The sequence below is a fragment of the Ruditapes philippinarum genome, unplaced genomic scaffold (genome assembly GCF_026571515.1).
Source record: "Ruditapes philippinarum isolate M1 unplaced genomic scaffold, ASM2657151v2 ctg6879_1_1_1_1, whole genome shotgun sequence".
Taxonomy (NCBI): Eukaryota; Metazoa; Mollusca; class Bivalvia; order Venerida; family Veneridae; genus Ruditapes; species Ruditapes philippinarum.
Window position 1 is genome coordinate 1 of NW_026856207.1, and position 62,266 is coordinate 62,266.

The following is a 62,266-nucleotide window of genomic DNA, read 5'->3' on the forward strand; positions in this document are numbered from 1 at the left end:
CAGCTTCATGATACAATGTTGATTGATTGAATTGATTTTTAAAAATAAAATTACAGGTGATATTTAGTGTTTATTGCATAAATAAGATTAACAAGTTTTCTTTGCATTTCAGTTTTACGAGTTTGGGAGTTTTTTTCTCTCACAAATATCATGTGCACAGTTTAAAAAATATCCTCTGGGCATGGAGTTTGTGCATTCTTTTTGGCAATAAATCAAACAAGGGCTAGATATAAGATATTGGACATAAAGCAGTAGATTTAAGTAATTAAAAGCAAAAAGTATTTGTAAATTAACATGTACAAAACATTTAAACATTTGAAGTAATCAAGTGAGGCGTATAAGTGGCAGGATATGAGCTGATATTCAAGATGGCTAAAAACATAAGGTATGAAATTTGTTACCTGTCAATTTAATTTTGCTTTATTTAAAGAAAACCAGCATTGAGTGGAAAGGAATAGTTTTGTGATAACACTTCTTTCAAAGGGTATTCATGGGGTCTAATTTAGTATTGAAAATTTATTAATGTGGCAGGATGAATTTTAGGGAAACCTTGATTTTTTGCTGGAGCAATAGAGCACCTGGTTTAAAATTGACCCAATCACAAGGCATTTTTTAGAAGGGTTTCCCTTTTCAGTGCCTAGGATTAAAAAAGAACGCAGTGGCTTGCAAAAATTTCTTTTCTTATTAGGTTTTTTATAAAAAGTATACTGGAAAATATTTGGCTGGGGTAAAAAACCCTGAGGGGTCAAAAAGGAAAAGGTGTTTATTAGAATATATTGACTCTGCTGGTTGTTATTGGCTAGCCCCTGATTTTGGTTTCTTGCTTCCCCCTTGTTGCTGTCCAACTTTTTCACTTTTTTGTTGAATGTGTTTTGCTAATTTTTCTGTACTAAAACTCTTACAGCTAAGAGGGTGTGTTTAGTAAACAGAGGGACTCTAGCGCAAAGAAACAGTCTGACAAACCCTGAAGACGGCACCGAAAAAGTAGGTCATTTGGTCTTGTAGTAATATATAGCACACTAGAGCAAATATAGAGTTTTCTATGGAGCACTGTTTGTATTAGAATTGATAGAAAAAAAACAGATTTTTTTTTTTACACCATGGGCTGGAATTGTGAATAAAAGACATAAAGGAAATATAATAAAATAAGAGATGACTGGCACAAACATATTTTCAAGAAACATTAGCTTTGTTGTTTCAAAACATTTGGGAACTTCTCCCAAACTTTAAGGGCGGGAGACTCCCACTTTCTGCAGCCATAATTTTCAAAGATTTTTCTTAAAATAATGGGTGTTTTTGCAAATTGAAGAAATCTCCCTCTTTTTTGGTGTCAGCACTTTCTTCTTTGTTTATTGCAAATTCTAAAATCTCCCACTTTTTGATGAAAAAATCTCTCACTTGATCATCAAAAAAAAAAGTTCACATGTATGGTTGTTCAGGAAGGAGTCTATTTTACAAAAAAAAACATGTCAAATACCTGGCTAAATAGCAATTCCTACCATTTTTGAAAACACTAATACATTGTACATGTTTTCTTTAGAGATTATGACTTAGATGTTTTCTTTTAAGATTAAGTCTTAGACATATTAAGACATAGAATGTCCTTTTTTATATCTCCACAGCAAATTTTTTTGTCTTCTAGCTGTCACTACTTAATTCCAAACTTTTTTTGTAAGGTTCAATATTCTGTATTAAAGTTTTTCTTTAGGGTTATAGGGTTTTAATTGGTCTTGTGTCTTTATCAATTTTTCATAGGATAATAAAACAAGTAATGGACTAGTATACACTGTAGATATCTTCACATATATAATATCTATGTAACCTAATGTAGTCTAAACATTATAATTATATAGATCCCATTTATTCACATAACAATTCTATATCTATATAGTGGTTTATTATATCTCACAGCCATTATTATTATTTCTAAAGCACTATATATGGCATTGTAGTTTGTTTCTTAAAGATAAATAGTATTGTTTTACCATAGTAAAAATAGTCAAAGTCAAGTCTCGGAGTCTAATACAACTTTACAGTAAAGGTCAAAGTTGAAGGTCAAATTTGAAATAAGTTACTACATTGCTGACTTTATAATATAATCATTATTGAGTTAATCTTCTAACTGAAGATTATCAATTGTTTCAGTAACAAACAGATACAATAAGTGTTTGCTAAAATAACAGGTCACCATTTATCTTTTTTGAAAGTAATCCAGGTCAAGGTCAGAAAAGGTGAATGATATGTTAGTTAGCCAAGTTATTTTCGACTAATCAGTATGATGAAGGTAGTGAAATAGCATTGAGGTAATTTTGAATCTCAAAGCACACTGTTTTAGCTTATTTCTACTTTTAATTACATGTATATTTTTATTTTTTTTCATCTATAATCCCCCAAATAAACTAGACTTACCTTGAGTCGACGTTTGGTTGGGATTCTATGTAGTCATACAGCAACTGGAGGGATCAAATGAAGATGTGCGCATACCGTGACCGAGAACATTCCAGTATTTAAAGCATTAAGCAAAAATAATTTTTTGCTTCAATAAAATAAAAAACTAAATGCAAAATGCATTAAAGAATGTGTCACACACATTCAGGGAGGGATGGGCGGGCATTTTTGATCCCTCCAGTTGCTGTTATGACTACATAGAATCCCAACCAAACGTCGACTCAAGGTAAGTCTAGTTTATTTGGGGGAATTCTATTACGTCATATACCAACTGTCCGTCTCAAATGAGACTTTAAAGCAAAAAAGCAAAAATTTTTTTTGCATGTAAACACAATTGAACGGAAAAAATAAACATTCACATAACCAACACGATTCATTCCGTCAATCCTGTGAACACTGCAGTTTCGTAAAGACTATCTTTAATAGGTTTATCGTAGTATTTTGCAAAAGTTGCTTTCATTTGACCAAAACCTGCTACTTTCATGATTTCTTTAATTGGAATTCCAAAACATTTAGCTCTTGATACAGATGCTCCTCTTATACTATGAGATTGAAATCTTTTAATGTCAATGCCTGATAAAAACATAACTGATTTTTAGCCATCTACTTATAGTTGTAGAAAGTAAACAGCTTTATGTGGTTTCATATAACTGACAAAAAGTCTTTTGATTCACTTCCTCGAATATGTTTAGTCCTGTTTATGTATTCAAGAAAAACACTATACACACATAACCTCCTATCTGGAGTATATTTTTTCAAATTGAAGAACTGGATTATCTCTGCCTTTCTTTAGACTGTTTTAATAACCGCGCAATATTGTACAGTAATTGAATCCTGATCTTGCCTTAGACCATCAATAGTTATTAAACTTAATGAATGAGACCGGTGCCGACTTGCTTGAGTCAGAGCTATTAACATAGCTAACTTCCAAGTTAGCTGTTTCAAAGACAACCTATCTACTGGTGACAATGTCTTTAAATAACACAGTACCTTTGAAAACATCCCAAGTTTCATTATATTTACTTTTTGGTGGACATAAATTAAACACACCCTGTCATAAATTTAACCACTAAAGGATGAGCACCTGCTGTAAAACCATCTTCAGTAATACATAATGAAGATAATGCACTTCTAAGCTGTATTTAGAACTATCATACTTGTAACCCGAATGGAATAAATCTGTCAAAAAACTTATAATATTGTCTACAGTAACTTGAAATTTATCAATTTTCCTTTTACTACAGAATTCCACCCATTTGTGGATATACGATGAATATTGTTTTTTGGTGGAATGTCTCCACGATGCCATGATGATGTCGGTAGACTCTGATGAAATCTGTCTACTTTGGAACAATTCCCTGACAAACGACATACCATTAAGTGTAGATGACCTACTAGTGGATGAACTTTCTTTGTATTTGGCAGAATAAGTGTGTCTGTAGTCACTTTCCAAAACATAAGGTACTTTCTAATAACAACTGCATTACTGCTGGATACCAATACTGTGTTATCCAAAGAGGTCCACCAGTATCATTTCCCCTTTGTCTTCTCTCAGTTTTCTGTACTGTTTCGACCAACTAAACTGAAAGGAGGAAATGCATAAATTAATACATCTGACCAACACAAAGAAAATGCATTAATTGCCTCCGCTTCTGGATCAGGTTTCCAGGAAACAAATCGAATCAACTTGTTTATTCAATCTAGAGGCAAACATGTCAATTATTGGCACTTCAAATAATTTTACAATTTGTTTAAAAATATTTCTGTTAAGTTGCCATTCAACATTTTCATTGAAATTTCTACTTTGAAAATCTGCCTCATTGCTAATACCTGGAATGTGTGTAGCAGAAAGCCATATTTTTTTATGCCCCCGCCATGTAATTCCGGGCATATTTTTACCCGTTCCGATTTTATTCCCACCTTTTTCCCTTATTTGCCTCGTAATTCTGTATTAAATTTTCAGATTCTTTTTTAAGAAAAGGTTTGACACATTCAAAATCTAACAATCCTAAATATGGATTCGAAGGGGCATCATCCTATGTGTTATCCCCGCCAAGGGTATCCCTGCAATTTTTGGTCTGGACATTTGTATTTGATGATTACTTTGAAATCATGGGGATGCCCATTTAAATGATTCAAGAAGTAATATGAAATTTTGAGTTATTCCTTTTTATTTTTCCCAAAATTAATTTTGCCCCGAGCATACTCAAAACCATTATCAAAATGAAACTCTGGGCATGATCTCACTCATGGGTTGCATGACAAAAAGATAATTCCCATAATTTTTTGAGTTATTTTGCGTTTGTTATTTTTCTAATTAATTTTTGTGTACTTGTTAAAATACATATGAATAATTTTGTTCCGGCGTGGTCCCCAAGTTTCCCGAAAACTCGACACAAGTTATTAAATCAAAACTTGGTATGGATTTTCTAAAAAATAAGGTCAAATTCAAAGGCCGGTTCTGATTTTTAATTTTTGGAGTTTATTTCCCTTTTACTTTCATATTTAAATTTTTTGTCCGGCATTTCTCCCCAACTATAAAACCTATTAAAATAAACTTCATAAATATAACTCATAGGAATGCAGTGGGAAAGAACGGGTAATTTATTTCCCAATTTTTGGTCATTTCCGTTCATTTATTTTTGGCCGGCCATTTTCTCCTAAACCTTATTGTTTACAGGTGACACATTCCGAATTGGAGTTCTAGTTTCCCCTATGGGTAACTCAAAAGGTTGAGAAAGTCAACTGAAATTTCATTATGGATAGGATTTTTAAAATTAAGAATGCCTGGTTGCAAGAATGGTAAATCTTCGGCAATAAATTTTTGGGGGTTATTTCCCTTTCCTTTTATAATTATTTTGTTTCCGATTATTCCCCAAAGTAACTTCAACTAAAATTTCATAGGTATGGATTTTGGAATGCAGGCCAATTAATTTTAAAAATTTTAATGATTTTTTGGGAGAGTTATTGCCCCCTTTTTTAAAAATTTTTAAAATTTTAATTTTTTTCCCAAATTTAAACCAAAGTTTAATATTAACATGAAATTTTCATGGTTTTATGATTTCAGGGGATGTCCCTCACAAAAATATAAACTCTAAAATAATTTTTTGAATTTTGTTTGGTTATTTTTCAAAAATTAAATTTTTTCCCCAAGTTTGGGAAAATAACTTTCAGGTTTAGATTTAACTTTTAATTTTGGTCAAAAATGGAAAAGATTTTTTAAAAGGTTAAAAATGAAAAATTTTCAGCCTTAAAATTTTGAAAATTTTTGTTTTTTTCAGGGGTTCTAAAAAGATTATATAATTAAATTCCCCCAATTGGGAAATTTTCTAAGCGGGGGATTGCAGCAAAACAAAAATTCCTAAAACCCGCCCTCCCAAATTGATTTTAACCACTTTTTTTTGTCTTCCATTACAAATACCTGCCCAATTTGGGGTCCAACTACAAAACTTGCCATCCGTCCGTTGTAATAGTCAAATCTGGATTGCCATGACTAATATGTCTTTTTTTCGGTGGCTAGATTGTCAATCCACCACTTAAGTTCTCCCTTCATTTCATCCGATATAATCATATATGCATTGTAATTTCCTTTATTTTGCTTTAATGCCAAAATTTTTTCATTTCTCAATTTGTCTATAAAACAAAGGACCATTTTTCTACAGCTGAAAAGGTAGAAATCATAAGGCCTATAACCCTCGCAACTTGCTGAATTTTTTCCTTTTTCTGTCTATACAACACTTTGCATTCTTGGACAACTGTTTTGAACTTTATCCAACGGTTTAAAAGTAACAATCATATTGATGGAATCAATATCATTTCCCAAAAATGTAATTTTATTAGTTGGGATAAGAATAGATTTCTGGGGATGAACAATAAACCCTAATTTCCCCATCAAATTAACTGTATCTGTTATATTCAGATGACATTCATCACATGTATCTCCAAGAAGCAGAGAATCATCAATAAACCCTGAATTAACATGTCCAAGCATGCGAAGTGATGCATAAACTGGCTTCATCAACTTTGTAAAAATTCTTGGGGCACAAGAAATACCATTAGGCAGGCATACATATTGAAAAATTTTCCCATCTTTTTGAAATCTTAACTTAACTTGTTGTTCCTTAGCTATGGGAACTGAATAATATGCATGTCTTAAGTCTACACTTGCAAAGAAACAATTAGGTTTTACCAGTTTAAGGGCAGACTCTTCAAATGTCTCCATTTTAAAATGATGATAAACAATACTCTCATTTAATAATTTAGATTTAATATCATTCTAAACTCGTCATTCTTCTTTTTGAAATACTAAGAAAATTGGAGAAAATAAATTCATTTTCATGATGATCACTTCAATCAAAAACTTTCATATCAATCATTTTATTTATTTCTTGATCAATAATTTTACTTTTCATTTTCACTGAAATTATTCCTTGTACATACGTAATTGACAGGATCATGCCCTTCTAAAAATTCAATATGACAATGCTTAACTATGTCTAATATATTTTCATCACTTGTCAATTTTCTCCAATTTTCTTCAAATAATTTCAATCTACCTGCCTGAAAAAATATTACTAACTGATTTACTTGTTCTTGTAACAACGGGAGTTTTTTTGGTGAACCACTGAAGAACCATGACCTGGCCTAAAATAACCTCTGCCAGTACCACGAGAAAACATGCCTGGCCGACCACTACGTCTTCTACCAAACGGCCTAAATGAAGGATTTCTTCCAACATCTCTACCAATTTTACTAATGTCCTGGATATCCTTCACACTTTTGTTAATATCATCACCATACAGGTTTTCTGTAAACGGTAGGCTTGCAGAAAGTCAAAGGGTAATATCGTGGATCTAAATCCGAACGATGACATTCCTTCCTCTTGTTATTAATGAGTTTGTTGGACTGCCCCAACAAAGCAAGGGCATTTGTGCCCCATTCAATTGACTGGGTATCTAATTTTTCCCCTTCTTTATCCAACAATTTGGTAATGTTTATAGCAGCTTTCACAACAACATTTTGTATGGCTTGAAATTTCACATCATCAGACTGTGATTGGGGTTTCAACAAACGCCATATGCAACCGTTCACCTTAGTTTTCACCAATGACTCACAATTAACGGGTCTGTGAATTTCTTTAACAATGTTTGACAAAGAATCATCAGCAATACCATTGCGGAAAGAATTGTTTACAAAAGTAGCAAGATCGTCATTTATTTCAGTGTCACATTTTTCCACACTCTGAAATTTGTCACACAAATTCCTAAATATGTCACTTTCATTACAAACCCTCTTGCGTGGTGGCTGGGAATCTTCACCAGACTCGCTGACATTGGACAAGACGCTGTGACTGTCAGAAAACCCATCATTACAACTGTCGTCAGGATAACAATATTCATCATATTCAACATATAAATCGTCAACCCTTTTTGATAAACTTTCAAGTTTAGAACCTTGTTTTGTTACGTTAGTGTTTAGTTCTTGCAAAATTTTAATGACTTCGTCATTTATTTTCTCAGGTGGTTGACTTTTCTGAGTGGACACTTTACCACGAGACTCATTTTTACGACCCTCGGACGCAACAGATTTACTAGACGACAACAATTTATCAGGTTGTTTATCGACATCTTTAGTCATGTTAGAACCAGATGTTCCTTGATTGATTACTTTTCTTCCCGATGTAGAGGCATCCGCCATCTTGAAAAGCACATGGAATGAAAATCTCAAAGCCGAAAGAAAAAACTGAAGTTTATGCCTCGCATAAACAAATATATCAAGAAAAGAAATTAAATTGATACTGTAAAAATACAATATCTAATTTATCAGAAAATATGAAAATAAAATAGATTAACCGCGTTAATCTAGGAATAGAGATTATAACTCTCGGTCTAATAAACGAACCACGTCCGTTCGGTACGGTATCAAAATGCGTACTGAATGTTCTCGGTCACGGTATGCGCACATCTCATTTGAGACGGACAGTTGGTATGACGTAATAGAATGATGTTTTGCTATCTATAATTTTTGTGTGATTTCATAACACAAATGTAATGAACTTTACCTGCTTTGTATTTAGAATTGTCTTTTTGTTAGAGATTTCAATATCAAAATTTGCTACCTGGATATATTGTGAACAGAATGTGGTTGGACTGAATTATATGCTACATGTACTTTGCTGGCCAGGCTTGAAGTACTGTGGCTTGAGCAAGCCAGTTTTGCCACAGGAATGTTAAGTTAAGCATGTAATCTGAACTTTTATACATGTAACTTGCACATCCATCTGTTTTAATGTATTTTATACAAAATTTGGTTACCAATTTAAGGTAAGTGCTTGTCTTATGATTAAGAATGAAAGTTAATTAAGTAAGCAGTTAATGCGGTCTAAATGCTCAGAAAACATAAACTTGAAAAATGTTACATAGATCAGCAGATTCACCAGGGACAGTAAAATAAATGGGGGGATAATTGAAAAGATATCAAAGAAACACACTCAGAATTTAATTGTATACCAGTACACAATGAGTTAAAAACCATTGAACAGTTAGAAGTCATTTTGCACAGTAAAATTATTATTATGGAAAAAACAAGTGAGCAAAACAGATTTGTAACTTTGCAAGCATGTTACTTAGAAGAGATCTACATTAAAATATAAAAAAAAGATGTTAAAAAAAAAAAATTTAGTCTTTTCTTGTCTTGTCAAAAACCGCAATGGGTCCCTTTTATAATACATAGTATTGCATTTACTGATATACCGTCTGCTAATTGTCTTGTAAAAAAATGATGACATTCTGCAGGCATCTTCAAATCAAGGAGAAACAGTATTGAAAATAAACATATCAACTGAATTAATTATTTTTGCCTGTAAATTATGTGAATAATATTTCTGATTTATTTGATTTAGTAGATAAAACTTTGATAGGAATAGAAAGTTACATATTCATTAAAATATGACCTAGACTTAAATAAATTTGTGATGACACTTGGACAGTCTCTGCCATTAAAGTTAATAACATGCCTGCATTACTTACAAAATTACTTACCGTTTTATATTCAAAAGTTGTCAGTCAGTTAAGAGTTAACTTGACTGGTTCTATATTAGAGTTCAGTTATGTGAAAAAACTTACATCTTTGTTAATTTAAGAAAATGGTCCAGTCTAGACTCTGAAAATTGATTTAACATTAGAATATTCTTGAAATAAATTAGTTTTAGAACTGAGGCAACTTTATCTCAACAGGCAGCTAGCTGCAAAAAAATTATCAACTTTGTTAAAAATGTTATGTTTTTAAGCTTTGTTAAAGCAATTTGTTGTTGCATCAGAAATGAAGTAGACAGGAGGAATTATTTGATGATTTGAAATATTGCATATTAAATATAATTCAAGATCGGCAAAATCTGAATTTGATTGACACTTGTTCGTTTTTTCGAAAGTATTTTTTTAACATGTCCGTATGATATCTATATAGTAAATTCTTGAAAATTTCCACTTCGCACAGGTGCTGGGATGACCTTGGCAATACTGACAATTGATTTTGCCATCCCTGAATTAATGTTGACTTACCCAAAGACATTTTAAATGTAATTTTAATATACCCAAAGAAAGCTTTGTATTAACTTCCAGTTAAGTAAATCCTGAAATTATATTGAAATTTTCATAGAATATTAGCAAGCCAAAAAAAAAGTTTTGTGATTTGAAAAATATTACACAATGTTTTAAACTTATTATAAATTTATATCATTGATTATTAATGTGGAACAAGTGACATGGGATTTTATCTTTCTTATTAAAGTCAGTTGAGCCAATCCAGGAGACTACATTGTTGTTACATTTCTTTGGAAGACGAGGAAACGATGTACTCAAATATGAAGACTTTCACACGTAAGTGTTTTCTTGCTGAACCACAGCTTGCCATTTATACTAATGGTTGTCAAATGCTTACATTTTGAAATTTTAAAACTAGCAGTAGACAGTACCTGATCATAGGATATATAGAATAGATAGAGCTGCTGTCTGAATATCATCTTAATTCTGTCGAAAAACAACAACATAGAAGTGTACCATTGGTACTACATTTTGTATTTTGAAATATATTGAAAGTATTTTAGCAAACTTGTCATCTGTTTTAATGCTGACATAAATAATTTCACCGCTTAAGGTTCAAGCCCCATGAGTGTCTTCCGATTCTTTCATGTGAGAATGCCATCCAACAGCTTACTGAATGTCAGTGGTTCTACTCAGATTCCTGAGATAATGCACAGAGGGGCACCTGCATGATGCCATCCTCCACTTGTAAAGCTGGAAAGTCGCCATAGGACCTATACAGTGTTGGTGCAACATAAAACCAAACCAAAAATTTCATAATAGCATAATGTCAATGTCAGAAAGGAAGCAAATCATGTATGTATGAATGGTTGATAGTGCACTTTAATTTTTTCGTCACAGATTTATGACAAACTTACAGAGTGAGGTGATAGAGTTGGAGTTTCTAGAGTTTTCTAAAGGTATGCAGACAATATCGGAGGAAGATTTTGCACACATTCTCCTACGTTACACAAATCTTGACAAGCTTGAGATAGGTGAATGTATCAACAGAGTAAAAGAAAGGATGCCTGTAGAAAAGGTAATTTTGGTAGTTTGTTAAACAGGATTTGGGTAATTTATATTGTATTTTGGATAATTTTGGTAAAATTGTAATAAGGTTCTAAAAGTTCTTATTTGGTGGTAAAATTGTTTTTTAAGGGGGGGGGGGGGGGGATATTACCAATTGGAACTCTCTAGCACAAAATTTCAAGGTGAGAATTTCAGACTTGTTTAAATTGAGTCTGTTCATGATAGATAATGAAAAGTTTTATTACTGTTCCCTCCACAGTGAAGTGGTGATCTTGTGGTAACGCAATCCGCCTTTAAACTCATGGATAATTGGTATGAGTTGTGGTGATATTCAACTTTTCATGCCCCCACTTAAAAAATGTGGAGCATACTGTAATGGGGTGGTCTGTGCTCATAATTATTCTTGGCTGATCAGTAACTTGAGAAGCCAGGGTTGAACTTGCTATGGGCATTGGCCATGTCTAGTAGATTACTGCTATTGATTTTAAGTTTGTTAGATCAAAAAGTCACTGTCACAGTCACTCTTGAAGTAAAGTCATTGTCCAATCTATAACTTAGAAGGAATAAGCAGTGGTTGATGAAATATAGTAGGGTTATTTCCATGGCTATCGATTGTCAAAGGTCATGGTCACATTGACATATTGTGAAGTCCTTGTCTGATCAATTATTTTGAATCTAAAGTGGTAAAAATTGGTAGGATTATTGCCCTTGACCAATAAATTGTAAAATGCTATCAAAAGGTAAATGAGGTGGCAACATCAGTACTTGTTGGACACATTTCTTGTCGTTATGGGTTATTCAAAGGTTCAGGGAACTAATGTTTCACAAATAATTTAATTTATGAATTTATTTAATTTATTTAACTTCATAAAACACTTCTATAGAACTAGTTAAAATACAATTTAGTTAAATACATAGGCTTGGTGCGAAAGGGTTGTAACTCCTTCTTTATCTAATTTGAGTTACAACCCTTTCGCACCAAGCCCTCGAATTAGCCTATTTAAACTAAACAATCAGCATAGTGATAAATTATTACAATCAGCAAAGTAACAAATTATTTGATATTTATTTTGTAGCCTTCTGATGTAAGCCAGTATTACAATAAATATAACACCTTTATGTACATGTATATGGAAGCCTTTTTTCAGTGATGTTTGAACTTTGGCGCACCTGTTTCTATTTTTCTGTAGCTTTCAAGAATAAAACCACTCCCATAGAATAGCCTTGGCACTTGCAACTAGTTTAACTTGTGTAATGAATTTGCCCAGCTTTGAATTTGGAACAGTCCATTTGAAGTTTAAGAGACTTCAGTATCAAAATACAAAATTTGAGCTATCAACGGTTTAAAGCCAGATCTTACTATACAGATGTGCAAGCTGGCCTGACTCTATATTGGTAGCAAAGGTTAATCAGCTTTGAATGGTTCCTGCAGGGTAAGGGTGAAACTTGACTGTTCTTACTTACTCATTTGTCGGTGTTGGTATCAGTGGAACACTTGGTTAAAGTGTTACTTGCAAGTTCATATCTCATTAACCCTGTGTCCCTCTACTTTGAGGGTCACTTTCCAAGACCTTTAAGTCTTTGACTGAATAAAAATGATTTTTCAATTATAAAATCCTGTTTTATGTTAAGCTTGCAAGATTTATTTCACAACTACTGAAGGTATTTTATTTAACTTAACAAATGTCTTCATGGTCAATAACCAATTATATATATTAAACTGAGTTCCTACCACCATTATCGAGGCTTTTGTTATGCTACATGTATTTTAAGCAATGAGAATAGTTGAGAAAGTTGACCTTTTGGCTGCTCTTCTTGTGGACTATATGCTTAGGTTATTTATACTTACCTATTTCAACCAATGGTTTATTTTGGCTTGTTCAGCTTTTTATTAAGACCAGCAGGATAAAAATTAAATAGAAGCTTTTGTGACGTTGTTTGTATAGGACTACCGTATTAGATATTCACCAAATAAGGTTTATTATAACATTGTTAAGTCTTTCTTTAATTCAACTCCTGTAACTTAATTTTGTAGCCTTAAGAAACTAACAGATAATTATGTATTAACATTTATAATATGTTACATCTCAAGGATTTCGACTAACAATAGACTGTATATAAAGCTGGGACACTTTCTAAATCCTTTCCTGATTATGTGTGTCTGAGTGCGCTTCTTAGATAGCTAGACTATTCTTCACAAAACTGTTAGTTCACTTGCACTAGGAAAAATTTACATTCAGCATTATTTTCATAAAATAAAGTTTAATATAATTATGATGTTTTATTAGCTCACCAGAGCCGAAGGCTCAGGGCGAGCTATTAGTATCAAAGGGGGATGCTCCGGCGTCCGTCGTCATGCGTCAACAATCGTCTTCTTCCCTGAAACTACTATGCAGATTTACTTCAAATTTGGTCTGTAGCATCCTTGTGACAGTCACACTTGAATTTGCTCATGTCATTCCAATTGGCCCCTTTTAGCAGAGCTAAAAATAGAAAATCCTTTAAACATCTTCTTCTACAGAACTAATGGATGGATGGTCACCAAACTTTGTCTGTAGCATTCTTGGGTAGTCTTTTATCAAGTTTGCTCATATGAATTTGATTGGCCCCTTTTAGGAGCCACTAAAGCTAAAAATAGAAATACTGTTAAATGTCTATTTCTAGAGAACTTATCAATGGATGATCACCAAACTTTGTCTGTAGCATTCTTGGGTAGTCTTTTATCAATTTTTGCTAATATTATTTCGATTTTCCCCTTTTAGGGGTCTCTAGGGCTAAAAATAGAAAAAAACCTTAAAACATCTTCTCCTACAGAACTAATTGATGGATGATCACCAAACTTTGTCTGTAGCATTCTCGGGTAGAATTTCATCAAGTTTGCTCATATTAATTTGATTGGCCCCTTTAAGGGGCCGCAAAAGCTAAAAATAGAAATACCTTTAAATGTCTATTTCTAGAGAACTAATTGATGGATGATCACCAAACTTTGTCTGTAGCATTCTTTGGTAGTCTTTCATCAAATTTGCTAATATTATCTTGATTGGCCACTTTTAGGGGCCGCAAAAGCTAAAAATAGAAATACCTTTGAATATCTATTTCTACAGAACTAATTGATGGAAGATCACAAAACTTTGTCTGTAGCATTCTTGGGTAGCCTTTTCATATTAATTTGATTAGCCCCTTTTAGGGGTCTCTATAGCTAAAAACAGAAATACTGTTTAATGTCTATTTCTAGAGAACTTATCAATGGATGATCACCAAACTTTGTCTGTAGCATTCTCGGGTAGAATTTCATCAAGTTTGCTCATATTAATTTGATTGGCCCCTTAAAGGGGCCGCAAAAGCTAAAAATAGAAATACCTTTAAATGTCTATTTCTAGAGAACTAATTGATGGATGATCACCAAACTTTGTCTGTAGCATTTTTGGGTAGTCTTTCATCAAATTTGCTAATATTATTTTGATTAGCCACTTTTAGGGGCCGCAAAAGCTAAAAAAAGAAATACCTTTGAATATCTATTTCTACAGAACTAATTGATGGAAGATCACAAAACTTTGTCTGTAGCATTCTTGGGTAGTCTTTTATCAAGTTTGATCATATTAATTTGATTAGCCCCTTTTAGGGGTCTCTATAGCTAAAAATAGAAATACCTTTAAATGTTCTTTTTCTACAGAACTAATGGATGGATGATCACCAAACTTTGTCTGAAGCATTGTTTGGTAGTCTTTTATCAAGTTTGCTCATATTATTTTGATTGGCCCCTTTTAGGGGCCGCTTAGATTAAAAATAGATACACTTTTAAACGTCTATTACTACAGAGCTTATTGATGGATGATCACCAAACTTTGTCTGTAGCATTATTGGGTAGTCTTTTATTAAGTTTGCTCATATTAATTTGATTAGTCCCTTTAAGGGGCCGCTAAAATTAAAAATAGAAAAATACGTTTAAACATCTTCTCCTACAGCATACATGTGACAAATGAAATGGGCCAAATCTGGATTTTCAGCTGGATTTTGAGGCTCAAAACTGGATTTATTTATCGACTCGAATTTCAATATGTGTTTGGCACATTTGGTTCAAAGAATCTATATTACCCTCAAAATCATTAAATGATTATACTTTTTATGATTTTTTTGTGGATCAATATTAATTTATTTCACCAAAAAAAAATAAAAAAATACATAAATAAATACAGGCTATTTCAAAACAGTCACATTTTCACATTTCATTATTTTCAGTTTGAAGAATTATATCTGTCTTTCCAGTCATTCAATAATTGGCTAATAATTTAAAACAAGCTATTTGAAAACGTACAACAACTATTCATGAACATAAGACTCTGACAGTTAAATAACGTAACATAAGTAGAAGACTCAAAATAAATGCAAGAATCGTTCCGTTAATTAAATCCACATTTTTGCCTGGATGATAGTGTAATTCCTAAACAAAACAAAAAAATTACCCACTCACTAAAAATAGGTTAATTACACATCTCAAACAGGTTTTTGAATGATCCACTTTAAATGATTCTGCTCACCTTTTATCTTTATCAGTGCGGCACTAATCAAAAGGTTGAGCCAAATTCATACATGTAAATTTACAGGGTAGTTTTGATGACGTAGCGTGTAATACCTACTGCCAAATTACAAAAGAGGTCAATTGATTGACACACGACACGTGATAAGTTAAACATGTGAGAATATCTTTGGGTATAGGAACTGTTTATTACGTCACCTTGCTGTCAATTTGTGACTCAACATTTAATCCGCTATAATTTAGGATATGGACTGATAACAATCAATGCCCGGAGGCACGGTTTACATTTAAGATACAGGTGCTGTGTTTGATTTTTTTTTATGTTGATTTTTTTTTTAAATATCGGGAATTCAAGCTGTAATATCGGGAATCGGGATCAGTGTTGAAATATCGGGATTTTTTTAAATCCCGCCGGGATGTCACATGTATGCTACAGAACTAATTGATGGATGATCACCAAACTTTGTCTGTAGCATTTTTGGGTATTCTTTTATCAAGTTTGCTCATATTAATTTGATTGTCCCCTTTTAGGGGCCGCTAAAGCTAAAAAAAAGAAAAACCTTTCAACATCTTTTACTACAGAACCAATTGATGGATGATCACCAAACTTCGTCTGTAGCATTCTTGGGTACTCTTTTATCAAGTTTGCTTATATTAATTTGATTAGCCCCTTTTAGGGGCCACTAAAGCTAAAAATAGAAAAAGCCTTCGAACATCATTTCCTACTGAAATAATTGATAGATGGTCACCAAACTTTGTAGCATTCTTAGGTAGTCTTTTATCAATTTGCTCATATTAATTTGATTAGCTCCATTTAAGCTAAAGCTTAAATGCCGCAGGTCATGGCATTTCTTCAAATTATTGTTTAAACATATTCTATGCTCAAATTTAATATTAGAATATATTGACATTCCAACACTGAAAAGCAGTTGTTTTTGGTGAGCGACTCAGGGCCATCATGGCCCTCTTGTTTTGATTTTGTTACAAATATGTTTCACACTGATGTCGTCAGGTTATGCATTTTTCTAACAACTGAAATAACTGGTACATGTCTTATGGTAGTGGCTGTGAAAGATTATACATACAATGTATACTTAAAAATGTTGCAAAAGTATTACTGGATTAAATATATAATAAAAGCTTATATACCTGAAAAACCACATTTTCTGATTCATGTTGTTTCCCATTTTATTTAAATGTACATGAATTAAACTAGAAAACAGATTGAAAAATTTTCATTCTAAAACTTTAACTGCTATTTTCAATAGATGTAGTTTTGATTTCATGCATGCACATCCTGCTTTATCAGAAATTGACAAACTTGAATATTGCAACTTAGGTACCTTGGTAGGATAACAAGAGACAAATAAATATTCCATTGATGATACCGCCCAATATGAGCCTGCCCACTAATTTTTAAAACTAAGGGTTTACATATCCTTTGTCGTTAAAAGTTTAAGGTATATTTCTAAAATTTGGACCCCATTTTAAGCATGTTTTTGTTTTTATAAACAAATTGATATATTTTAGCAAGAAAAAATGGTCCATTCGAAATAAAATGAAATACATGTATTTCAAAAGTACAAGTTGTAATGAAAAATTTGAAAATTTATATAAGAACATGGTATGAGGTTTTCGAAAATGATTTTAAACATAAAATGTTTACATTAGTATTGTTTGTTAATTTAAATTAGACCACAAGTTCTGGAATAATAAAAACATAACATGAATTTTTTGGTTAAACAATTCTGTAACTACGTATATGTTCCTCCTGTCTGTAATTTTTATGCATGCATGTAGTACTAGTATTTTGTTGGGGAATCATACACTGTGGTGCGGGAATAAGAATGCTGTAACATTTATTGTTATTTTATTGAATGATATATTTTATATTTACAGGGTATAACTTTTGAGGAGTTTCGACAGTTTAGTCAGTTTATGAACAGTTTAGATGACTTTACGATTGCAATGAATATGTACACATACGCAATGCAGCCTGTGTCAAAAGGTAAGTTAACTGTAAAACATGGTTATGGTATACACTTTCAGGATTTCGTGTTTTTCTCTTTTCATGCAATTGTATTGAAGCTCTTTTTTTGGGCATGAATAAGCATCTGGTTCATGACTAATTGGTTCATGACTAAATGGTTCATGACTAAATGGCACATGGCTAAATGGTTCATGACTAAATGACACATGACTAAATGGCACATGACTAAATTGTTCATGACTTAATGGTTCATGACTAAATGGCACATGACTAAATGGTTCATGACTAAATGGTTCATGACTTAATGAAGCATAGAAAGGCAGCCTTAGGTTATACCACCACCTGTTAAAGTTTGAAAGTCCTCAAAGTATATTTTGTTCCTAATAAACTGGCCTCTGTGGCCAAATGGTTAAAGTAGCTTTTTTTAAATCACTTGCTCCTTGCTGCTGTGGGTTGGAATCCTGCCAGTTAATTTGGATTATTTTATGTGAGCTGTCCAGCTAGCTGATGGAAGAAAGGTGTTTCTACCAAGGTGCCTACTTTAATGGAAAGTTAGTTGAGCATTGATCTTCTTCTTCCTTCAGTATGGCTGGAAAGTCAAAATAATGACAATGACAATGTCAGCAGGACATTTAAAAAGGTAGAAAAAAATGAAAATGGTGTAGAATGAAGATTGAAGATACTGAACTCTAATTAAACATAGTTCAAGATGAAGATTAACTTTTACAATATCAAAAAAAATTGTTATATAAAATACTATACAGTAGATATATTAAAGAAATAAGCAGATACTAATTACATGTAACTACAATCAGTAGTGAATAGCTGTTAAAATATTGATAAATTGGTTGCTGAAATATTTATTTTCTAGTTTTACCTGGAATTGAAGTTACAAATACTTAAAAATGTATTTCTAGTTTTACATATATATATTTAAAGAATGACTGGTTTGAAGGAGAATTGTAATGTTGACAGAATGAGAGTCTCTTTTTAATAGAAAAACAGAATTGTTTTCTATTTTCTACCTGAATATTCATAAAGTAAGAAAGTTTGTATGATTACTATGAATTTATAAGACATTGTTTTTTTTATCATAAATATCTTATATTTTACAATGTTTTGTTTATGATTTACAGAGGAATTTCAGAGAGCCGTAAAGATCTGTACAGGAACGGAACTTGGGTCTCACATTGTTAACACTGTATTCAACATGTTTGATGTTGATGGAGACGGCCATCTTAGTTACAAGGAGTTCATCTCTATCATGAAAGATAGGAAATATAGAGGCTCTAGGGTATGGTATACTATTTGAGTGATCAGAAATGTATATTTTGCAGTGTTAGAGTTACATAGATAGGCATATGTTAAAGGACTTTTATCCACTTTGGAAGAACATGAAGGATGTATTGTATGGTATGGCATTTGATGATTGTGTTGTAAAGTGTCTTATTGTGACATTATTTCAATGATTTATTGTATAAAATGAAGTAGAAGTGGTATCTTGTAAGGTTTAATATACTGAAACAAAAAAGAAACTTTCTCCAAGTTTGAATGTAGATATGTTAGTACAGTTTTTCAATCCTTTTGAAACTCGATTTTTACGTTGAATAAACATATCGGGCTTTTATACGGGGATTAGCTGACCGATTTTGCAAACAAACGAGTTTTACAAGCTACTACATGTATATAAGTGTGTACATTTAAGTGGTACCCTTGAACAACTGGCACATACTTTGCGAAAGTTTCTTTTTTGGTAAAGTATAGTATGGTAGGGCTTTTAAATTCATCAATCAGCAATTTGCTCTTTTCACTTTACATTACAAAATGTATATGCTTTCTATCATGAAAAAGAATAGACTCCTGCGACAATGATCTCTGTGTAATCTGTCTGTTAGTCTGTATTCTTAAAGATGATTATAGTATTATATCTTCCTAGTACAGTGTACATGTATATCAAAATAACGGTCCTATATGCAATCAATCATGTAGTAAAGTAGACACAGTCATCAAACAAGTAATTGTTGGTTATTCAGTTCAGTTTACAGCAAGGTTAATTCAATGCCAAATTTACTTGTGTCAAACCTGAATATCTGGTTTTGCAGTTACAGTGTACTAGGTCGAAAATTACAAATTTCATAAAATTGAGACCCAGTCTTACAGCAGAGAGTTTTGTCAGTACTAGGATAAAAATACTGAAAATTGAGATGCAGTCTTACATGTATTATAGCTGAGTGAGATAATGCAGATAATGCACTTTGCCAGTATTAGGTGAAAAATACACAAAATTGAGACCCAGTCTTACAATAAGTCTGTCTTTTAACTGAGTAAATATGCACTTTGCCAGTATAAGGTGAAAAATACACAAAATTGAGACCCAGTCTTACAATAAGTCTGTCTTTTAACTGAGTAAATATGCACTTTGCCAGTATAAGGTGAAAAATACACAAATTAAGACCCAGTCTTACATGTATTATAGCTGAGTAGATGGGCACCTAGGGGCAGTGTTTTGCCAGTATAAGGTGAAAAATACATAAAATTAGGAGCAAGCATAATATGCATTAAATCTAGTTAATGTGTAAATGCTTAATATAGGTAAATTTATGTCGATGTCAATGATAACAAAATATCTGAAATTGTCTCAGAAATTGAATAAGTATCAATAATCTATACTATATTAAGATATTTTTATGTCAAACTACTTCATGCAAAAATACTTTTAAGATGCCAAAATATGCAGAAATGTATTTTGTTTAAGGAAGATACAATGTATGCTTGGTTGTTTTGCTTATGAAATACTGGTTTTAAGTATGTTTTTCTCCCCTCTTGTGGACAAAGTTTGAGACATATATATCATATCATATAATATTAGATTGATTTTATTTTGTGTTCATGTGCATGTATTCATATAAACAAATTTCTTTTGATGAATTACGACTGAGGCATAAAACAAAACGTAAAAAAAACTGAAGTATTTTTTGTATGCATTTATGTAAAATTATTTTTTGTATGCATTTATGTAATTTTATTTTATAATTATATATTGTAATTGTAGCTGATAGGGGTAAGTGAGAGGTTTTGCATGAGATATATAATTTTTTAATAACCAATTTATCACAAAGTCTCAAATAATGAAATATTAGTATTTATATGTCACAGTGATCCCGAATTGCAGCCTTTTCTTCCACCACACCATATTTTTTGAAGTGAAACTGTTTAGTTATTTGTTTGTGAAATCCGTACCAAAACAAAATTGAAAATAAGCAATTACCTCCCTTCCTTGTTGAGAAGTATTTGAAACTTTGTCTTTGATGTTAAATGACTGCATGAGTACTAAAGTAGGACTTTTAGACTGTCAGATATTTTTTACCCTTGAAAACATCAGTCTGACTTTTTTTTATAACATGACATTACATTGTTGATTAAAACTATAATTAAGACATGTATGTAGACTTAACTTAAGGTCTTCAGCATACCCATTAATTTTATATACTGTGACAAATCACACCACATGAAAAACAAAAATGTTAAAAAGCAGCTTATAAAGTTTTGGAAGCCATTTGGCATTTATGTCCAGATTCCACTTAGTTACATGGACTTTGATATTTAAATCAATAAGAGCTAAAATGAATAAGTGCTCAGTCACTCCTGCATAAAATAATTTAGGTCCAGTTTCCACATAAATGGGCTTTGATATTTAAATGAATAAGATCTTAAATGAATAAGAGCAAAGTTGTCTGGTTAGCTCAATAGGTAGAGCGTTGGACTGTGAATCGGGCGACCCGGGTTTGATCATCGTTGTGATTGATCATGAAATCCTTTCTACGGTCATTTGCACTGTACCTCTGCTCTGGCATGTAGAGAAGTTACAGTTCCTTGTGAAAGTGAAGGCTTGACTGCCTGCCCAGGAACAATGCGGTGTTTGAACTGTGCTCTGGTGAATTCAATGTGGCTAACTGCCGTGATCCGGAGTGAAAACTACCAACACCACCACCAATGAATAAGAACTCAATTACTCTTGCATAAAATGATTTAGGTCAAGATTCCACATTCATGGCCTTTGATATTTAAATGAATAAGAGCTCAATGTCTTTTATATAAATGATTTACGTCCAGATTTCACATGCATGGCCTTTGATACAAAAAGAAATACTTGTAAATGTGTGACAAACTTTATGGAAACTTACCAATCCTGGCAAAATGAAAAAAAATGAATTTTCAAATTTTGTGATAGAAATATAGGTAATAACAATGTTATGTATATATTTTTCAGTCTCACAGTCAGTTGACGCCAAGAAGTTGGGATGCATTCAAAGCCTGTGTGAAGAACGAGATGAGGTCATACTGAGTGACCTTGACAGATCAAATTGAATGACCTTGACAATGTTGAGATATAATTTTCTAGTTTTAGAACCTACCTACTTCTCTTTGAAAGAACTATACTAGCTCATTTATTTAATTGTAGAGAATTATGTAGCTTCAAGTCCTATAGCTTTATATTATAGTGTGTAGCCACAGTGCGGCACTCATTTTGTATATATACAGAGTGTGAATATAGCGTTGAATAGTTTTACTTAAATATTTGGCATACCAACTTTTAACACAACTTCTTCTGATATTGTTAAGATGTAGATTATTGACATTTTGAAGTTGATGTTTTGAGCCAAAGTTAATTGAAAGACAAATAATTTGCTATGATTGATAAAAGATCCATAATAGTACATATTTGTTAATACAACAGCTTAGTTTAAGCAATTTTGCATGTGTTAAATAGGCATATTACGACTGCTAAAGGTAAATCTGACACACTGTGTAGCTTTGTTAAGTCTCAAAATTGCGGTGACAGTCAGTGGCTGTAATAGTAGCTGAACAATATAGTAACACCTGGTTGTGAAGACCAGTCTTTGGAAATGAAAAATACAGTCAGTCCTGATGATAAAGACTTTGTGTTTTGAAATATATAGGTAACTGGTCATTGTTAAGAGTTGGTCTTTAAAGACAAGGTTGTTTAGCATATATTTTTGCTCAAAATGAAAAGAAAGAATAATTGCCTTTTGTGACACTTTTTTCTGTATGTAATATTTGTTTGGAAGTGATGTAAGTGCAAGTTAAATTGATAGCTCTTTGTTCAAAGCTTTTACGAAAGAGTTACTTTTAAAATCGGTTAAGTTATTATCAAGTGAAACAAAAGATTAGGTTTATGTTGTCTTCATGTTTTGAAAGTGAAAGTATATTAATTAAAAATTTTTTCTATTCATGTTCTTTCATCAGCATTTAGGGATATACCCGGTAAGTAAATATTAGGCATAGAAAGAACGTATAATCATTGGTGTTTTGTAAGACATAGAGTGACAAGTTTGTTGTTAATTTTGTGTTGGCCACATGTTTGTCTCACCATTAACATTTGCAATGAAATGAGAAAATAATCAGCAGGTGAAAATATTAACATGTATATATATTGCATGGACGCTTTCATTTTATTTTAATACATGTTTTCCCCTTTTTGTCTTTGAAATGCTTGATAATTTAAGGTTGATTCTTTCCTGATGTTATTGAAGTTTTTTTTACTTCCATAACCTCTGTTTGAATATTTTCTTTTCAAGGTGATTTCAACCTGATCATATAATAACATGTATCTGAGCAGAACTTGTAAGAACTGCACTTGATATAATGTTTGAATTAATAACTAGATTTGGATATCTGACTTGATTTAGATATCTGACTTGATTTTATTAAACAGACTTGATTTGAATTACACAAGTTTTGTTAAACTTTACTTGACTCAATTTGGATATATGACTTGATTTTCTTCAACTGGCTTGATTTGAATTCTTGGCTTGATTTGAATTACTTACTTTATTTTGTTAAACTAATTTGATTGGAGGATTATTGGTTTAAATGTTTACTGTTGAGTTGAAATACTATGCTTGTTTATAGGCTTTTGTTATCAGTTAATGTGGTAAGTTATTGTGGCAGAATTTGAATATTTATCTGGTCTACATGCATTATGTTTTTAGGTTCAAATTCCACAAAAGTAAAATTTCATGCTTAGGTTCTTTAGAATATGTTAAACAGTTATTGATACATTCAAACTCTAAAAAGTCTAAATCATGAGTATACTTTACATGTAATTTATTTTGCCTGTCTTCATTATTATTATATTATTTATATCTTTATACTTATAAATTTTTCTATGTCACTTCTCATATTACTACCTGTTAATGATGTTCTTAAATGTTTAACTACATGTATATGTGATACATATCTTGTTTTGTTTTATCCAATTTCAGGCCTTGATTTTTATATGTGAGGTCTAAATAAAGATTTTTCTATCTAGAATATGATTGTTTTATGTTATTATACCCCTGCACAACAAAGTTGTAAGGGGGATATACTGGAATCAGCTTGAATATGGATAGGCCATCGAACTGTAAGAGAACAATAGAGTTCATTCCGTAACAAAAGAAGAAGGGGCCATGGCCCTATATTAAACGATAGAAAATAACAATAGAAATGGATCCATCTGTCACTTTTTCCTTGTCCGCCTAATAACTTAAAATTCTATAGATTGGTCATGATAAGATGATGACCCCTATTGATTTTCAGATCAAATGTCAAGGTCACAGGGGCGTTGACTTAAAAAAGCTTGTCTGCCCAATAACTTAAGAATCCTTTGACCCAAAGTCTTTATATTTGGTATATAGGTAGATGACCCCCATTGATTTTGAGGTCACAGGTCAAGGTCATAGGGGCCTTGACTAAAAAAACTTGTTCACCCAATAACTTAAGAATCCTTTGACCCACAGTCTTCATATTTGGTATAAAGATTGGTTATGATAAGTAGATCACCCCTATTGATTTTGAGTTCACTACGTCGAGGACAAAAGGACCTTTAGTAAAAAAAGCCTGTCAACCCAATTACTTCAAAATCCCTTGACCTTCAGTCTTCATGTTTGGTATTGAGGTTAGTCATGATTATTAGATGACCCCTATTGATTTTGGGGTCAAAGGTCAAGGTCACAGGGGCCTTGACTTCAAAAAGCTTGTATGCCCAATAACTTCAGATTCCTTGACCCACAGTCTTCATATTTGGCATGGATGTTAATCATGACAATTAGATGACCCCCTATTGATTTTGAAGTCACTGGGTTAAAGGTCAAGGACACAAGGCCCTTTAGTTCTAAAACCTTGCACTCTCAATTGCTTTAGAATCTTTGGTCAACACTTCATATTTGGTATTAAGGTTGATTATGACTAGTAGATTACCCCTATTGATTTTGAGGTCACAAGGTCAAAGGTCAAGAACAAAAGGACCTTGACTTAAATAAGCCTGTCCACCCAATAACATAAGAATCCTTTACACACAGTCTTCATATTTGGCATGGAGGTTAGTCATGACTATTTGATGACCCCTATTGCTTTTGAGGTCAAATGTCAAGGTCACAGGGACCTTGATTAAAAAAGCGTGTCCGCCCAATAACTTAAGAATCCTTTGACCCACAGTCTTCATGTTTGGTATTGAGGTTGGTTATGCCTTGTAGGTGACCTTATTGATTTTTAGGTGATTGTGTGAAAGGTCATGGTCACAGGGGCTTTTACTACAATAAGCTTGTCTGCTCAAATGCTTAAGAATGCCTGTCAACAATGTATTGATTTTGACAATATCTCATTTGAAGCATTTAATTATGTCTCATATAGTCATCACAAGACACCCCTCATATATTCATCATAAGACACCCCCAGGCAAAGCCCCATGGATGGGGGGGGGGGGGTGATTAGTCATGCAGTGGCAGTTTCAGTTTTGAGGTCAGTAGATCAAAGGTAAAGATCACTTTTACCTTTGCCACTAAAACATGTAGAATACATAACTTAGCAAGGCACTGCCTTACTACCCTCAGATTTTGCAGTGAGGTAATCCTTTAGCTCTAAAGACCATTGTTGATTCTGACAAAGTGGTATGTAGGGGTATTCACGCCATGACAATGGCAGTTCTAGCTACTTTCTTTGTTAAACTAAAGCCATTACTCACTAATATACTTTCAAAGACCCAGTCTGACTGAAGAACTGTTTAAATTTGTTGAGGATCAAGGGAGACTATCGTGACTTGCGTGTTCACTTAAAGGGAGCTTATCGTTATAGCGTAGTTAACCATAATACGATATAATTATGTAGCTAGGAAAAAAATAAGGAATAATAATAGGAAAAATAAGGAGAGAGGACCCTCATTAACGTGCGCGTAAAGAAAATAATATTATGTCTTATCCTTTATAAAAAGTATTGATTACTTTATTAATATTCTTCACCACCTCAAATCTGAATGTGAGTCATGACTGTTAGATACCTCCTGTTATTAAGTCAGTTGGTCAATAGTCAAGACCACATGACCTTCATTCACCTCATATATGTATAGAAACATTGTAACATTGGCCACCTTTTAAAACTTTAAAATCTATTTATGTCATTTATTGAAATATTACATCAGCCGTTTAAAAATTAAGTAATATCTTCGTATTAGAATACGATAATTATGAGATTAACATTTAGTTAAACCCTAATGTTTAAACAGGATGTAACACGATATAGAAATAATGTTAAATAAAGTTGATTATCGAAAAATAAGGTAAATAGAATTATTGCGAATATTGAACTTTCAACTACATTTGTATTAAATCTTTTTATATGCACTAGTATGCTTTAAACGTACATTGCCCCTTTCTGTTTACATTTTTTAGTAGCAAATCAATGAGAGGTAACGATATGCGGGTCACAGTTATTAGTAAAGCTCCACGAAGTTAAGTTATTCATGACCTATAATAATAAAAATCTTAACACATGAATTACGAGTATCGTATCATTGAAAAAAAATGTGTTTAGCAGACGACTTGGAGTAAGAATAACACGGATTGCTACAGAATAAGTGAGTGAAAAAATATGGAGGATAAAAAGAATGTCTTCATTGTGTATGCACATCAGGAACCAAAATCTTTTAACGGGGCTTTTAAAGACAAGGCGGTGCAGGTTCTTAAAGATCAAGGTCATACTGTTACCGTCTCGGACCTTTATGCAATGAGATTTGACCCGACAGCGTCCAAACATACCTTTAAAGGTTAGTACTTTTTCACGATTTGATTCAATTTGACTTCTGCTGCAACAATCATGCATATTTACACATTTATGTATTTCTATTTCAATCTTTTAACAAGACCTTTTATAACTTAATTAATGCAGTCAGTACATATTTGATATAATTACCTTTTTCGTCGTTGCATTTTTACAATTTAAAGTTCTATACAAGCCTAATTAATTCGGCGTGAACGGTTTGACCCATTTTACAGACTTTTTTTTATCTTACTGTCAGAGCGCCCGTCCAAAATTATCTCGGTGTCTCTTTGACAAGTCTAATTAGTTGGACTAAATGTTATAGATCTAAGACAGTCATCTACAGTTCATCATGTACATTCCTTGGGGTGTTGCTCGCTCAATACTTCTGATATCTCTCTAAATAATAATAAAATTTGCACGAATACATGTACACATGAACATGTAATGCTCGAAAATGAGTAAGCGAAATTATAACAACATTGACATAAAGAAACCTCGTTTATTTTAACATTAAATTCGTGAATTTTTTATCTTTGACATATATAAGTTTGACTTAACCTATTAACTTGTCAATGACCCGTTTTAAATAAAGCCACAATCGGAACATCCTCGGCTATTATCTATAATAACCACGAAGAATGACGGAAAGGGCCGAAAAGTTGCGATTGTATTAAGCCATTTATTCGTAAACCCACGCACGCACGCACACACACATACACACAAACACCTGTACGTACATGTATACAAAATAGTTCAGAATTTAATATTTGTTATAACTGAAATTTCAAATGATATTGTAAAAGTCAAATTTGATAAGGTAAATAAATAGAATGTCCAAGTATAAAAACAAATGGCCACATTATTGTGTCTCTAATTTATTCATTCATAGACCGTATGAAATTCAAATGCTGTTAATTAAATTATAATTTCCCGCTGCCGTCCTTAATAAATGCACTAATGCACAGCTACTTGTAGACAGAGGCATGCCATTGACAACAAAATAGCAGGGATAGAAATACGTATAACTGTCTGACTCCTAGTGAGACTTGCTTTCAGCGGGGAATTTGAACTTTAACAACAGCATGTAAGGCAGATCCTTTACCAGCTATTCCTTTGGGTTGGGGCGGGAAATACAATTGAACAAAACTACTAATTAATGCATAAATAGTACCTAAAAATATGTATTATGACTAATAGCGGTCATAATGTTCTTGAAATCCTAACTATTGACATTGATCTTTATGATAGCATTATTGTTTCTTTCAGAGCGCAAAAATAACGAAGAATTCAATTTTCAACAAGAGCTTTCTCACGCAGCCGAAAAAGGAACGCTCGCAGACGACATAAAAGCTGAAATTGACAAGATATTAGCCGCCGATCTTATTATAATACAGTTTCCTTTGTACTGGCTCGGAATGCCAGCTATTTTAAAAGGATGGTTTGACCGCTGTTTAGCTGAAAAAGTTGCTTTTGATACAATGAGGTCGAAATGGTTTGATAACGGACCTTTTGCGAGTAAGAAAATAGTGCTGTCATTCACAACAGGTGGAACAGAAGACTTTTTTTCTAACACCGGGATATTCGGCGACATGGATGTTATTCTATGGCCTCTCCAGGTTAGTAAAAACAGACATAAGTATGAAACACGCATAACATTGAATTAATAAACATCGAATTTTGATATCAATTTTATCAGACAAAGCCGGTATTGTAAGGTAGGGTGGAGGCTTGCTCGACTTCAGACCCTGTGACATAATAATGTTCATCAAGCGTTACATTTTTGCTTCTTGCTGACGACGTGACTTTTGTCAATCAAGTGTCACAAAAATGCTGGACAAGGCTAGGATACGTGGTGATATTCGTAAATTTAGCGTCATTATGTTGCTAGGCTGCAAAACATTATACATTTGTAGTCACTGAAAGAAAAAGGAGTTGAACATAAGTCTCTTTATACCAGAACTTGAAGTAAACATGATCTTGTTGTTTATTTTTAGTGTAGCGCAAGAAATCACTTTGTGATAAATGCTAAAAAACGCTTAAATGTGCATAATTTACTAGTATACATTTCGAGATGCAGCTCTTGTCTAGATAGATAGAACATACTTTATCAAGGTGTTACTTTTTACTTTTTTCAGAACATGTTGCGGTTTACTGGTTTCCAGGTTTTAGCGCCACAAATTTCATACGGGCCAGGAGACGTTTCCGAGAACCAGCGCACGTGCATGTTGCAGACATGGAATGATCGGCTCCAGACAATATGGGACGAGGAACCTCTGTCGTTTATCAATGTGAAAAACTTTGATCCAGAAAAAGGATTTACTTTAACTGAAAGATATATTTCATCGCTTAAAGATGGGGAATCGGGGCCTACCCCAGGTCAAAATCTAGGACGCAGTTTTCTTCAGGGAAGCATGACGACGATCCCTAATATATCGAAAAGCCATTCCAAGTGATGATGACAAGCCCGTACATTAGTTGATTCATAGTTAAGAAAGAAAACTTATAGTCGGATACCTTATTTTTTATTGAAGGTGTTGTATTAAACAGTGTGAAGCGAGACTCTTAATGAGCCGATCACCTTACGAGCTTCATTTGAGCCTCGTCATGACAAAACCAACATAATGGGTTTGCGACCAGCATGGATCCAGACCAGCCTGAGCATCCGCGCAGTCTGATCAGGGTCCATGATGTTCGCTACAAGTTTCTTTACTTGTTATAGGGTCTGTAAGCGAACAGCGTGGATCCTGATCAAACTGCTGGTCGCAAACAAATTATGTTGGTTTTGTCATGAGGCGGCTCATTTGATTTTATCAAACGTGTTCAATTTAATCTTCAAGAATTGAATGTTACATTTATCAGACATTCTTATTTAAGAGAGGAGGGACTCATGTGTTTTACCTCTTTACGACGTCATTCGTGGCTATGAAAAATAGACTCGAGTATGCGCAAATTGCGTAGGGCAAAAGAGCGTAGCCCTACATAGAAATGTAGTAGAAGTTTATAGATAATTCTGAGTTAGTTTAAGGTAAATTTGCAAATGTGTTATTATGTTCATTTTCATAATTACATGTATAACACGTGCCATACAGACTGTTCACAGTTAATATGTGATATAGATTATTTTATGAAGAAACTTATACATGTGCCAACTTTTTCTTTTCTCATCTTTTAAGGAAAAATATTAAGGTATAAATTGCTTTACCTATATTTGCATTAAAGATATCAATTAAATTGTCTGAAAATGATTTAATGAAGTTGAATTCAATGGGAAAGATAAGAACACGATTTCATACTTTCTTGTGTTATGCACCGTCAAGTTGATAAAAATAAAAACAAATTAAAAGGAAAGAGAAAATGGAAAAAATATTAGGATTTACTGAAGAACAAAAAAAAGTTTTGAGAAGAACTGTTTTGAAATTCATGAAAGAATATTTCGCGCCATTTAAGAAGTAGACATATTACCGCGAAAGTGTGTAGCCGCGAATTAAGATCGCATGTACATAGTAAGGAATAGTGAAGGAATTCACAGTACGATGTCTTGCAAGCCTTATATACCCTGTCTTTTGTTAACAAGCTCGAGTTACTTCCAAATACTGTTCCTTTTTTGAAAGCCTATATTTTAGCATGTACCTTTCTTTCGGTAACAGAAAGACTAAGACTAAGATTTCTAAATCTTGTAGTACGTTTTTTTTTGTATCTGCGTTTGTGCACACTTAATCGAAGGACTGTCGAACGATATTGCTAAATTCGTGTAATGGAATTGTCCTGCTTTGTATTTTAAAAGGATTTAATTAACATACAAAATTTGAACTACAGTTCGGAGCCTTGTCAGCCTAAATGACTGGTCATGGATCCATATTTGTGGCACAGAAGGTTAAAGGTTAGTGCAAAACAGATATCAAATATTTACTAAATAACAGAAAAAAGAATATACACCTGTACTTGTGCGTTCTATTGTGTTAATAAATGAGCACTTGTACATGGACTTGAATTAGTAAAAAAAAGTTTTTACTGCTAGTGCGTTGACTTAAAATAACACACAGTTCTAGTTTAGATATGCTCGTTATTGTGCACTGCACTTCTTAACAAGATCTATCATCCTATGAAGTTTTAGGCCCATACATAGGTTTATACTTTAGGAGAATGGCCCGGTCAAAAATAAAGTATGAAAATGAACAAAGGGCAATAACTCAAAAATAAGAAGTGCAGAGTAACGATTCTTGTGCAATGCATTATAAGAAACATGCATACCAAGTTTGGGTCAACCCGACTATAGAGACCGACTTATGCTCCGGACAAGCTTAAGGGGACTCCGACAAATAACCCCCCTATCATGTTGCCGTTTTCAAGGCAACACAAAAACGTATGGGTGGTTCTGTGTTGTACAAATGTCTCGAAAAGGTTAACCGTTTAATATTATCATGGTTAAAGCTCTTCATATATACTCGTAGGGAAAAAGTAATAGAAATATTTGAAATTTCCTTTAGCATTTTTGTGTGAAGAGGCATGAATGAAAAAACATGCCTTCAGTATATTTAAGCAGCCAAGATCTAAGTGATTGTTTAAAAAATTTAAATACAAAACAAGTTCTAAATATATTGACACAAAAGACGAGTCAAAAGAACAACAAATCTTTCAAATTTTAACATCATTTATTATCACCATTTGTCACAAGTTAAATATGCTCCATATGGAAATGTTCAAAGCAACAGTGAAAGCTTAAAGGAAAAAACAACAACAACAACATATATATCAAAACATAATGGGATAAATAGAAATACAGTCATAAGTTTTCAACATCCTTTAAATTTTTCTATCATTTTTTTTCATCGAAAAAAACGAAAGAAAAAGAAACAATATCTATGATTATATTTTGTACACTATATACAAGCATAGGGCTATCAATTATATTGTGAATAAATATGTACATCATTCAAAACAACGTCAAAAAATTGAATAAAAAACGGCTACAAATCTATCTTTTCGTTAACAACCAACTGATAAATTTTGACACAATTTTTGACATAAAATTATACCTAGATTTCTGTAAAGACCATGTTACAGAGAGAAATATATGACACTTCTGTTGAAGGTTTTTTATATCTACATGTTACAAAAAGAAACAGTTCAGGAATAAGAGTTAGACTAGCAGACTTTATTTAATACTCGGTATAAAATGTCATTTTGTGGTACTAAAATGTCTAAAGAAGAACAAATCTTGTAACATATGTTTTTAAAACATTTACCACATTAAATTTCTTAAATAGACCAATATGGACACAAACCAGATATCATTTTTAGATTTTTAGTTTTCTTTTATTGTTTGTTTTGTTTGGTTTTACAGCACACCAACACAATTTAGGTGACATAGCGCTGAAACAGGAAGGATGATTTTAGTTAACCTTAGGTTTTACACAAAGAAAAAAAAGGTTTTACAAACTTTCAGCAACACCAGGTGTCAAAACCACACCACCTGCTGGTGCTAAGAGATGCATAGACTCCAGTTAGGGAATCCATTCAGTTGCCTCTTTTAATCACTAACCAATAAATGGTGGCTGCAATTCTGATAAAAAAAAAGTCCTAATTCACAAGGAAAAATTTCAAAATATGTATTAACTGAAATAACTTATAGTGTTTATCATTATCAGATGGCAGCAAGCAAAGGGTAAAACATTAAGCGAAATGGGATTAAAAGAGTTTTGAAATCCTGAAGAAAATGATAAGTTTTCCTTAAGTTAACCTTAAAGCTGCTCAATATCCTAAATGCCAGTCTTTCAACATAGACAATTTCATTTTATTTTAGGGAAACTTTCAAAATATGACTGAATATTTAACAGTACAGACTATGCTCAGTAACACAAAGACTGTCTTGATGAGAATTTTAAGTTAAGTCGGCCAACAGTATCAAGCCTGGTCAGACGGCATGGATGTGTAGGCTGGCCTGGCTCTATACTGGTGGCAAAGGCTAATCACTTTCAGTTCCAGAAGGTTACAAATTAAGCAGTCAACAATTTTTACACAAATGAGTCAAAAGTAAATAAATAGGCAAGTTATTAGCCCCACTAATGTTCAATAACTGTTTTTATACATTTTTTACAAAACTGTTTTCGAATCCCTGAGGCAAATTAAAATAAGAGACAAGCATTGACCAAACAACACTGAGGCCCAAATCCTGAAAGAAAACAACAATAAAATAATAATAATAGGAAATCCCCCTTTCTTTAAACAATTACCTATGAAATGTTTCAGTACCAAATAAAACAAACTAAATTTTCTGTTACAATAATAACAATAGCATTCTGTTTGAAATACATACCCCTTATTCCTTTCCATATTGTTTGATTTTATTAACCTGTCAATTCCATACTGATTATACGGTCAATGCACAGAATATATTAATATTCGATAAATGTTTGGTAAATTCCGTGAGAGTTACGCAGTAAGATGTGATTAAATTCATCTAGTTTCTATGCAGTCATTACACTGACCGTTATAGCGCAATAGGGTAAACCACGGATATATATTATCTGAATGTCCAAAGTATTGTAAGATCGAGACAGAGTAAGCCAAGGTTTTTTTTCTAATACATAACTATTTTCATCATTTTTGAAGGTATGGTTGTTCCTTTTATAACATGTTTTGCACTTTTTGTAAATACTATACTTTTGTATATAACATTGTTTAAGAATTATTACTGAAAATTCATTCGGATTAAAATCAATATATGTAATTTCAGTGCCGTAAAATACAATACAAAATGTGACAATTCAATGTTTCTTAGTTGTTTCATATCCGTATAGACAATTTTGCAAGCGCTTGACCATTTTCATTAAAATATACTTAAAAGTAAAGAAATAATAAGTCTAAAAAGAATGTCAAAAGAAGGGATCGAACCTCGGACCTCTCATGCATTTGGTTATCACTTAACCGACTGCGCTATTGCAGATGTTAAGAAAACTTTCATTAAGCTAGTGGCAGTTTTCCAAACGTTAGTCATATAAACTCCTTATTAATTCTCGTAAAATAAACGGACAAAACCGAAGTGGAATCGAATATTTTAATGAGTTCTATAATGTATTCATAATTGACAGGTCAATAAAATCAGACTATACCTCGGTCTTATTTGATTGGCAGCTAATTTGAGCATCATTTCTATAGCTTTAAAAATAGCCTATGTGGTTATATATTGAAGTTTTACTAAAAATTAAAATTTTTCCTGAATTCTGCAGGCAGTTTTATCTATCCATTAAAACAGTCTTTACTTATTCAATATTTCTGTGTCATCCAACATACAACTATTTAAAAATATATAGATTTATCCTTCTTTTGAGGAAAAACTTCTGAATAGCTGTATTTCTTTCAAAACTAGCTTTCTTATTGAATTAGGAGAGTATATTAACCAATTTATGAGAGATTAAAATCCTAATATACTTGTTGCATATACATTGTACAATTAGCATAAAAACACAAAGAATTTGATCAACTGTTATAAAACAAATAACAAAATACTGTCAACACTTTTAAAAGCAAACAAAACATCATCTATTTGTGACTAAAGACTGGTAATATCATAATACAGAATAAAGTTAAGTCTTCAAAACTTAATTTGGAGCCCAGTCAACACTCTTTCAACCTTAGGCCTCCGATTGGCTAATTCAAAATAGAAATTTCAAATTTGACCAATAAGGAGGTAACTATCACAGACTGGTCTGCAAAATCAGTTTTAAGTCTCCAATCAATGTCATGATATGAATAATAATCATAATTAAATCATATGTTTCTAATACACGTACATAATTACATAAAAAATGCTACTTTACCTGCACCTTGAACACAATCATAAAGTTTTTTTTAACTTTTATTCTATCACTAGTTCTAAATATCTTGGGAGCATACATTAAGAAAAATAAAAAATGTTAATGCTACATGTTTACATATGCATACATTTTTGACACATGATATTTATAGAAACACTGTTTTAAAAAAGCACATTGAAAATTACATAGCTACATGTTTGGCCGTCGTCATAATGCCAATGTGTCCTTGATGAACTTTCTCATCGTCGTGGAAACAGAACTGGAAGACGGGCCATTAATTTGATGAGTGATCTGAAATAGTTACAAATATTGAAATTATTTTACACAGAAACAACTGCTTTACATTTACTATCATGCTGTTTTCTTATGTAATTCTGTAAGCCAGTTATATATTTTATGGGTTACTAAAACTTATAATGATTATTCATGGCAACCATCAACGCTTGCAATATTTTCCTCAATGTAATTTTGTTACTTGTACATATGCATTTCTTGATATAATTCTTGTAAATGTAGTTGGCTCTAGTGAAATTTGCACATGGCCCAAAGCAATGAGTAAGACACAATTTAGTTGAATGCACAAGAACCAAATGCAACTTAAATAATTTAAGAACTTAAATAATTAAAGATTCTCTTATAATGATACTTTTTTTGTATACATTCTCATACTTTATAATTTTTACTTTAGCAAGTTGCATTACATCTTACATCTTACCAGATCATACTGGTGTGCAATATGGATTTTATTACTGTTGCATCATATTTGTTAATCTGATACAAACATTTTATTTAGTGTAATTAGTAACATTATGCCCATCCAAGTGTGAATAGTGACTGCATATGTAAAAATAACTTAAAACTTTGCCATAATTGCTTTTAATTTTAAAATTTACTTCGCATGAATAATCAGTAACCCATATAATGATTCATGGAAATTTCTATACATATTTTTTTTAGGATAAAAATATCAAAAACCAACACAATTTATCAAAACATGTTTCGCTTTAATAAGCTTCATTCGCTGATACATATATGTTTAAGAATTCATCAATAATGTTCAATTAATAAAGAGGAGTCACAGAAGGGCAGTCTTTTTATATTTAAGGCAGATTTTATATTTTATCCTAAACATTTATCATTATCAAGTACTAGGCACTCATCATCATAGTAGTCAATCCTTTTTTAGCTCGACTTTTTTTTTTGAAAAAAAAGAGTAGAGGTATTGTTATAGTCAGGTCGGCGTTGCCGTTGCCGTTCCCGTCCGCAAACTTGTACCTGGATCATAACTTTTTTATTTCTCGGTGTATTGTCTTCATACTTGGCCACAACAACCCTTGGGACAAGACCTTTCAGTAGACCACACTAACCTTGACCTTCATCCATAAATGACCTTGACCTTCAAGGTTAAAAGTCCAATTTTTGCTTGTTCATGCTGTTATTGGCTGTAACTTTGTTATTTTTGAATGGATTGTCTTCAAACTTGAACATAATAATCTTCAAGAATATCCCTTAAAAATAACCCGCCAGACCTTGACCTTCACTCATAAATGACCTTGACTTTGAAGGTCAAATTATTGAAATTTTCATTTTTTTGGCTATTATTGGCTGTAACTTTGTTATTTTTGAATGGATTGTCATCAAACTTGAACATAATTATCTTCAGGGATATCCCTTAAAAAATAACTAGACAGACTTCGACCTTTACTCATAAATGACCTTGACTTTGAAGGTCAAATTATTGAATTTTTCATTTTTTTGGCAATTATTGGCTGTAACTTTGTTATTTTTGAATGGATTGTCTTGAAACTTGAACATAATAATCTTCAAAGATAACTGTTAAAAATATACCGAAAGACCTTGACCTTCACTCATTAATGACATTGTCTTTGAAGGTCAAATTATTGAAATTTTCATTGTTTTGGCGGTAACTGACTGTAACTTTGCTATTATTGAAGGGATCAACTTCATATTATAACAGAACATTCTTAAGGACCAGACCTCGTTGTTTATCAAACCCAAATTTGCTTGGGCTCTTTATTGACCTTGACCTTGAAGGTTAAATTACTGAATTTTCTCAGATTTGTGCATTAAATGACCATAATTATATATTTATTGGTGTGTGTGTGTGTATATATATATATATATATATTTACAACAACAACAACAAGAATTGCGTCATTGTTTCTATTTATAGAATTGCGTCATTGCTTCTATTTTTAGAAATTGCGTCATTGTTGCTATTTTTGGAAATTGCGTCATTGTTGCTATTTTTGGAAATAGCGTCATTGTTGCTATTTTTGGAAATTGCGTCATTATTGCTATTTTTAGAAATTGCGTCATTGTTGCTATTTTTAGATATTGCGTCATTGTTGCTATTTTTAGAAATTGCGTCATTGTTTCTATTTTTAGAAATTGCGTCATTGTTGCTATTTATAGAATTTGCGTCATTGTTGCTATTTTTAGAAATTGCGTCATTTGTGCTATTTTTAGAAATTGCGTCATTGTTGCTATTTTTAGAAATTGCGTCATTGTTGCTATTTTTAGAAATTGCGTCATTGTTGCTATTTTTAGAATTTGCGTCATTGTTGCTATTTTTAGAAATTGCGTCATTGTTTCTATTTTTAGGAATTGCGTCATTGTTGCTATTTATAGAATTTGCGTCATTGTTGCTATTTTTAGAAATTGCGTCATTGTTTCTATTTTTAGGAATTGTGTCATTGTTGCTATTTATAGAAATTGTGTCATTGTTTCTATTTTTAGGAATGGCGTCATTGTTGCTATTTTTAGAAATTGTGTCATTGTTTCTATTTTTAGAAATTGCGTCATGTTGCTATTTTTAGAAATTGCGTAATGCTGCTATTTTTAGAAATTGCATAATGTTTCTATTCATATATATATACAAAATATATAAACAAAACTAATGTGACAAGACAGACCAACTAAATTTATAAAAAGGAAACGTTAAGATATGTTCAAACCTTTCTATGTTTGCATTTAGAAAAAGTAAAAAGTCGAGCGTTGCCCCCGCCCGGCGGTGGCTCTTGTTTTATTTTGTAGCTGATAAAGCTAAAATTTGCAAGTGACAGTGAAAAAAATAGCAAAATGTCATGGCAACCGGTATATAATAAACATCATTCTTAAGTTCTTTAATACAAACTCTCTTCGTATTTCACATAATCATATAAAATTAATAATCAAGCAGCGGAAGACAATGGTCTGTACAAGTTCAAAAGGTCACTGTGGGTTTGAATATCATAAAACCTAAGTACCAGCCAGAAAGATAAACATGAATGAAATTACAGAAAGTAGCTGGGTGACCAGTAACATGTTGCAGAGAAGTTTACCTTGTTATTATGTCATATTGACACACCTTAGCAAGATAGCTTAGGTAATGTCAGAAGTTCTGCTTTAATATACAGAAACAGTCTTTTAGAGTAGAAAAGCAAGTGATATAACGTACCCTGTGTAAGTATGGTTGCACATCTAAGTAAGATGTATCAAAAATGAGATCAACTTCAGACTGGTTCGGCATTTTGGGCACGTACTCATGCCTGTTCATGACATCTGCTATATACAATACTTTCTCTGCCAAGATTTCACCTACTCTTTCCCTGCATATCTGTCGCTCTGTGAAAATAAAAATAAGACATTTGTATTTCGACATCTATCTGACACAGTTACAAATACTTGTAAATCTGTGGTCAATTTTAAATAATCATTTACTAACTTTAAGCCTGCTGGCCTCAAAAGATTCTACCCATGCACTTGCCAAGAAAATGTTAATTCTGGTGAGATATCCCCAAAAGCTGTTTGGGTGATAAAAAATAAGTTGACATTGGCAGGACAAACAAACAAGCAAATATTGCAAAACCCTTTGCTCGCTACACGCAATAATAACAGACCTATCCTGTCAGTATTCAGCCTGGCCAGCCAGCATATCCGTGCAGTCTGACCATGCTCAATAATGTTGGCTGCTGCATTTTAGTATTTTGATAGAAAAATATCTTAAATTATTAACAGACAGATCCATTTTCAAAGTAAAGAAAGTCCATTTTAGAAATTTGGCATATTAGTTTATAAAGAATTTATTTTAGTTTGATTTAGGAGCTGGTAGCTTAATGAAATACTGTCTCTATATGTTCCTGTTAACCAGTACTAAGAAATGATTATGTTTTTTTGCTCAAGGAAACAATGGCTTGCCCCTGTCAGGGTTTGAACCCATGTGGTAAGCAATCTTTTGATAACTAGCCTGACATGTTTACCACTCAGCCTAGCATGTTGAAGGCTGCAGCTCAAAAGAAAGTTATAAATTCACTTGATATCCAGCTTACCGTGTTCATTGCTCAAAGTTATCACATCTAGTTTGACTGTCCACACCTCCCATGGAATACACTCTGCTGGGAACGGCCATCTTGCCCGCTTCCTCTGGAAAAACTCAAGTGAGATCTGTAATATACAAGAAAATTCTGTCAACAATACAATAAAATTTCAATAAAGACAAATACAAAATGAAGACAAATACAACCTAGCTTTCGAGTTGAGATTTGTTCAGTTTTCTTTGGTATCCATCATTTAAGTAACCATAGAACCACAATGAAAAACAAAAAACATAATATAATCTCCAATCTCAATATGGTCCTCTATCCTCAAACCAAGGATCAATGTAGCTTCTGCACTTTTTTTTTGTAATGTCAAGATCCAGATTTCAAAGTTTTTCTTAAAAACAAACATTTTCAACAGACTTTAAAACCCTTTACCTGCTAGAAGTGAATTGATTAGCCCTTGCCATCAGTATAGTGCCACGAGTAGTCTGACTAGACTTAATATCATTGGTCCTTTTGACTTTTGTATTTTGATATACTGAAATCCAGCTGACAAAATTTATTGGATCTTAAATTTGTATATTTGACCTATCCATGAAAAACATGAAAAAATTAGTGACCCATGAACAACAAAGATTTTGCAGTACCTGTCCTTCAGATGGATTTGTCACTTGTTGAAGGGCATCTCTAAACGTCAGAATTTCTCGCCTCACATTACTCGTCAACACATCTGATGCAACATGTACCTGCAATATGTTAATTTTCATATTAAATCTGTCCCTAACATGAACTTTCAACATGTAGCTGGAATATGAGGTTATGTTAATTTTCATATTAAATCTGTCCCAAGGGCACTTGTTTGGTCGTTTTTGGGGCCGAATTTGGGTACCATTCCCCTCTCAAAATCATATGTATTTTCCCCTATCTCCCTAACATGAACTTTCCAGCTAACAGATTTTACTAATTATGGCATATATGTATAGTTAACGCATTAACTGCTGGCAGTAACTGCTTCTAACCATGTGACCACTGCATATGTGCCGTCTGGTCATGGTCTGCACTGTTCACCATTCAGTCACTCAGTATTTTGAAATTTTCTAAAAATGATGAATGGTTTTGAAAGATGGACAAGTCCATTTAAAATATCTAAGGCTTTATCCTTAAATTTGATCCTCAAGTTAAACTATATACTTACATAGGTAAAGTCTATAAAATCACAATCTTCATCTACAAAGCCTAAAGTTCCAACAGAATAGCTGCCCTCTTGTTTGTAGTGGAACTATAATATAGATCAACATACATAATTGTTAACTTACAAATGTACATAGACACAAATTGGCAATAATTAAAGACCTATGCCAATACTAGCATATAGAATTATTGAGTGTTGATGGGAGTAAAAGCAGGAGGGTGTCAACACAAGCACATAGAATTATTTAGTGTCAATAGGGTTATGACAGGCCTGAGTAAATGAACACCTATGTCAACGTGAACGCAATCATCTTAAATTAATGAATGTTAATAGTAGTACAAAACTGTAATTAGAATTATTGATAGTCAACAACTTGAGTAATGACAGGCCTGTGCCAGTACTTAAGTTTGACCATCATACCATTTTAACTCTTTCTTGTCCTTTGTTGACAGTTACATGTAACTTACATGTATTAGAAAAATTGAACTATGGTATAGAAAAACAAAGACAATTTCATTTTAACATAAAAAAGGCTGCTCAGAGAAACTGGGTGAGCTTAGAAATAATTAAATCATGAATGTACATTACATTATATTAAAGGTAAGTTTAGAAAGGATTATACATACCTTTCCTAATGTCCTCTGCAGAATCAAACTGTGAAATATACCTGTTTAAAAGATATGAACACATCAGACAAAGTGAGAAATACAACAAAAACATACTTTTAAGACATTAAGATTTCTGATATTCAGTCAAAATTCTTATAAATAACAAGAGCGATCAGTAATCACATGTGTCGCCTCATGATGGCCAATTTCATGTTGGGACAAGTTTTGTGACAGATGGACAGACAGACAGACAGTGCACAACTAGACTTGGTACTGATCATTCCTGTAAAGTTTGGATAAAATTGCACCAGTAGTTTATGAAGAGTAGTCCGAACAAGCTTTTGTGTATCTGGCAACACACAGAAAAAACACCTTTTCAAAGGGCCATAACTTGGCCAAAAATCATTCAACCGGAAAACCCGTGCAATATGCGCAAGGACTTGAGCTACAGATCAATCCTGCAAAGTTTCATTGAAAATGCATTAGTGGTATAAGAGAAGTCGTCCGGACAAACTTTAAAAATAAAAATTATTAAAGGGCCATAACTCTTATAAAAATCATTGAACTGGAAAATGCTGACAATATGCACAACTAGACTTGGTACTGATCATTCCTGTAAAGTTTGGATGAAATTGCACCAGTAGTTTATGAGAAGTAGTCCGGACAAGTTTTGTGACGGACGGACAGACGACGGAGAAGTGATGCCTATATGTCGCCACTACTCCTTTGAGGCGACACAAAAAACAATCACAAAAGAACCATTGTCATCTCCAATGAAAATAATATAATTAATTAACATTAAACATACATCTAAGCAACTGCTTTATAATATATAAAGAACACTCTTTAATTTTTATTAGATAGTAAAAACAACTTCCATTACCTTTATGATATCAGACAATACAGGGCACTGTCACAAATATTAACAAACATAATAATTTGATTTTTAAAAGATTTGCATAAAAAGATTTGCATAACTATCTAACACAAAGTTAAAATACTCACTTGATACAACTTCTTCTATTTGTCGTCCTTCTACAGACTGAAAATATATAAAAACGTTCTTGTCATCCACAAAGTATGATTAGAAGCTGGCACTTGTTGATCAGTTAAAAATCTCTGACATACCGACTTAGATAAAAAAGTGACATTACTTCTTACCTTACCAGTTTGACATCCATGGCAAAAATATCTAATCTATAAAATTGATTGAAATTGAACAAGTCCAAATATCAGCTGCCCTGCCAGATATGTACATAATGACTACATTTACACCATAAATGTTTCTAACATGTTAAAAGATCTAAACTGGCAAAATACTAGAGAAGAGATATAACATTGATCAGCTTTGTGACCCTGAGCCTCTCCTTATCAAAATATGGCACAGACTTGTGAGAGTTGACTATCATCATCTCACACCCACCAAAAACCTGAACTACTTTTGTTTTGTACCTTATAGTTCTACCATACTCAAGGACACAGTATCATTCCTTTTCATTTTTCCCTGAACTATCTGTCTGTGGAATGGTTTACCTGTGTCCTTGCAAGCTAGCCCCAGTTTAAACATCTTAACTGGACAGCTGCATCCCTTCTACCAGTTCTAAGTTAAAAACTGTTTTTATCTTTTATCTTACTCTTAGTCTTGTAGTTTCTTTATCTATATTGAAAATCCTCAGGCACTGTCAGGGATTTGAAACCTGTACCTCTCGATTACAAAGCAGTCACTCAACTATGTCGCAATAGCATTATAGGGTTAACCCAACAGCAAGCTATTGGAAATTACCTATACAGTATACCTGTAATCACTACACTTTTCTTCACTTTATTTATTAACTCAATGGCAAACTTATAGTGACAATTGGCAGCAATGCTCTTAAGAGCCTCCTCATACATTGTAATCACTGTCCATCATGACATAATGACATTGCAAAGCATCAACAGTTCAATTCAACTGTTTAGCCCCTGCAAATACTGCAACTTATGTAATTTACCTTTCCCTATTAATCCCTTAGATTTTACAGTCCGTGCTAGAATCATTCTCCTTTTAGTCTGTCTGATTCTAGTCAATTTTTAATGTCGGCAAATTACACAAGAAGCACTGTCAGTATCTGTTTTAACCTTGTCACATTTATTGAATATTGTAAACCTAAAAAAATCATCAGGTATTGACAGGGATTTAAAACCTGGATCTCATGATTACAAGACTGACACTCAACCATTTCACTGAAGTGTTAATCATACAGTAACTAAGGCTGCTGGGAAAGGCCTATATACCTGTATTCTCCAAATCATTCTATAAAACTGCACATTATAACATAACTTGCTATTCCCATGAATGATGTAGGTGGTTATTACATGACAGTAGCTCTGCAGCCTCTTCTAACAAAAAAATAATAAGTAAAATAGATACATGTGCAATCATTCAAGCAGGCTGTGATACATGCATGCAATGTATGTGTACCACTACCAGGGCAGAGTGACCTGTTATAAGGTTAAAGGTCAGTCACCAAATCATGGAAGATTAAATGAAATTGTCGTTTTCTAATCTACTATTACCCAACCTTATATATGTGAGATCACAATATGTAAATTATTCGCCATTTATTTATTTTTTTTTTCATTATTCACATAACAATAAATTTCGTAAACAACAACATAAGAATTAGAAATCTAGGTCAGAAATTAAAACTGCACATACCAATTCAAAAACATGGGATCTAGCGTTCATTATCTATTCATTTGAAAGCCCTTTCCTTCAAGTCTTCCTCTTCATTACTTTCCTTACTATATTTGTCCTAATATAGTGAATAATTTTTAGATATGACGGAGTTTCTTTGTTATTTTTTTTCTCAGCTGATCGACTTTCTATGTCGTAATTCGATATTTTATTTGTCGTAATTAAAAATGCCTAGTAAACTCAGACAAAAGTAAAACCTGAGAAATTATGATGATTAGAATAAAACTTAAAAATTGAAAAGATCTAGGATATTGTAATGTTATGGATAACTTCACTGACCGACTTTTACGACACATATGGAAACTAGGGAAAAACTACCGAAAAGATATTTTACAACCAGAATCTGTCTAGTAAGCTTTTCAGCAGAAAATGAGCTTCAGACTGCATTAAATGCTATGCTCTAGCATATTGTAATGTTTGGAATTTAAAAGTGAACTCTGCAAAAACAAAGGCTGTTATATTTTCTAGGGGCAGGAATCGTATGAAGATGCACCTCAACTTTCTTTTCATAATAAGAACTTAGAATTAAATTAGATTACATGATTTTTCTTAGTATCTAGGTATTCGATTTATGGAAAATGGTAAATTTGTTAAAACTAGAAAACGGCTTATTGATCAAGCGAAGAAAGCTATATTCTCTCTTATAAAAAGCTAGAAAATTGTTTCTATCTGTAGATTTACAGATCCACTTGTTAAACACAATGATTGTTCCTATTCTTTAATTGTTATGGCTCTGAAGTTTGGGGAATAGAAAAATTAAAGTGTATTGATCAGTTTCAGCTTAAATTTTACAAAATTATACTTAACCTCAAGCAAAGTACATTTACTCCAAATTGTATTTTATGTGGTGAACTTGGTGTTACTCCGATATCTTTGCAAATAAAAAAGTATTAAGAATTATTAACTACTGGTGTAAGCTTTTGAAGGGTAAAGATGATAAGATTTGTAATATTTTATAAAAGACTGCATACTCAGTATATGTTTGATATAGAACTGAATAACCGTGGCTTTCTTTGGTTAAGGATACTTTGGACGAACTTGATTTATCAGATTATTGGTTAAGTCAATCTGTACCTAGTCCGTTTAATTCCAAAAGTCCAGATTTCGAGATCAGTTCATCCAAAGTTGGAACAGTGATGTCCAATCTTTAAGCAAATGTTTAAACTACCGTTTATATAAACCAGAGTTTGCATTCGAAGATTTTTTAACATGTCTTCATTAATTGTCTTTATTCAGCATCGTTAAAATTTAGATGTATGAATCACAAAATGCCTATTGAGAAAGGTACATTCCCAAATATACAGAGAAATTTACGTAATTGTGTATTTAATGTCACATGTTCTCACGAACCATAACAGTATTGAATAAAATCTAAAAACTAAAAAAAATCTAAAATCTGGAATGCACTCGGAACGTCCTCGGCTATTATCAATAATAACCTCGGAGTTAATACGGATTGAAAGTAGTTCTACCGAGTGGTTTCATATGTAAACAGAAACACGGGGGGATCACGTGACTTTGTATAGTAATACCCACGAGAAAATGGCAACTGCTGAGTCCCGGTAAGTACCTTATTATGTTAAATTAAGGTGACAAACGTTTCTTAAATCAAAACAAAACCTAGCGTGTCATATGCGCGGAAATTTTCTTTAAATGACAGTACAAAGTGCATTATCCTACGTTTTTTAGTTTTTGAGAACATTGTTTGAATTGTGTGAAAATTGCACTTTCAGCGATAGTAATCTACACGAAGCGGTATAATTTGGTACCAAAATCAATGAAATTAAGCTTTTTTCTGCACTTAAGACACCAAATCAATCATTTTATTGACACCTGTTATCGTAGAAGTCCATATAAATTTTTGTTCGAAGGTCTGTAGCCTACAAATGTTCTTTGCAAGTGTATACATGTAGTAAGCAAAACGAACAATTTCTGGATAGTAAGTCGCACGAAAACAAAACAGTAAGTTTCACGCACAGTTTCCAATAGCTTACTAAAATGTGACGAAACTATTTTATAATTATTTTGGTTACCAATTTGCAAGTGTGTTCCGTCTACGGTGACAGAGAAACAAATGTCGAGAAAGTATTTTAATAATAATTCATATTATTTCATTATACATGTATTCATATTCATATAATTTCATAAAAGATTACTTAACTTAAAAAACATAAATGAGAGATTGACATTGATACTCAACAATGTGCGTTAAAAGATGAATAATCATAATAGGCGCACAATTATAGTGAAGTGAAAGAGCGCTTAGCTTTTAAAGAAGTTGAAAATTGATATGACCACAATGACGATTTGCATACCTTTTATTACAAAATATGTATGTATCTCTTTATTTTCTATATTTTCAATCAAAGAACACACAGACATATAATATACAGTATAATATTTAAACGCATGTTTCATGAGAAAAAAAAACAACACACACGGGGTAGGTAGTATCCAATCAAAGTGTCGAACACTTGCGGAAGGAAGTGAGTTAAAACTTCACCCAGTTATTTGAGATATAATAATAGCTAGGTGGTCTAGCTCTTTCCAACTGAACTGAATATGTTTTAATTACACCCATATTTTCATGATTGAGTATATATCAGATGCTGCTACTGATATATGCTCAAGCATCATGCTGGACTTTAGGTCAGCCATATTGAAATAAGATTGAATCATTATTATTTTTAATTTATTTTAAAAATTTTAAATTTTTAAAAATCTTAAATTTTTCTCATTCTGATTATGGAGTTGTGTACATAAAATGGAATTCTTGTATGGTGTAATTTTCTGTGATGTTTGTTGTAGTGTTATATTTGCTTTAAATCAGTTAGTATTATCTTATCCATATGTGCTTATAAATCTAATTTGTTTTACAGAGTCAATCATAAATCTTAATCCTTTACAAGATACAAGATACAAGATACAAGAAACTTTATTTTAAGTCGGTTTACATATTACAAGAAACATTAGCTAACAAGCCATTTACCGACAATAACAAAGGCATAAAACATATTTACTAACATATAACAGTTCTGAAAATAAAAACATATAAAACTATTAGCAGCTTTAAGCATGAAATAAGAGTATCAAGGTTAAGAAGAACTTTACAATAAGATGGTAAATTAAGGCATAGATTGATGACATGCACAGTACATATTGTATTAAAGGTAATAACAGTTTCTAAAAGTAATAAATGACTGTAGTCTATAAATTTAAGTATGATACATATAGCAATGTGAAATAAATAAAAATAATAATAAAATATAAAAAATTAATAAAATAGTAATAGTTATAAGTTAACATCTACAATTTATAAATACGTAATTGAAGGTTTCCTAAAAAAATATAAATAAATAAATAGATAAATAAAACTTACTTATAAAAGTGCATAAAAAATTATGATAGAACTAATACAGCATAAAAAAGAAACAAGATAAAGCACATACAGGGTAACAAACAAAGTTAACTAAACTTAAGTTGCATGCACAGCCTAATGGAATGGGGAATAAGGAGTTTTAATATGAACAAAGCATACAAATCATACAACAAAGATTCAACTAGTATAAAATATAGGGTTTAAGAAAAACCCAAAAATATACAGTATTTTCTTTTATACAGATTGTTTTTTTTGGTATGTTAAAGGATAGTCTGTTATGTCGGAAAATAGCTTAAATTGCTAATGTGTATATGTTTTATGTAACCCACTATAAATTAAATAAAGATTATCTTATCTTATCTTTTTTTGTACATTATCCACTCTCTTGTTTTACAAAACACGCTGTCCTTTTGACAGGTCTTGGTAATTATGGTTTACTTTCGCACGAAAAAATGTCCTTGCATCATGTTTACTGATAATGCTTTTATTTTGTTTTAACTATAACACTTGCACACATAATATGAAATGTAATGTTATGCAAAATAGTGACGAGAGTGGGGCTATTTTTATCCTTTTTAGTATTTTTATTTCTTTGGGTTAATATAAAAATGCTAGCTACTTTACGGTAATGTTGACACGAAATAAAGTTTTCGAAATTTTCATTTAATTTGTTCGTATCAATTCATTGCAATGCTTTCTGTTTTACAAGTTGGTGAAATAAGAGTTGCAGATGACTCTGACTTTCGCAAATTGAAGAATTTAGATGAAGACACAGATAATTGGAAACTGGAGTATCAGAAAAATAACACGTCAGTTTGGACCAAAACTAACGAAGTTTCCTCCTTCAAAATAGTGAAGGTAAATTTATTTTATTTTTGATGCGTCCAACAAAGGAAAGAAGTTTATTTCAAAGAATTTAATATTGTATCAATTGTCTATTAGATAGTGCTCATTTTTATTAGTTTCCCACTTAATAAATTGTATCCGCCCACACATCATGCAAGGTCTACTTTCTCTCTACTTTACGCAAAATTACACAAGTTACAGAGAAATTTCTTATCTTCTTATACAGACGCTGATAACAGAACTATTGTTCCAAGACAGTGCATGTATGGCAATATACAGTACATATACAAGAAATGGCAACACTATTATCATCTCATTGCAGACTTCCTGAAATACGTCTGTCCGACGGACATGTCCAGTAAATTATGATTAGGTCCGACGATTTTTTATTCTGGATCGGTCAGACTGTCTGGCTTTTATCCAAGTAGCATTTATACAAAATGGCATCGCTAAAAATGCCAAACCTTGGAAAAAACGAAAATCTATGTCAGAGGAGCACGTAGAACAACAATAAAAGGATGAAAAGAATAGATCTGAGACAAAATTTAATGAAAAATGGAAGCAGGACTGTGAATGACAGGGAGGAGATGAAAATGCGCTGTACTGACTGTGCCGATTTTCACGGCAAAAAAAAATAAAACTGAAAAGTGTCTTAGAAATACAAACCCAAGTTTTCCTTTGATTTTGATTAATTTTATTCAGTCTGACAGATTTCGTTTCGGTCTGACAGATTTTCATGGTATGTCTGACACTTCTTTTTAAACTTTCAGGAAGTCTGTCATTGGTAAATCTATGTGCCCCCTTCCAACTCACAATACACCAAAATGACCAATTGACAGTTTCCTATGACAGGCTATTCTTATCAGATTCTGAAAAATCTGTAACTTCAACTGCTCAGTTTTAGTATTGTTAAAACAATAATTTTCTAAATGAATAGTTTCAGATTCTATCAGGGCAAGTCCAGTACATACAGTACAGACAAGGAGGAATTCTTATGCAAATTCCTGCAAGTAATGAGTAATTACAAAAAGCGTGACTCTGAGTGGATTATAAATTTCTCATACACAAAAGAGTGACTCCGCGTCAATAACGAGTGACAATTAAGTCCGCGGGACTTCGTGAATCTCCCGAGTCAAAAAGAGTGACTCCGAGTAAATAAGACTGATTTGGTATGCTTTATTTATTTATTTATTTAATGCTCTACCTCTAAACTAAAATTCTTGAACGCATGTATTATTCATTAAAAATAAAAATGTGGTTGAAAATTCTTCGCACAAGTGAAAACGAAAGTAGACACACTTAATTCATTAATAAAAAAAGGAAAGAATAACCGATGATTTCCCGCAATTCCCATCAAAAACCTATTTAATTTAGTATTCTAAAATAGTAAAATATTGATGAGCTTCATTTTTGCCTTGTTTATAAAAATTTATAATCATAATGTAAGCAAAAAAAAAAAAGAATTGATATACATGGCAAAACAACCACGTGCCTTAGGTCGATTCATTCCATTGACATTTTATTGTAAGGGAAATTTTTTATAAAATGACATGATATAGACAGGACCATTTTTGGGGAAGGGGCTTCAGCCTTTTTCTTGGGGAAAATATGCATGATTTTGGCATATTTTGGGAAAAGGAGTCTCAATTTTAACACAAACTTTTAACAAGTTCTTCAAAATAGAAAAGCAAAAATCACTGGGAAATACTAATTAGGCAGTAAAAGACCTTAATTTAACACCTTCATTTAAATTTGTTCTGAATTCTATGGGAAATTTAAAAAGACTGGGGAATTTTGAGGACCAAACTGGGGAAAAAAAGAGGCTAGTTTGGTTGGGGAAGCAGCCTATATTCGGCCTCTACAAAGAAGGGTTTTTTGGCCCTGATAGATGATGTACATAACCATAAACAAATAAAGTAAAAATAAAAAAAAAACAAGCAAATAAAATGATCATTTTATTCTTTGCTGTTTTTATTTTTTGTTAATCTTTGTAGTGCTGATTACACCTGAAGGTGAATGAATTATGGGAGAAGCGCACTAGGTTAGTTGAACGGCCTCTGTCAACTTGTCAACTCTTCTATAACTCTTGAATTCCTCTATAATGCCTGAAATAAAATAAATCAACAACTACAAAAAAAAATTAATTTCTTAATGATCATCACAAGACAATTTACTTTTGTTTCCAATATCAACATACATCTACGTATGACTTTGATAATAGAATGAGATCAACAGATTTTCGGAGATATTCTTGGAATAAAATTAAAACAATATATTACTAAACATGCAGCTTTATTTAGAAACCAATAAATCAAAGTAAATTCTCAAAAATTATATATAAATCAGGTGTCTTCTAATTAAAATAAATGTTAAAAATGGCGGACGTGACAGGTTGACACATAACTAAAATACATGTAAACAATGGATGTATCAAGAAACGTACATGCATCATGACAATTTTTAAAACCATACAAACCAAGTATCTTTTATTTTATAAAAGTTGGGAAAGTTAATTTTTTTTATGTGCACATGTTATCAATGATTAGAATATTATGAAAATCGAAACTCATTTTCCACATTGAAAAATAACACAACACAATATTTAATTACAACGTAATCGTTGGCATGTTAATGGTATTTGATTCATTTAGAAACATTTACATCTAAAAAATACGATAATGTATAAATAAACAAACAAAAAATATAAAATTTCATAAATTGATTATTTTCGTCAAAAGGAAGTTGTAGGTTTTTTTCTCGAGGAACTGTCACAGTGATTTAATAGGACAAGAAAGACATTTAAAGATTAATGAAGTTTAATCTGTTTATATAATCTGAATTATTCTTATTTCAAAGTTTTTTTAATCGTTTTTTGTTTTTGATAGAATTTCAGGTTTTTGTGGTTATTGCTACTGACCTAATTAATCGGGATAAAAATAAACTGGATAACTGATGACGCTTACGGTAGTGTTTTTTCTAATCAAATGTACCTTTCAACTGTTTCACGGTAAATTGAAAACAACAACAGTAAAACTCATCTTTATTTTCGAATGGTAATCTAAAAAAAAAAATATAAAATGAGATTGCACTTGCATTTATTTACACCAGCTAGACACCGACACGGAGTTACGCGGTAATACTCTCTTGGGGTCACACGCTGTTATTTTCGTCTCGGAGTCGCTCTCATCACACGTTTCTCACGCGGAGTCACTTGTTTTTATGGACAAATACTCTCGCGGAGTTGCGAGTGGATTCCTCAATCCTTTGAGGATTTTGCATATTCCTCGTTATCTGTACTGTATAAGTACATGGATATACATGTGTGTATAAAGGTAGGGTTATCATTGATGTGTCATCTATATTTTTCTGTCAATCGATCATTGATTTAGAATGTCCAGAAATTATGAAAGTTCATCCTAAACATATACACAGGCAGGTGGACAAGTCTTAAACTAAGCTGTTGTTAAGAAATGGACATATTTCACAGCAGTGATAACATAAAATATTCAATAACAAAAAAAAAATACAAGGGACATCTGTAAACAATACTACTGATCATTGTATTCACAGAAAGTGTGCATGATGAACTTTATTGAAGTAATGAAAACGGGTAAGGATTTGAAATATGGATAAGTAATACTTATTGTTGAAATTTGTCATAAGATATTAATATATGCCAGTATGCTTTTGACTGAATCAGTGACAGCTCTTGTTTAAGAGTGAAAAAAAAAATTATGACAGCATCACATCATTAATTCTTGGATAATTCTTGTAGCTCCTTGTCATAAGTTAGTCTTTTACATGCAGACACGAGACTGTTAGATATACAAAATGAGCTGCGCCACGACAAGACCAACATAGTGGTTTTGCGACCAGCATGGATCCAGACCAGCCTGCGCATTCGCGCAGTCTGATCAGGATCCGTGCTGTTCGCTATCAGTTTCTTTACTTGTTATAGAGTTTGTAAGCGAACAGCATGGATCCTGATCAGACTGCCCGGATGCACAGGCTGGTCTGGATCCATGCTGGTAGCAAACCCATTATGTTGGTTTTGTCATGACTCAAATGTACATAGTCTAGAGCTAGTTTCCTTATATTGCTAAATTTACCAGACGCTATTCTTATGTTCCAGGTTAGGACAACATTTGATGACATAGCTGGTGAAACATTGTATGATGTTTTACATGATCCTGAATACAGGAAGGCATGGGACCATTCTATGCTGGAAGGATATGAAATCTGTGCTATTAATCCAAACAACGACATTGGTTACTATGCCTGTAAGTCTTTACCAAACTTTTTATAACAAAATATGCTTTTCTCTAACCAGTGTTTTGATGTATAAGTTTATTTTTAAGGAGTTTGCTTGTATGTATTTCAACCTGATAAGATATGTTTTGAGTATGACAGTAGTAGTTTGTCCATTTGCAATTATTATTCTAATTAAAATGTTGAAGACAGCTTACAATACAAATTTTGTCCAAATCAGAAATGTCCTGAATCATATTGGTTTGTGCATACCATTAATGGATTTTTGGGCCAAGAATTTAATCATATAGGTGACATGAATATGATTCAAAATGACAACTTTTAAATTAAAATCTTCATTGATTATACATGTACAAAAATAACATCAAAGGTAAATTTAAATTATGTTTTTGTTAGCAGATGGTTATAGATATGTATGTAAAGTATATCTCATCTTGAAAAACCATTAAAAGAAAAAAAGAGGAAACATCAGATTTTGATTGTTTGATTTATTTGTTGATGTTTATATAGGGTTTTTGTCCCCACACCTTTTCGAGGAAAAAAGGCAGATATAGAAATGGGCTCCATTTGTCTGTCCACACTATGGAATAGGGATATAGGGCCATCTAACTGTAAACAGAACAAAAGAGAACAATAGAGTTCATTCTGTAACAATAGAAAAAGGGGCCATGGCCCTCTATTAAACAAAAGAAAATTACAATAGAAATGGCCCTTTATCCCAATTAGGTCTCACATTTGTCTGTCTGTCCATCCGTCACACTGTGTCAAGTCCATATCTAAGCCATTCATTAAAGTGTTAATATTTTGGCACAAATGTTTGTTATGATAAGACAATGTATCATCATGTGCACTATCCGGACCCCTACCTCCTAGGTCAAGGTCACTCTTTGAGGTCAAAGCTTAACATGGTCTGTTATACATGTAGGGTAAATTTTGTGTCAGGTCTATAACTTTTATAGTTCAAGGGTTTTTGAAATTACTTTGCACAAATGTTCACAATAATGAGACAACATGCTGTGTGCAACACCCTGATGTCTACCTCCGAGGTCAAGGTCACACTTTGAGGTCAAATCTTGGTCTGTAACAGGTTATGATGCAAAGTCAGACCCAAGCAAATAAATTGTCATTGATGAATTACCCACATACCTTGATGGATGAAATTTTAAGACCTGATACAAAATATACTCTGTAACAGACCATGCCCTGTATTGATTTTGTATTTGTGAGTCAGTGACATTTTGTGGTTTTTAAATGGTAATAACAACTATTCAAATGAATTTCTGTTGACACATACACATGAGTTACTTCATTCTATTTCTTTAATGAATTTATTGTTGCATTGTATTGATCAAGATTTTGCAAGGAAAGTCCAGATCCATACCTAAATCTTTTGAAAAGCACAAGTTTGTGCTTCATGTAAAACTTTCCCTAAGCGGGGGACATTTGTAACTCTGTTACAAATGCTTGTTTTCTTTGCAGTGAAGAGTCCACCACCTTTAAGAAACAGAGATTTTGTTACACAGAGGTCATGGTTAGATATGGGAAAAGAGAAGTGGATCATCAACCATTCTGTAAACCATGAGGTGGGTCTATTAATGCCTTCCTTTTTAAAGAAGGGGAGAAAATGTTTTGTTTTTTTATGTCTTTTAGCCCTTACCACCCTTAACATCTTAAATGGACTTGTCCATCTTTTATTCTAGACAAAGCCATTCATTATTTTCAAGGAAAAATAAAAAAGAAGCAGTAAATAAATGGTTGACAGTGCCGGCTGATCTTGGTCTGTATTAGTCACATGAAGTAGATTCAGTTGCCAATAGCAATAAATAGATTGGACAGGTTGTACAGTTTTTAAGGCTTTGTGTTGATTTTGTTTTTGATTTTGTTAAGAGACATCAAGGTCATTACAAGTATCAATCTTTTTGTCATGATAATCTGTGGTCAGCAGTAGACCTTTGTATTCCAAACATGTTAGAAAAAAACGATTTTTTGTATATTTTGGTTCATTCATAGTTGATAATTGATTTATTCTTCGAATCATGATCTTATAAACAGTAAGCTGAGATCATGTTTGTTTGCAGTAACAGCTGTACTGAAAATGTCTCTTACAATCTATATGATAATGAAATAGTCAGTTATCTACGTTATTTTTTTTTAGATATTGATCATGTAAAAATGTTCAGTTGTTTAATACCTTTATTATTTACATAATTTTTGAAATATACATTGTTAGTTTGATTAAGGACCTGATCACACATTTCTGTGTCATATTTTGATCTTTTTTTGTATGAATAACCTATTGTGTTACTAATACATATATTGTTTCATTCAAACATTTGTGATTTATTAAGGCCAAACTTTAACAAACAAGCAATGAGAAAATTCAATCTCAGTACCTGAACAGTCAAACTTATTCATGTAAGATGCTTAATGAAAACATGTTTTCAAATGAAAGAAGAAAGTTTGCCAAAAAGAAATAATTTTTGCACGATCAAATATTTGCGAATAATTTCAATTTGCAAAAATCGCAAATATTTCCACATTGCAAAATTAAACACTTGTACAGTAGTAGGGAGAATACTCTGTTACAGTTAATCTCATTCATATTAAAAGAGAACATTCTAAATATTAATACTCTTCTTTATAAAGTTTAGTTTGATAAATGTCACATATTGTTAAACTGCTGAAACAAATATGCCTTAGTAAATACATGTACCTAATTTCCCATGTATTATTTATTGAATATTGATATTTTGTATATGACATTTAATAAAGTATTTTGACATTTTCTTCTTGAATATTTCAGAGTGTTCCACCAAGGAAAGGTTATATACGTGGTATTTCATACTTGACTGGTTATCTAATTAGACAACAGGGACAGAATAAATGTCAGTTTACATATGTGTCCCAGTCCGATCCTAGAGGTAAATATGTATACTAGATTATTGTAATTGTTGGTAAACATAATTAGATATATAAATACATGTTTATGTCTGTCATATTCTGTTACTGACTTGACATAGTAAGTATTCTTTGACCAGTTTAATGAGTCATGAGGACAATCGGGGAAGGGGGGAGGGAAACTCATGATAATATTGAATACATTTTACTCAAACCCTTTGTAAACTTGATGACTAGGTTTTTGAAATTGTTTATCATATTAATACAATTAAATATTAATTAAATTGAATGAAACATGGTTATTATAGGATTTTTAGTTACAATAGTATCAGTTTTAGCTTTATAAAATATTTTGAAGAATATGACCAATTTAAGGTTAGCTGAATGTGTTAATTCATATATTTTTTATGAAAGAGGGTGAATGTAGACCATGATGAAGCTATGTTTATATTCTTGTTGTTCTGTAAGAATATTTTGATAATGATCTGTGACTTGAAATGTCCTCAGTTTCAAGCATTACCCTCAGTCTGAATAGGCTCAAAATTAAATATCTTATTGGATCTAATCATTGGATCTTGATTGGCCTATTCACAAAAACCACAAAAATGTACCCAGCAAATACAATGATTTTTCAGTGACTTGAATAAGTTTACATAAAGATACACTGACATGTTCCACTAGTACTGGCAGCATTGGTTGGGCAGTTAATATTTATCTTGATCTAAAATTAATGATGGACAGTTTAAAAAAAGAAAGCCAATGATCTTATAATATTAATTTCTAAACATGTATACATATTTTCAGGTAAATTACCTGTCTGGGTTGTGAACAAAGCAACAAAGATACTTGCTCCAAAGGTACTAAATTTTGTCAAATTTTTAAATAACAAATACAAATTTAAGAAACTGAATCTTTACCCAATGTAATATATTTGTTTTACTTAAGGTATCTGTAACAGAATTTGTTTTGAAAGAATAATATTTTTGGCTTGATTTTGAATATTTAGATTTATTTGTTATTAAAAGATATACATTGTAAGCATGTCTTGATATTATGAAATATTGTGCCATCACTAGGTTATAAAAATATTGATTTAATCATAATTAGGTCATATAATTCTGATATTGTAGAACTTCGGGGGGGGGGGGATATTGATTATAAATGAAAAAATGAATGACTTGTATTGATTTGAAATTATAGAAGTTCCTTACCTTGTATAGGCTAGCACTTTTTGGCAGTTAAGGTGGCCAAAGCCAAGTCTTCATTTCCCTAAATGAATGAAAATTATAGTTACTTTATAGACTGTTGTATCTGAAAATAAATGTTCTTATTTTTTTCAAACTTATTACTAGATTATAAGCCGTATCCAGAAAGCATGTAAAGGCTATCCCAGCTGGAAGTCCAAAAACAATCCCCACCTGAAACCGTGGATGTTCCCGGAACAGATGACTTTACCACGTCTAGACATGTCCCAGATTAAACCGTTAGCTGCGGGAGTCTCATCTGAGTCGCTGGACGAGAGTGGTATCAACGAAGACGAGGTTGATGCTGAAGAATATGTTAATGATTAATATTTAGGCAGTTTTAGGGTTTATAATTTAGTTTTCTTCTTACTGTTATCCCTTACCACATAGACTGAAAGATTTACCCTTTGATTCTGTGTGACTGTGAAATTATTATTTTTTTTTAAATTTAAGATGACTAGAAATAAATGTAGTATTATTATGCCCCCCTTCGAAGAAGAGGGGGTATATTGTTTTGCTAATGTCGGTCTGTCTGTCTGTCTGTCTGTCTGTCTGTCTGTCGGTCTGTCCGTCCGTCGGTAGACCACATGGTTTCCGCTGATTATCTTGAAAAGTATTTATCACAAAGTCTTCATATTTTACATAGTGATTGGTCATAACTAGTAGATGACCCCTATTGATTTTGGGGTCACTAGGTCAAAGGTCAAGGTCACAGGGACCTTAAATGTCAAAATGGTTTCCGCTGATTATCTTAAAAAGTATGTATCACAAAGTCTTCATATTTCACACAGTGATTGGTCACAACTAGTAGATGACCCCTATTGATTTTGGGGTCACTAGATCAAAGGTCAAGGTCACAGGGGCCTTAAATGTCAAAATGGTTTCCGCTGATTATCTTGAAAAGTATGTATCACAAAGTCTTCATATTTCACACAGTGATTGGTCATCACTAGTAGATGACCCCTATTGATTTTGGGGTCACTAGGTCAAAGGTCAAGGTCACAGGGACCTTAAATGTCAAAATGGTTTCCGCTGATAATCTTGAAAAGTATGGATCACAAAAGTCTTCATATTTCACACAGTGATTGGTCATAACTAGTAGATGACCCCTATTGATTTTGGGGTCACTAGGTCAAAGGTCAAGGTCACAGGGACCTTAAAATGTGAAAATAATTTCTGCTGATTATCTTAAAAAGAATTCATCACAAAGTCTTCATATTTCACATAGTGATTGGTCATAACTAGTAGATGACTCCTATTGATTTTGGGGTCACTAGGTCAAAGGTCAAGGTCACAGGGGCCTTAAATGTCAAAATGGTTTCCGCTGATTATCTTGAAAAGTATGTATCACAAAGTTTTCATATTTCACATAATGATTGGTCATCACTAGTAGATGACCCCTATTGATTTTGGGGTCACTAGGTCAAAGGTCAAGGTCACAGGGACCTTAAAATGTGAAAATGGTTTCCGCTGATTATCTTGAAAAGTATTCATCACAAAGTCTTCATATTTCACATAGTGATTGGTCATCACTAGTAGATGACCCCTATTGATTTTGGGGTCACTAGGTCAAAGGTCAAGGTCACAGGGGCCTTAAATGTCAAAAGGGTTTCCGCTGATTATCTTGAAAAGTATATATCACAAAGTCTTCATATTTCACCTAGTTATTGGTCATAAGTATTAGATGACCTCATTGATTTAGGGGTCATTAGGTCAAAGGTCAATGTCACATGGGCCTTAAGTGTCAAAATGGTTTCCGTTGATTTTTCCATAATTGAACACTTCCATGTACCCATTTTTGGCAAGTTTCTTTAATAAAATTACCAATTATGTGAGTCAATGGCTAGAAAGGGGGGTATATGTGTCGTTCGACATTCTTGTTATTTACTGGAATGCAATTCTGGATAAGAAAAGGAATGTGGCAATTATCTGACTCATGGTTTCTAGTATGGATACTAAAAGAAAAAATGAGTTAAAAATAAAAATACTTGTCACATCTGTAATTGGTGAATTGAAATCTGCATGAACAAGTTAGTTATAAATACAATTTTTGTTGATATTTTAACATATGTACTTCTTCTCATTTTATGTATGGGATATATTCATGTCCAGAATTTTGTAAGAAAATTATGGAATGTGAATAATATTTGGATTTTTTTATATATCAGATATATGTATAAATTGGAATGATAAGCTGAATTAAGCTTCAAATAGCTTTAAATTGTTGCTCAGATAAGATCACTGTCTGTCTTAGAATGATCTTTAGACCAAGCAGGGTTTTTTTGTGTGTCTAAATGTATATCAAATCAGATTATTAAAAATGGGTATTTCTTTCAGTCTATTGGTTAAGAATAAGATCTTGCATGTAAAAAGATTGTCCAAAATGTCATGACTGAATTGTGATGTCTTAAATGAACTATGATGTCTATGATGTCATGAATTAACTGATGTCATAAATTAACTATGATATCATAAATAAATCATGTCATAAATACTACATGTATATCATGATGTAATAAATGAACTATGATGTCATGATTGAATTATGATATCATAAATGAATTATGATGTCATAAATGAATTATGATGTCACTTAAATTAATTATGATGTCATAAATGAACTGTAATGTCATCAATTAATTATGATGTCATAATTGAACTATACAGTCAAACTTAATAATAACATCATCTCTTGAATGTGTACAATAAATGTTAAAAATTTGTTGAAATTTCCACTATCCTTTCTCCATTTAGAAGCAGGGTTTCATAAATTGTTTTGAGAAATCTCTTTTAAGTCAATATATATTTTATTATATTTCTTAAGAGTGGGCATGCCATACAAGGTTTGACTGTACTTTTAGTCATATAAGTACTTGAAAATGAAGTACGAAAAAAAAAAAAAGAGTTATAATTACATAACTGTGATATTAGTAATGTAATATGCGAAAGGAAATGGATATTTTTTGTGAGGAGTAAATGTTATTTTTCTTTGATAAAAAGAAACTTGGATAAACTAGAATTGTAGTAACTAGAATAGTTATAGCACTGGAAAGTTTGGATACATATATAATCATTAGTAAAAAATTTTTTATGACAATCTTAATAATGATAGCACATATAATACTTTAAACTTCTTGACACATCGGGTTGAATATATTCATACACATTTAGAATTTTACTATATATTATCACAAGAAAACCAAATTTTTAACTTTTTTTCTAAAATAGCTAATATCCCGTAGGAATGTTTCAAAGCACTTGTCAACAACCTCTCATATATTCCAATTAGAGTGACTAGGATTTGTTTTGCTTTCAAAACTGTGATCTAGAGCAATATGGAGAAGCTCAAAAATTGTTTAAACCATTTCAGTTATTCAAGGGGAACAACTCAATTATATGATTTCTTCAAGGGGAACAAATCATGTATTTACTTTGTTGTTAACATCATGATTTAGGTTAATCTGTCATTTAGTTGAAAAGATTGATTTATATATACTTATAACTTTACTTAATTGTATTAGTTATTTATTGTTTACGAACTTACTAAGTATTTTGTAAGTTTTGCTTGTTTAACTTTTTTATGAAAAACTTTAACCATGCCAGGCTGTTATAAAATCTGTGAAAAGGGACTGAAGTTAAATTGATAAACTGATTTCATTTTATTATCAATCTTCCATTTAGATTAGTGCCATAGTTGTTTTTCTTTCTTTCATTTTCTATTAAGAAATGGTTTAACTTCTCTGATTTAATTTTAATAGTAAAATCTGCAAACTTAAATTCAGGAAATGCAATTCCAATATTGTATAGATTATAGGATATTTTTCAGAATCACAGTTATTTGTCATCAATTAAAACAATTTTGGGTGATGTAAAGATTTTTTCACATGCTCTGTCTTGAATAATTTAGTAATTTTTTATATGCCCGAAAGAATTTCGGACATATTATGTTATACCCCCTGGCGTCCGTCCGTCCGTCCGTCCGTTAGCAATTTGGTTTCCGGAGCATAACTTAAGTTCCATTTGGCCCACAATATTCAAACTTCATAGGATGATTGTCCATATTGAGTAGAAGACCTCTATTGATTTTGGGGTCATAAGGTCAAAGGTCAAGGTCACTATGACCTTAAAACTGAAAACGTTAGCAATTTGGTTTCCGGAGCATAACTTAAGTTCCATTTGGCCCACAATATTCAAACTTCATAGGATGATTGTCCATATTGGGTAGAAGACCCCTATTGATTTTGGGGTCATAAGGTCAAAGGTCAAGGTCACTATGACCTTAAAACTGAAAACAGTTTCCGGAGCATAACTTAAGTTCCATTTGGCCCACAGTGTTCAAACATCATAGGATGATTGTCCATATTTTGTAGAAGACCCCTATTGATTATGGGGTCACAAGGTCAAAGGTCAAGGTCACTATGACCTTAAAACTGAAAACAGTTTCCGGAGCATAACTTAAGTTCCATTTGTCCTACAGTGTTCAAAACTTCATAGGATGATTGTCCATATTTGGTAGAAGACCCCTTTAGATTTTAGGGTCACAGGTCAAAGGTCAAGGTCACTATGACCTTAAAACTGAAAACAGTTTCCGGAGCATAACTTAAGTTCCATTTGGCACACAGTGTTCAAACTTCATAGGATGATTGACGATATTGGGTAGAAGACCCCTATTGATTTTGGGTTCACAAGGTCAAAGGTCAAGGTCACTATTACCTTAGAACTGAAAACAGTTTCCGGAGCATAACTTAAGTTCTATTTGGCCCACAGTGTTCAAACTTCATAGGATTATTGTCCATATTGGGTAGAAGACCCCTATTGATTTTGGGGTCACAAGGTCAAAGGTCAAGGTCACTATTACTTAGAAATTGAAAACAGTTTCTTGAGCATAACTTTAGTTCCATTTAGCCCACAATATTCAAACTTCATAGGATGATTGTCCATATTGGGTAGAAGACCCCTATTGATTTTAGGGTCACAAGGTCAAGGCCACTATTACCTTAAAACTGAAAACAGTTTTCGGAATATAACTTAAGTATCATTTGGCCTACTGTGTTTAAACTTCATAGTATGATTGTCCATATTGGGTTAAAGACCCCTCATGATTTTGGGGTCACAAGGTCAAAGGTCAAGGTCACTTTTACCTTAGAATTGAAAACAGTTTCTGGGACATAACTTAAAAGTTCCATTTGGACCACAATATTGAAACTGCAAAGGAGGATTGTTATTTGAAGGAGGTAATACTTTATTTTAGTCCCATGTCTTACAAATGCTTCATCTTTACTAAAAAAAAAACCACTTTCGGGCATATAATGCTCCGCCTAGCGGTGCTCTTGTTTATTATAAAGTATAATTTTTCATTTTGGTGTTAACTGTACTCATTTTATGGTCCTCTTTTATTATGAAATATATTTAGACACAATGTCAATCAGTTGTATAAGAGAGGTTAGGCAAAATATTGCTAATTTTGATAAATTAAGACCCCATCTTATAAATGATCTGTCCTTATAGGCAAGTTTGTATAATAAGCAGGCTTTTCTTCTGTGAAATCTAAGCCTGATGTAATATACCCAGAAGTCTTACTGCATTTTACATGTAGGTCAAATGAAGAGTGTTAATAAGTTACTAAATACTTAATTCTTAGATCAATGCGAAAATAGGCAATTTGATACTTTTAACTTTAACTGGTTACATGTTACAACTATGTTTTATTACATATTAGTACTGAATGAGGTATAGTTGAACCGGTTAAAATTATTTTTTGTTATCAATTATTCCATAAAAATTTTATAGTGATTCATGAGTACCAGTAGATTCTACTTTTTTATTACTCGTGATTAAGGGTGTCCATTAATACAGGATTGATAGTAACTTGATCAGATTTATTCCCTTTGGATAATTATATGAATAATATTGTAAAAATGTTTTGATTTTTTTCTTTCTTTCCTGTTTGTAATGATATTATATTGATTGTGCAATTTTGTTTGAGTTTTGATCTTTGGGTGTTGTAATTCTGTTTTGTTCTGTAATTTCATTTTGTTTGGGTTCCTTTAAGAGTATGGCTATGATGTCAGAAGAATTAAAGAGATCTTCAATTTGATGTTTCCATAGGCTTTAATTTATTATCATTAGTTTTGAAATACTTGTTTGCCAAAGTGTTTTTGTCAATATTTTAGAATCTTACACAGTTTGCTTAAGGATGTTTGTTGTCATTTTGTATTATTACATTCCAGTTAAATATTTCTTGTTTTGTTGTTGATGAATTACTATTTAA

General features: G+C 32.3%; 4 protein-coding genes and 1 pseudogene across 4 annotated transcripts; 3 read left to right on the forward strand and 2 right to left on the reverse strand.

Moving 5' to 3' along the window:
* Positions 1–904: 904 nt before the first annotated feature.
* LOC132745786 (calcium uptake protein 3, mitochondrial-like) lies at positions 905–23,920 on the forward strand (the record flags this gene model as incomplete). The annotated part of the gene is made up of 6 exons (XM_060734760.1): positions 905–984; positions 10,237–10,325; positions 10,890–11,067; positions 17,494–17,602; positions 18,721–18,878; positions 21,855–23,920. Coding segments are annotated over 6 exons (689 nt in total), but the record flags the coding sequence as incomplete, so codon positions are not given.
* Positions 7,032–8,202, reverse strand: LOC132745779 (uncharacterized; annotated as a pseudogene).
* A 2,198-nt stretch (positions 23,921–26,118) lies between the features above and the next one.
* LOC132745780 (ribosyldihydronicotinamide dehydrogenase [quinone]-like) lies at positions 26,119–29,820 on the forward strand. Its single transcript, XM_060734754.1, has 3 exons — positions 26,119–26,687; positions 27,950–28,299; positions 28,819–29,820. The coding sequence occupies exons 1-3, from the start codon at positions 26,513–26,515 to the stop codon at positions 29,134–29,136; spliced, it is 843 nt and encodes a 280-aa protein (XP_060590737.1). The 5' UTR covers positions 26,119–26,512; the 3' UTR covers positions 29,137–29,820.
* A 1,496-nt stretch (positions 29,821–31,316) lies between these two features.
* Positions 31,317–43,518, reverse strand: LOC132745781 (autophagy-related protein 101-like). The gene is made up of 8 exons (XM_060734756.1): positions 43,321–43,518; positions 41,628–41,664; positions 40,641–40,681; positions 40,018–40,101; positions 39,470–39,568; positions 38,832–38,946; positions 37,961–38,127; positions 31,317–34,791 (listed from the first exon to the last, which is right to left on the reverse strand). Exons 1-8 carry the CDS (start codon positions 43,348–43,350, stop codon positions 34,708–34,710), a joined length of 657 nt encoding a protein of 218 aa, XP_060590739.1. The 5' UTR covers positions 43,351–43,518; the 3' UTR covers positions 31,317–34,707.
* Positions 43,519–47,333: 3,815 nt separating this feature from the next.
* Positions 47,334–56,471, forward strand: LOC132745782 (START domain-containing protein 10-like). The gene is made up of 6 exons (XM_060734757.1): positions 47,334–47,596; positions 51,717–51,864; positions 53,333–53,436; positions 54,657–54,774; positions 55,556–55,608; positions 56,104–56,471. Exons 1-6 carry the CDS (start codon positions 47,429–47,431, stop codon positions 56,320–56,322), a joined length of 810 nt encoding a protein of 269 aa, XP_060590740.1. The 5' UTR covers positions 47,334–47,428; the 3' UTR covers positions 56,323–56,471.
* Positions 56,472–62,266: the final 5,795 nt, after the last annotated feature.

Coding starts and splice junctions, on each gene's coding strand:
- LOC132745781 (XM_060734756.1), bottom strand. CDS start 43,350: ATGAACGCTAGATCCCATGTTTTTGAATTG. Junction 40,682..41,627: donor AATAGAAGAAGTTGTATCAA/GTGAGTATTTTA, acceptor TCTTTTAAACAG/GTATATTTCACAGTTTGATT. Junction 38,128..38,831: donor AACTTTGAGCAATGAACACG/GTAAGCTGGATA, acceptor TTATTTTCACAG/AGCGACAGATATGCAGGGAA.
- LOC132745782 (XM_060734757.1), top strand. CDS start 47,429: ATGCTTTCTGTTTTACAAGTTGGTGAAATAAGAGTTGCAGATGACTCT. Junction 47,597..51,716: donor CCTCCTTCAAAATAGTGAAG/GTAAATTTATTT, acceptor CTTATGTTCCAG/GTTAGGACAACATTTGATGA. Junction 54,775..55,555: donor GTCCCAGTCCGATCCTAGAG/GTAAATATGTAT, acceptor ACATATTTTCAG/GTAAATTACCTGTCTGGGTT.
- LOC132745780 (XM_060734754.1), top strand. CDS start 26,513: ATGGAGGATAAAAAGAATGTCTTCATTGTGTATGCACATCAGGAACCA. Junction 26,688..27,949: donor GTCCAAACATACCTTTAAAG/GTTAGTACTTTT, acceptor TGTTTCTTTCAG/AGCGCAAAAATAACGAAGAA. Junction 28,300..28,818: donor TTATTCTATGGCCTCTCCAG/GTTAGTAAAAAC, acceptor TACTTTTTTCAG/AACATGTTGCGGTTTACTGG.